Genomic DNA, 60,948 nt, shown 5'->3' on the forward strand with positions numbered 1-60,948 from the left:
AATACTGTTAAAAAAAATTTTTTTGTGATTAAACATCAATGGTGAGAAGCCAAATTACATACAATACACAATGCTTCGAAACGAAAAATATATAAGAAGAAACGGAAATACTAAATAAAAACTATCATTATGTAAAACAAACATAATTGAACAAGCCTCAATAGTACAGCTGAAAAAAATAATCATTTGCATCGATTGCTACCGTCAAACAGAACGGAAATGAACTTAGGCCAGCCGTTAAAAATTTCTATTTTAGTAACACAAATCTTAAATGTGACAAGAAACATTCAGGGAGAGTTAGAACTATCAGGAATCGAAGGCAAATTCATTCACTTACTGATGAATGCGATGAAACTTCCATTCGAAATTAAGATACCACCAGATGGAGAATGGGGAAGGAAAATGGACAATGGCAGCTGGACTGGATTAGTTGGTATGGTACATAGAGGAGAAGCTGACTTGGCAATCAGTCAACTATCCATAACTGCAGAAAGGTCCCAAGCAGTAAAATTTTCAATTCCTTATACAGACGAGCCAATTAAATTTCTGACACCTGCCCCAAGAAAAATATCTTCCCCTTTTGTATACCTATATCCATTCGACACGTCCGTATGGTTGTCGTGTATAAGTGTATTACTTTTAATGCCATTTATGCATGTACTGTTCCTTCCTGAGCGTCAAACGTACGGTTCAGCATTGCTAAAAGTATTTGGCAGCTTGCTAAAGCAGCCACTGTGCACTCAAAGCAAATCCATGCATAAATTTTGCATTTTGTTGTGTTTAATTTTTTCCATGGTTATTTCTTTTAGCTACTGCTCTGTTCTTTTGTCTTTTTTAAGTGTGCCCCTTTATGAGCCTAAATTGCGGACATTCAATGACCTTTCCAAAGCAGTTCTGAGAGGTCATTTGAAATGCCAGGTGACTTTAGGATCGTTTATTTTACCATTTCTTTTGCATTCTACCGACGAACAATTGAGAAATGTAGGTGAGTTAATTCAAAAGAACTCGTGGAGTTTCCAAGTTAAGCATTACCAGAATAAATCCGTTGATTATGGATCTGCTGCTGTTTCGTCATTTCTGACGTTGCAATCATTCTACAAAGGGTATAAGAACGTTGTGTTTTCTGAAGATTCTCTTGTAACTACACCTATAGGTATTGCAATGAAGAAAGGGTTTTGCTGTGAAGAAAAATTGAACGATATGATATCCAGAATTAAAAACATGGGATTGTATGAGAAGATTGAATCTGACGAACTGTTACCTACGTCATCAACAGCAAGTGTTCCTTATAAGTTAACCAGAGAAATCGTTGCAATAAGTGTTGAAAATATGTACGGTGTTCTATTTCTTTTAATCGCGGGATATGTTCTATCGTTTGCAGCATTAGTTTGGGAAATATTTTCTCAAAATCATCAAAGTATGAATTAAATATTGAATCAAAATATGATTCGAAATTAAGGATATTCTATTCAAGAAAATCAGAAAAGTAAATGAGACAAGTACCAAACTAGGCTCTTGACTGGAAGTATTCATAAAACGTTAACTGGAGATATTATTATAATATGTTTTCAAAAAATATGTGAGCTTCTGTTACTACTAACTACTGGATATATTTTGTCTTGTATAGCTTTCATTGAAGAAATGTTATTAACTGATTTTGAAAACAATTCAAATAGCTCAGATTTTATTATTAAAATTCTATTCAGCACTATATATTATAATTCTTATAACTATTATTATTATTATTATTATTTTATAGTTGCAATTGTGATTTACTTCTCCATAAAATTTCTTCAAGTTAATTATTTTAGTTTCGTGATTAATTGTTTAGTTTCATATAAGTTCATATAAAAATATATGTTTCCTTATTTTTTCATTGTTTTTAAAAAATTCTATAAATTGAATGAAAATTATGCCATAAGATAAAATTTTCACGACTCAATATTTTTTTTCTTTCATTTTAACTTAAACTTACATTCAGTACTTAACTCTTATTTAATGTATTGAATTCAATCCATTTCCTTCTTACTGACTATTTTCGATAATATTATTGAAATACATTTTCTTCTTTTTGTTTATTACAATAAAATGTTTTCATCGTCTTAAACAACCCGAAAAAAATTATGACGCAGGTTATCATCGAAGAAATTACCATGAGACACTGGTAAGTCGCATTCTCTTTTTTTAATGTTCCATGCAAAAATAGAAGAAGAAAAAAGTTTCCTTTGTTTTAATTCTGCTCATTACTAAATAAGGATCCAAAATATTTTAGGCGAAAATACGCATAGTTTTAATTTGATACTACTTTGATCCGATGTATTGAAATTGAATCCATGGCTTTAATGAGAAACTATCCTCTAACAAGAAGGTATTCGAAGTGTCTCTCGTAAATAAAGTTTAGTTTTATTATATTGTTTTTTTTATTGCAAAATCTATGCAAAATACTTTGTTTATTTTACACAGGTTGTAGTAAAGTTAGCAAGAACAAAAGTTTAGGTAAGCGCAGAAGATTCACGAAATACGCGAAAAGTTATACAAATTAAAAAAAAAATTACATTGAAGATACTCATTAAAAACTAATTTCAAATCATTTCTCGTTAGACTTCCAATTTAACTATCATATTTTAATGTTTTATGTAAATCTTTTAGAACACAAGTATTAAAGTTTCCGATTAAGTGAAAAAAAGCCTTAAATTCAAGTAACTTTTTATAACGAGCAATGTTCTTCCTTTGTCAAATGGATTTCACTTGGCTATGTTTTCAAGGCAAAAATATTCGCTTCCTTTTCTAATTTATAGAACTAATCAATTACTTTAAAATAGACAAAATAAGTTTTATAATTTTTAAACAAAACTACATCTCCCAGAAGAGAGAAGGCCTCCGAGCGGATTAATTTAGTAGTAGGTCGTAACTATAAGATAATGTGTATAGTGGGGTAAAAATAAGAAATATGTCGTATCGTCCAGACTACTAAACTGTGAAGTGAGTGATAAATTGGAAAGATGCTATAACGTTTGGATGACTAAAAGATCGGATAACTCGCTTCTGGTAACCCATGTGAAGGTTTTCTCCCTTCTGTGAGGTGTTTTTTCAGAGCTTGAAAAACTGCCCCCATTTATGAACCAGCTTTGCTATTCTATATTTTAAGTCCATCAAAATTTGGAGAAAAAAATTGAAGATTTCAGTTGGTATATCATCCACAAAATAATATAAAATATAATATAAAATGGAGGAAAATGTGACTAAATGATAAAGCTAATACGTCATTTGTTTTCGTACGCCTCACCTCTGCTTCTGCAACCATTTCTTGCAATAAACATGCCAAGTTTCGCCCATTTTTTATGATCTGATGCATAAACATGAACGTGACGTTTTAAGTATTTTGTCCCAACTTTTATCCTAACTTATCAAATCTTCATTTTCCTCCTCATCATCAGAAATTGCTGATGCTTCTCTTCTCTACTCAAACGAAATAACTTTTTTTTAAATGCTGGTAAAATTTCTGAACAATGGAAGCGGGAATCTTCTAGTTTCAAATACGATCTAATCGGGTTATAATTAATATCATAAAATAGTATAGTAGTACAAATAGTAAATAATATACGGTTTCTTTTAAAATTCAATTTGTCAGGAACAAATCAATCGATTTCGCTCAAATTTAGTATTTTGCTGTGTAAAATTACAATTTTTAAAAGGATTTCAAATTTTTTATCCTGCAGATCAAATTTATCTGCAATAATTAAATAAAATGATAAAATATCAAAAATATTTGCCGAAAAGTTATATTTTTGCATGGTATTTAGCTTTGAATAAACTAATTTTATATCTACTTTCTCTGAATTCATTTCTCTGAAAAATTTCTCGAAATATGGCAAAATACACAAAAAGTAAAATAACATAAAGGATAATAACTATGGATAGCTCTCCTGACCCAACTATTGGGGCCATATTTCAAAAATTGTGGCTACCCCCTATTTTCTGTAAGTCCGAATCTTACGAAAAATGCTATGTTGATGAAGATAAAGTACGTTTTTGAACCGGATTTCATAACTTAAATAAATATCGCCTATACTTACTAATTAACATATTTGAGATAACCTCGTCAAACCATTAAGAATGGACGTGAAGATCCAATCATTAGATAAAAAGTTATTCAGGTTGGTCAATTTTTCTTTTCGCGTTTTCTGCGCACTTTATCTTAAAATGTGTTGTAAGTGTAAATGTGTTTCTTATAAAATTTTTAAAAGAAAGCAGAGGAGATGTTAAATAAAAAGAACTTTTTCTCGTATTCGCTATGAACACAGATTACTTTAATTTTCGTTCACTCAAAAATTTAACGTCACTCAAAATAATTTAAAGTTGTATACGTTATTATTAAAGAAATCGTTGCATTTATTATTCCTGTACTAACTTACAATTTAAGGAAATACATAGCAGTATAAAATATTCTTGGGCTGTAGCCTGTAATTATTTCTCCAAATTCAACGATATTGTTATCGTCATGGTCTAACAATACCTTTTTTTAAGTAAAGATAATTAATACCTAAAAGGTAATTAAAATAATTGCATATTTTGTAAATTTTAAACTTATCTAAATTTTTCAATACAATTCTCCAATACATTTTTTCAATAAATTTTTTTATTAAAGAAAAAAAGTTAAAAATTGACTTTTATTTTATTGTAACCCTTATTTGATTTTCAAATAAATTGTTTCATGCAAATTAAATATGATGAATGTGAAAAAGTGTACTATGTTCAGTTGGTTCCTTAACATTCTAGAAAAAATTAAATAATAAGTTAAATTTGTATTCCTCATACATTTAGAACTCAACATTTAACTTAACGTAACAGCATATGCGTAATCAACAACAAAACCACTTTGAATTAATAACAGCTTTTAATTTTCGGAGAAAATATTCGGATAAAATAGTAATTAAAATCAACGCAAATAGACGACTTAAAACATGACTTTTAACAAGATTTATTTCTTTTTTCACATATTTTATTTTGAAATATTTCGTACTATTGCCGCATATGCTTGTATTCATTTATTACATTTAATTCTGATTCAATAGCTGATTTTATTGATTTACATTCCTTTCCAAGATTTTTCCCCATTTTATTTGTATCACGGTTTCAAATATTTTTCTTTCACAGATAGCATCACACGATTTCTTCAAAACCAAGTAAAATCCAAGTTGTTTAAACTAAACTACAGTAGTAATAATAAAGAATGAATGAAACACTGAATATTACAGCTTTAAGGCTTTAGTGTTGCTAACATTCACCAACTAACAAAACAGTTATTTGTTCTTTACATTAGATGATCAATTCTTTAAAATCTAAAAGCCTTGCCATACAAAGATATTTTATTTTTGTTTTATTTTGACGGCAACGTGTCAGCATATTGTTGAAATTAAAAGAAGAAAAAATGATGTGCTCGTGCAAATTAAATACATACATGTATAAAACACAACAGGATAAAAGAAATTTTTACAATATTTTTATAAGCTAAATTCAATAAAATATTCATGTATTTTTACCGATATTGGCATTGTCATAAAATATTTTTCTTTAAAAAAATTTATTATTATCTAAAAGGTATTCAAAAATATTTCTGTAATTTCTTATGTTATGTGAAATTTGTTTTCTTCTAAACATTTTTTCTATTTAAAAAAATGATAAGAATTGACTTTTCTATAGTAACGGTTAGTTTATTTCCTAACAAACAGTTTTCTGCAAATGATCCATGGAAAGTGTGATGAAAGAGTTTAATTTGTTTACCAGTATCCTTAATTTCTTGAATACAACACCAAAATCAATTCAGTTCCCGTATTTCACACATGTCAAAACTAACGATCCCTTTTAATTATCTTTATATCTGAGCGATAAGCAACCAAACCTCACGGTTTTTTAGCACGTAATCGTGATGAAAAAAGTTCGTCAACCTCATAATAATACTTAATAACATCAATATTACTAAAACAAGTAAAAAAGTGACTTAAAACTAGAAATTAGTGTAATAAGTCTAGTTTCTGAAACAAAATGTGAAGAAAAAACTTTGTTGATGAAATAGCCAAAATATTACAATTGAAATGTCTTTCAGAGAGAAATTTCAAGGACATTATGATAAAAGAAATCTAGGCTGGTAATAACCATCATGTTTTTGTTTCAGTATTATTTTCAAACCACTCCCAAACGAGTTGCGGTTTATTTATTTTTTTAAATTTTCAACATATTCAGTTATGAACATTGGTGAACAGTACATACACTCAAAATGTATTAAAAGCTGAAGGAAGCAAAAAATGGGATAGCCGATAACAAAGAGTCAACTTAAGGAAGTGTACCTCAAAATTATAATAGAAAAAGTAGTCGATTACGTCAGTTGCAGTGGCAATACAGAACTGAAATGAAACCGCATAGAATATTTAAAATTGGTGTTTTAGTAACAAAAGTCTTAAATGTGACGAGAAATATTCAGGGAGAGTTAGAGCTATCAGGAGTAGAAGGCAAATTCATTCACTTACTGATGAATGCGATGAAAATTCCATTCGAAATTAAGATACCACCAGATGGAGAATGGGGAAGGAAAATGGACAATGGCAGCTGGACTGGATTAGTTGGTATGGTACATAGAGGAGAAGCTGACTTGGCAATCAGTCAACTATCCATAACTGCAGAAAGGTCACAAGCAGTAACATTTTCAATTCCTTATACAGACGAGCCAATTAAATTTCTGACACCTGCTCCAAGAAGAATATCTTCCCTTTTTGTGTACCTGTATCCATTCGACACGTCCGTATGGTTGTCGTGTATAAGTGTATTACTTTTAATGCCATTTATGCATGTACTGTTCCTTCCTGAGCGTCAAACGTACGGTGCAGCATTGCTAAAAGTATTTGGTAGCTTGCTAAAGCAGCCACTGTGCACTCAAAACAAATCCATGCATAAATTTTGCATTTTGCTGTGTTTGATTTTTTCCATCGTTATTTCTTTTAGCTACTGCGCTGTTCTTTTGTCCTTTTTAAGTGTGCCCCTTTATGAGCCTAAATTGCGGACATTCAATGACCTTTCCAAAGCAGTTCTGAGAGGTCATTTGAAATGCCAGGTGACTTTAGGATCCTTTATTTTACCATTTCTTTTGCATTCTACGGACGAACAATTGAGAAGTGTAGGTGAGGTAGTTCAAAAAAACGCGTGGAGTTTCCAAGTTAAGAATTATCAGAATAAATCCGTTGATGATGGGACTGCTATTGTTTCGTCATTTTTGACGTTACAATCACTCTTCAAAGGGAGGAAAAACATTGTGTTTTCCGAAGATTCTCTTGTAACTACGCATGTAGGTATTGCATTGAGAAAAGGCTTTTGCTGTGGAGAAAAATTGAATATTATGATATCCCGAATAAAAAACGCAGGGTTGTATGAAAAGATTAAATCTGACGAGTTTCAAACCGTGTTAATGACTGGAAGCACCCGTAGAAGTTTTACTTCAAAAAGTATTGCGATAAGTGTTCAAGACATATATGGTGTTCTATTACTATTAACTGCTGGGTACATTTTTTCATTTATAACTTTAGTAGGAGAATTTCTATTGAATTCTGTTAAAAATAGTTTAAAAAATTTCGAAATTAATTAATAATATTTGTTTTTATTTATTATCATTGTAAGCGATGCTCAAATAAAATTCAGACACGTATAATAGCAAAAACAATTAAGTAGTCATAGCAAAATCACCTTTAGGGTTATAAGTAAATATAAATGAAGAATATCACAGATTTGAAACAACTGATAAACTAGCTTTTTCATGAGAGCATTTAAAGTGAATGTAAGGTTGTGTAACATGGATCCGACCAGAATTGATCAACGCGCAATAGAACGAATTTCGGTGGCAATAGATGAGCATAATGCAAGCATTTATAGTTGAATATTTGCTGTCTTTGGCCAACATTTTCCAAGGCAAACGGCTTTGAACAAATGCTGAAAATTTTTTATGGGTGAAACGTCCATCCATAGAGGATTTTCCAATTGTCAAGGCAAACAAACGGCATAATTTCCTATAAATCCGTTACTGTTGTTTATGAAATGATAATAAGTAATCAAAGAGTTATGAATCTAGAAATCTGTGTAGCACTTTGTCTAACACAAGTAAAATAATTATGCAATAACCTTCAGCCAGTGAAAGACATATTGCACTGCGTTGTCTTCTTCTGATTGCTTATATTTTAGTTTACATTTACTTTAAGCGTTATAACGAGAATTCCCTCTTTAGCCTTATCTTACAACCCTGAAAAATAGAGTTGCTATCTTTGTTATATTCTTGACGTAATCACACTTGAAGAATATAGCAATGATAGCAGCACCTTTTTTCTAGGTTGTAACAAAAGACAAAAAGAGAAACCGTTTAAACAAAATTATCGTAATAAAGTTTAAGGCTACTGTAAACCCGTACTAAAAAGGAAGTGTTCAGAAGAAGACAACGCAATGCAATATTCCCTTCTGAACACTTGTTAAAGTTTTATTTGGGCAACCCTTTTCTTATTTTTATGCAGTTGCAATTGTGTATTGAAACGAAATCAAAAATTTGAAAACTATTATATTAATTATGTTATTACATTCCTAAAGTAAACAATCTCACGTGATATATCTTTTTAAGTTAAAATATGGGAAAATGACTTGTTTTGCCAATTGTCTTGGTACATTAATTAATATGTTTTGGAGCCCTCTTTTTCTTCTCTTTTTCCTTGAGACAAACTGAATACCATCTTTTCGTAAAAAGATATTTGGAAATGATCAAGAAATAGACTGGAATTAATACTACACAATCATGCTGAAAGTTTAAATTGATTGAATGTGAGGTTTAAAGACCCAACATGATGCACTGAACAAATTGAGCAAGAAATAGAAAAAAGCATGACAAAAAAAAACAATGGCTTTATTCTTTAATTGTTTGCCCTTGTTGGTGACTTTAATTCATAATATTTTTAAAAAATACTTTTTTGGAAGTTAAAAATCATTTGCACTATATACAGTAACAATGCATAATCCTAAATCAATGAGAAAAATTCATGAATAAACAAATACATTGAAAGAAATAGGCTTGAGAGCTAAATTTCTGTCTTGCAGCCCTGTTCAAAGTTCTGTATACTGATACAAACGTTTCTCTCTCTCTCTCTATATATATATATATATATATATATATATATATATATATATATATATATATATATATATATATATATATATATATATATATATATATATATATATATATATATATATATATATATATATATATAACATGACTGACAATTCACTGTCCCTTGCTCCAAGATCTAATACTATAATGCTAAAAGAACTTTATTTTTAACAAAAATTTATAAATAGCATTGCTGTTAGCATTTTAAAAGGACTTTGCACTAGCATTGACTATTTTGTATACTTAAAAAATTTAATTGAATATCAAAATGTCATTTTCCTGGCATGTCCCAAACAATATTTCCAATAATAACTAGCTTCAAAACTTCCCATACATTTTTCAAAATCTAATATTTTTTATCTTATCCTATGTAAGCATTTCTAGAATATACGCAGAGGGTATTGTTTACTAAAATTTCGTTTAAAATAATTTTTTCTGTCAATAATTTGTTTGTCCCATGAAAATCTGTCATTTTCCTGGCTACTTTTATTTAGTGATTTATAACCAAAATAGATAGCGCCAGGAATCAATATCTTATGTTAATACACTGGTTATCATAAATTAAGGAAAATTCACAAAAATCGCGATAACTCAAGAAATTACACATGGAATTTTATGAAACTTACCCACAATATACAACACATAGTAAGGTATTAAACAACATAAAAAGAAATTATCAGACATTAATAGTAGTATAGAAATTAGCACATGTATAAAATAAACAAATTGGAAGTATCGGTTTGCAATAGAAAAAGTACCTTTAATATGGAATATGATTGCCTCTAGAAGCAATACAGCACAAACAGCGATGTGTGATGCTTTCAATTATGCGGTCTATCAGTTCAATAGGAAGTGAGAGCCATTGCTCTTGTAAAGCAGTTGCAAGCGTGGCAAGGGTCTGAGGGGGCGGATTGATGGCAGATACACGCCTCCCTAGAGCATCCCAAACGTGCTCGATAGGATTCAAGTCCGGGGATCGAGCTGGCCACTCCATGCGAGTAATTGTTTCCTGTTGAAGATAATCATCAACAATGCGAGCTCTGTGTGGTCTTGCATTATCGTCCTGTAACAGGAAGCAATCACCAATTGCCCCGGCATATGGGCGCACATAAGCATCAAGGATGTTGTCTCGATAAACCTGAGCATTCACGGTTCCCCTTGGAAAGACATGGAGGTATGTGCGCCCTCCTAAGGATATGCCTCCCCAAACACAGACACTGCCTCTTCCGTATGCATCTCTTTCACGGATGTTTGATGGATGATAACGGGTCCCAGGTTCTCTCCATATCAAATAACGTCTACTGTCACTTTCTAGACTAAACCTGGACTCATCCGTAAAGAGAACAGGCCTCCATTGATCTGACGTCCAGTGGACATGTTGTCGGGCCCACTGCAAACGGTCTCTCCTATGGCGTGATGTGAGCGGCACGCAAATGGCTGGTCGTCTCGCATACAGACCACCTTCGTGGAGCCTTCTGCGCACAGTTGACGTTGACACCAACCTTCCGGTGGCTGCAGCAAGAGAGGATCTAAGATGTGTCGGAGTAGCGGTTCTATTCCTGCGTGCACTTAATGTCAAATATCGGTCATCGGCACTGGTCGTAACAGTTGGCCGTCCTTGACTGAACCTCCTAGATGCCGAATCTGTGGTTTGAAATTGCCTCCAAAGTCTATGAACCACAGATGGACTCACATTTAGCCATCTGGCCACTTCTGATTGACTCTGCCCTGCCTCTAGTCTCCCGATGGCTCTCCATCGTAGTTCTTCAGGCAAATGATGCCTAGAGGTCATTATTACGAATTGGCTATCTCAGATTTTCAATGTCGCAATCACAGTAAAATTTGTGTGCTTTCTCTCAAACTTGGACTTTTATGCTCCAGGCAGATGACGTAAAAAGAGTGCAGCGCCACTAATTTGCATATTGCAATTTTACTCAGCTACTCTTAGTGGACAACATATGCAAATTTTGCACGGTTTGGCTTACTTTTGAAAGAGTTATCGCTATTTTTGTGATTTTTCCTTAATTTATGATAACCAGTGTAGATTGATTAGATATCCTCCTATCTGAACATGTCTTGTTGCAGGAATAAAGAACCAACTTTCTGGCTCAAAATCTATTTCAAAAATTTTTTAAAGGTGAGTAGGCTTTTATGCTGTCATTTTCTTGGCTTCTTGAAAGCATTAATAACAAAAACTACATAGATTTATCTGAGTTATTTTAAGAAATACTGCTGTTTTCTGCGGAATATAAACGTCTTCGGTCAAAATATTAAATTAAAGTAAAGTTATATGCTATAAAATGGCGAATTTGTAATTATCCTGGCTGTCATTTTCCTGGCTTATGAATGCCAGAACATTGAAGTGTTACCAGAAATTCCTTTTAACTGCTTATGCTGTAAAGAAGGAAAGCAAATATTAACCTAATACCAAGTTTATGTATGATTGTAATATGCTTGGATGTAATCAAAGTCATTTATTTATTTAATGATTGATTATTATACACAATTTCATTCTGTACTTATCAGCAACAAAAAATTTTTGTTTCTTTCTACAGTGGATAAAAAGAATTAATTTAAGCAAGGTTGATGAACACGGAGATATTTTATCGGAAGTATATTTCTTGTATAAAGGTCATTTTTATTTAAGAAAAAAATTTTTGAAAAATTTCTTACAGTTTTTTTTTTCAAAAATAATTTTAACAAAATACTATTATTAAAGATAAAAAAAAAAAACAGAAAAAGGATGAAAGACATTTTTAAAGTAAAAAGTCACGCATTTATTTTATACCAATCTAACAAAAAAGAAGTTAATGATAAGGAAATTTGTTCAGTCATTATTCACAAAACAACTTTTAATGCAGGAATTTATGATTATAATTTATTACCTTATTTATAAATCCAGTAAATAGATCGAATTGATTTTTTTCTGACAATAACAGCTATTTTGATGCCAAAGAATAAAAACCAATAATTCCCGTGGGAATTGGGACATTTTAACCTGTTTACCAGATGCCATAACTCTCTATACATTTACACGGAAATTAATGTTTCAATTAAATTTGTGTTTTTCCCACATCTTGAAACACGATCCAAGATAATGTAAGACACTAACTTAATATTTATTATTTTTGTATTTTTGATAAACTGTCTAAATTTAGGGCAATTCTATATATAATTGTGTTGGAAAACAACTCGGATGCGTCATATAAGCACACCATCAACAACAAAAATAATGACAGTATCGACGACAATGTTTGCGGAGGAAGGTACATGGAATGAGCTGAGTTGGTTTTTGAAAGAATAATCGGGAAAGTAATTAGTTCATTTTAAACCTTTGAAAGTTTCCCTGACTGTTTCTTGAAAATAAATTTACGATTTTTTGTTTTAGTCGTTACAAGTCAACAAACTTTAAACAGCGAAAAATATAAAATTGAAGGAAGAGTTAATAAAAGATACCAGATCACCCCAAGTACAAAAGTAGTTACTGCAGCGGCAAAAAAAAATCAAACCTATTGACTGCAGGAGTTGCATCATCAGCATGAAAACACACGTATTGATAGCAATATCGGCATAAAAATTTAAATATTGTCAGCAAGAGTTCATCGATATCAGTGCGAAATTCCGTACAACAAGAGTTGTAACAAAGACATAAGAGAGGAAGTCTAGATATCAAGAGCAACCGCAACAACACCAGCGAAAGAAAAGGGTAATATGAGTCACAGCATTGGCGTATGCAATTAAAGAAGACAAACGTACATCATCTGCACAGGTAACAACTATTTTTAACTATCTAAGCTTTCGATAAATTTTTTTAAAACTGTGTAACTAAAATGAAACTTCCGAAGAGATTAACAATAGCTGTTTTACTAACAAAACTCTTAAATGTAACAAAAGATACTTCTGATCAATTGGCATTATCGGGAGTTGAAGGCAAATTCATACATTTACTGATGAGTGCACTGAAAGTTCCTTTCGAAATTAAGATACCAACCGATGGAGAATGGGGGAGAAGAACAGACAATGGCAGCTGGACTGGCATCGTTGGCATGGTACAGAGAGGAGAAGCTGACTTGGCAATCAGTCAACTATCCATTACCGAAAAAAGATTCAAAGACATACATTTTACCATCCCATATACTGACGAGCAAATTCGATTTGTGGCACCTGCCCCAAGACAGATATACTCTCTAACTGTAACTCTCCTATATCCCTTTGATCTGACCGTATGGTTGTCCTGTATAGGTGTACTAGTTTTGATGCCATTTATATATGTACTATTCTACCAAAAGAGTGAACTCTATAGTACAGAACTATTGAGTGTCGTGGGCTTCGTGTTAAAGCAACCCATGCAAACCAAGAACCACAGCATGCATAAATTTTACATTTCTCTATGTTTGTTTTTTAGTATGGTTATTTCTTTTTGTTATTGTGCTGTACTTCTATCTTTCTTAAGTGTACCTTCATATGAACCGAAACTGCGGACCTTCAGTGACCTTTCTAAATCTGTCCTGAAAGGTCAAAAGTGCCAAGTGACTTCTGGGGATTATATTTTATCGCTTCTTCTGACCTCCCCAGAAGAACATTTACGAGTCCTAGGACGTCAATCTTGGACTTTCAAAATGGCGGATTATCAAAACAATATTGTTGATGAGAGAATGGCATCCATTTCTTCAACTTTGACTTTGCAGACTGTTTACAAAGGGCAGACGAATATTGTGTTTTCAGAAGATTCCCTTCTAACTACACATATAGGAATTGCAATGACAAAAAACTTTTGCTGCAAAAAGAAATTGAACAAAATAATATCAAGGATTAGAAACGCGGGTCTATATGAAAAAATTAAATCAGAGGAACGTTTATCTAGGCCCTCATCTGCAAATAAACGTAGAGAGTTAAATAGAAGTGTCACAATAAATGTTAAAAACATCTATGGGGTCTTACTGGTACTAGTCGTTGGGTATACTTTATCATTTGCAGCGTTAGTTATAGAATTAGTATTATTTCGAATCAATAGAACTTAATAATCATGATAGCTAATTTTTTCCTGTTTTTCGTTGTGTACAGTCCGCAAAAAAAAAAACGAATCACCCTTAATAACTTTCGTTCTAATGATCGGATTTTCACGAACTAAGTGTCAATCTTAATGGTTCCTGGGGGTGACCTCAAATATGTTAATTAATTAATGCTAACTATTAATTAAGTTACGAAATCAGACACAAAAACGCACTTTCTCTGAATAAACGTGAATTTTTTTTTACATATTTGGATTTCTTATCTTCAAAATATAGGGGGTAGCCGCAATCTGGGAAATGTGGTCCCCATAGTTTGGTCAGGAGAGCGATTCAAAGTTCGTACCCCTTAATGTTAATTTCGCTTTTTGCGTTTTCAGTCATATTTTCAAAACTAATGAAGCAATTTAAAAAAAATTGCACCCACTCATAAAACTCATTTGCCCAAAGATAATTTCATGCAAAAAATAATTTTTAATAATTATTTATTATTTTTTATTATTTAATTAAAGTGAGGATGAAAAAAAGTTGAATTATAAGGTATGAATTTTTTTATACCATTTTAATCAACATATTTTTCAATTGGAAAATCTGAAGTTTCAACTGTTTTTATTTATTAGAAGCTGAGAAAAATTAAAATTAATTATTTTTAAAAAATTAATTTGGCGACAATAAAGAAATAACTAATTGGGGCGATTAATATTAAAATGTGATAAACTTGGGTGGAACTTGACTTCGCGCGCGTAGCGTAAAATTTCATTCATATTTTTTTCGCTAATAATCGTTTGCTAATCTTTTTATTTCTTTCACACTATAAAATACGATGTTTCTTTTTTAGTCATTTAATAATTTATTTGCAATTTAGTAAAGAATTTTGAATAAAAAACACTTTATTCAACAAATGTATAGTTTTAAAAAAGCGTGCTTCTGATAGAATACACCAGATTGTGCTTATTTAATGTGATTATTTTTTATTTTTTTTATTTTGTTTTTCAATAACTGATACAATTTCAATAATATACATACGTATGCATAGATTTGGAATAATATATTTAACAATTTCTTGAATATATATTTTATAAATATTAATAAAAATACGTAGTCAACATTTTCAAACATCTCTCACAACATCGCAAATTTCTCTACATCTTATAGGGTAAACTAAACAATGAAGGAACACTTAAGCTTAGCTTGCCTTTAAAAAAAATTCATAAAAATTTCAAAATTTGTAATTTTAGCTAAATGATGGTTTCGACATGTTTGTTATTAAATGCAAATTATGTAAAAAAAATTAGATAACTTACATAATATTGTTTTAAGCTTTTGGTGGTTTAAATAATAAGTAGTAAGATAACCAAGTGAAGGAACAGTTCTTACCAGTGAATAAACACTAAATTTTCCAGAGAATGAACACTTAATTTTGATAATGTTTGATGCTCGTTAGGAATCCATAGGCCACACAAATGTCTAAAAACAAGATTTTTCTTGGAATTACGACACATAACCATAGTTAATGTGGAAAATTTTACTTTTTTTTCAGTCATGGAATAGAAAGTAAAATATGTTTGAATACATAATTTTAAAAAATGTTTTTCATTTTTTTCTCACAGTTTAATAGTCCGTTCTAAATTATGAATGTTTATCATTGTGTAATCTGATGATGTTTTTTTATTATTATAATTCGATCATTTTTTTGTTTAATCTTTTCCTCATATTTTTAAGCTTTTTTTAAAATTTTTTTAAGTATTTTTTTTCTCTTCGTCATGAGTAATTTATTTCTTTTTCTTTTGATTTAACCTTCCTCTTTTTTCCAAATTTTTGGCCAATGTATCTTCGAAATTTCTTTTGATTTTCGAATTCCATTTCCAGAATTCCTCACTGGATAATAAATGAGAAAAAGGAGTTTAGAAGTTTGAGTAAAACCCATCTCTCATTGACTTATATCTAGTAGTTACTTATGAAACCAATCGTTTTTGCAACTAACAATGTCTCAAGAGGACTTATCTCAAAATCGGTTTTCAAGATACTTTCATTATTAATGTTAGTTGTCTCAGCTTCAGAGCCAAAATTTGATTATACAATTGTTCTTTTTGAAATAAATTCTTCAATATTGAGAAAAGCGCAGGCTATTGGATATTTGAGAGATTAAACTTTTCTGTCAATGTTCCTTTAAAAATTTGCAACATAACTTGTGAGATTTCCTTCTCAAGCTTCTGAAGAAATAGCGCATCGTTACTCTCGAAGCATGTGTTTTGTTGATAAGTTGTCTTGCTCATGAACTCTTGGTGTCTGTTTTGCATGCATTTGTTACAGTCAACGTTTTCTACATCGAATGAAAAAATATCGCATTTCATAAAAGCATTTTAACTTCATCAGTTGATGCCTCAAATCTTATTTAAAAATGGATGTAAAATTATCTAGACATATTGTTTTACAATTCTTTTGTTTTCAAGATCTAACGAGATTTCCAAGGATTACGTAGAAAACTAAACCAGAAAATTTGTTTTGAGGAACAAAACTTGCTCCGTTTCAAATTGATATGAGATTTACACCTATCCAGAAGAAGCAAAATTAGGAATTTGTTTGCATTTTTAATTAGCCATGGGTAGAAACATTTGCAATATATTTGTAAAATGTTGCTGCGGTCATCGTTTCATTTCATGAATAGCTTTTTCCAATGAAATATGTAGCAGGGATTGATTCTGTAATATCTCTACGAATTCTTCTGTAAGGAAAAACTACCAATGGAGGTACTTTTTCTTTCCTAGGTACTTTAGAATATAAATCCTTATAATTTTTAAGGCCGCAGATTTTTCCCGTTTAAGGGCAGTATTCAACTCTTGTTTCATTCGCATTGTAAATGCAATCACTTTATAAAAGGATGCCAGGGCTACTTCCCTCCTAAAGATTCTCTGAAGTTTCTTAAAACCAGTATTTCGAATATTATTCTCTAAGGGAAGATTTGCCTTTTGAAATTATCTTCGCATTGCACTGAGTTATCGGTGGATGTCCCCTTAAAAAAATTTCACCCATTTTTCACCTAGATAATTGTCTTTAAATGGATTTTTCCTACCAGTTCCCGTTAGGACATTAAAGACGGCAATAGGATAATAATTTAGCTAATTATTGGCACAAAATCCTGCAAAGATTCCATTCAAGCTTTTATTATTATATTTAGTTGTTATATTTAGTTAATAAACATAGTTTATTAAGGAGTCTAAGGTATGATGTAATAACTAATCACTACATTTATAAAGATAAATAATAAATTAATTATTATTATAATTCTTTAAATAAATTTAGCAATTAAATTTGCATATTTAAATGAAATAGTTATAGGAACTATTCATACAACATTTAACTGAATTTTAGGAGTCCTCTATGTCGCTGAACTACTAATTATCCAAGTAAAATCATATTTCACACATACTATTCATTCACTGGGAAATCTATTCTCAGTGAAGGAACATGCCTGTTCCTTCACCGGTTAGAAGTTGTTTTTTTTTACTTTTAACATAATTTTGATTTATAATATGACAAAAGGTGCAAGAAAATTAAAATTTTTCTTTTATTTTCATTAACTTTAAAAAATCCCAGTAAAGGAACACTTGTTTATACATTGGTCTTTCATCGTTCTGTAATCCAGTTAATAAACACCTCCTAATCTCAGTACTTGCTTATGTTATGATGCTTAAAATAAATAAAACGTAACTTCAATGACCATATTTTGAATTCTTTTTTTCACAATGAAAAGAAAAAGCAATATTATATGCAATTAATTGTAGTTTAAACGGATAGCAACAAACACTGACCTTATAATTTTGTCAAAGAAACAAGGCGTTGAACAGATACTAACAAATTCAAAACTTTTTCCAGAGAAGACTCAAAGACCAGATAACTAAATGCATTGTTAAAGGACTTCCTATTGTTAGGTAGTAAGCTACTCTTACCAATCAATCTAAATTAAAACGTTTAAAATCTTATTTCTAAGAAATATCTATGAAATGCTCCTTCATTTGTTGGTTTACCCTATATCATCCAAATCTTAAAAGAAATTTCCGGAAGTGTATCGCAGAACTATTTTACCAACTATTTAATAAAATTTTAACATTTTAAAATTCTTATTCTTTTCCATTTTACGTTTATTATTTCTTCATTAATATACTAATAATTTTTTTAGAACTTTAATTTAGATTTTCCTTAATTTAGGTTTCCTTTTCAAATTATAGTCAAGTTTTTTTTAAAGAATTATTGTCTGCTAGCTAAGAATAAAACCTTGTTAAGAAATTAAAAACATTCAGCTGTTTAAAATTATTTAATGCAAAACAGCTGATTATTCACTTAGCATACTATTTTTTTGAAAAAAGAATATAAATTATTGATTGTCTTTTTTTTTGTTTCTTGTGACTTCAATTTAGATTATCTAAAATAGTGTTGATGTTTTATAAGTCACTACAAAGAGGATAAAGATACCGAACATAAAAAGCTGTGGAATACGTAGCCAATTTTTTTAGTGTCTTAAAATATCTCAGTATCTTAAATGTCGTCCTACTATCTTAGTTGTGAAATTAATTTTTTGATTATCCGACCACGTGTCATTCACTAATTATTTCATTATATCTTTTACTCTTTATGATACCAAGTAGATTTTTTTTTCTGATAATATACTAAACTATTTAGTTTAATTTTTCACTTTAGCATGATTTCCAAGATATAATTGTAGTATAATTTGTTATCAGGAAAATGCCTTATTTTGTTAATCAGGAAATACTAAAAATTGAAATTTGTAAGGATTCCGAAGCTGTGCACACAATACACAATTTCCGACCTTATTTTAATAAAAAAAAATTAAAAAAAAAAAACGTGGCAAGTAGGCTAACATACTTTTTACAGAAACTGTGAAAACTAATTTTTCCTATATTTCGTCAAAAGAGGATAAGAATGATACTGTTCCAAGGGACCTACTCAATAATTTCGCTATTTCCAGAATGAAATCTGTTTGATCGAAACATATTATTCCTTGAAAATTACGCGAGGGAAAAATTAACTTTTATCATTTATCTAAGCTTATTCCATTTATTTAATAATAGCGGTATTAAGGTTAAGGATATGCGTCGGAAGCTCCGTTTATTATTATACTATAAATGCATTAAATCATGTAGCTTGAATAATTTATTTTAAGTAAATTATTTAATAATTTTAAGCAAATAAGGGTGTAAAAATAAACTCGATCGAAATACTCCGAAAGTATACCCTGAAATATATGTAGAATAAACTTTGGAATCGATATATAAAAAATACCTTTTCAAACAACTTCGAGTAGGTCGGAAACGCTAACTTGTTTAAAAAAGTTGTCCTTGTTACTATTTAATTTCGATACCTGGTACTAGGGGACATTCCATTTTCACATTCGACTTTTGAAATTTCAATTGTAAACGGAATTTTTTTATGACCCTAAACTAAAATGTTAAGGCTTGCACAAAAAAAAATAATTTTTTTTTACTGCATTAATTTTTTTACAAAGTAGTGAATTATTATTTTTTCAGTCTAAGAACCTGTGCCTATAACATCTGTAAAACTTATTTTAATATCGAGTGAAATAATTTAATATGTTGTGTAACTAAATGGATAATCCCAAGAAACTGAATCGAAAATATAAAAACTTCATTGATTTAAAAAAATAATAGATGATAATAAAAATAGACATGTTTTGAGCGTCCAATAATAAAAGTCACAAGTTATCCAAGCCTGACAAGTCTTGAGAATGGGCGATTATATTTGAAAACTCGAAACATCTCGACTTTTACTTCCCTCTTCATATGTTTTGAAGCCAGTTGAGTTTTTATAGTCAATTATACTGTTTTACATTTGGGTCTTGATCATTATTTTGATAAGGATTTTACACTAGTTAAAGTAAACATATGCATTTTAATATTTTATCAGGACTCATATGGTCTTTAAAAATGTAAGAACATCAATATTGTAAAAGTTATATTTAACTTAAAAATTAACATTTTGACACCAGATATTTTGAGTTAATGAAATTAAATATTTTATCTCTTAAGTTTTTGTGCCCCCATTTCAGTATCTTAAGGATCTTACGAGCTCTGTTTAAAAAGAGATCATCAGATATATATAAGAAAGCAAAAATAACCATAGTAGCAGTATTTGTTGGTAAATGTAGCTTATCGTAATTGAAGAATATGCTGTGCGACATTTTATGGTGAATTTGCGAACGTATATGTTTCAGAATGTATCGAAACATGAGGATGCTATTTGCTAATCATCTTTATCCAAAGGAAACGATGTAACCTAAATATCTAGTAGAATGAAGCGATTTTTTAAGCAATGAATCCTACAATTTGCAACATATTATTTCAATATCTTATTCTTAAACATAACATATTTCAATCTTTTTAAAATGCCACTAAACATTCAGCAATTCCTTGAGTTATAGAAAAAAGAAATATCGTAAATTATAGAAAGCCTTGTGACTGTGCATTAGAATTATTATACAATCTACATTTTATTTTTCAAGCACTTTTTTTTTCTTCAAATTTTCTTGCCTAGAAGACTCGATTAAAACTGTAAAAATGATTATCCCTAAAATTTTGTATATAGCTATAATAAGTTATGCTCATTTTATTTTAGTATAAAATCCTCGAATAAATATAGTAAAAACAGTGTAATCTAAACAATATCAGATAAAAAGTTCATGTATTTAAATTCTAAAAACTATCATAAATAATTTATAAATCGATTCAAATTTACTTTTCAAAGGAGATTAAAATAATATTTTTTTTGCTTTTTGGACAGAAATCCCCTAAAAAAATTGTTTATGGCCTGGAAACTTCGAGATATTTTCTATTAACAATAAATTAAGCCCCTCCGAGCAATCACTGAACATTATTTCAATTTTTTTACTATCAGAGTTTGGTTGCGTAGCAACCTAGTAAAATTAAGCACTCCTCTTTTGAATTAGTCAATGGGTTATCTTAAAATATTTATTTGCGCAGGCGATTTTTTTTGGCGGTTTTCTGGACTATCGCCAAATATATAAACATTTATTGCGGCTCAATTTACCACCCAATTTTTTTAAAATTTTGTCTACCCCTACTAATTCAAGGGTCTAGATTCCAAATATGTAAAAAAAAATTATATGTTTATTCAGAGAAAGTACGTTTTTGTGTCTGATTTCGTAACTTAATTAATAGTTAGCACCAATTAATTAGCATATTTGAGGTCACCCCCAGGAACCATTAAGATTGACACTTAGTTCGTGAAAATCCGATCATTAGAACGAAAGTTATTAAGGGTGATTCGTTTTTTTTTTTGCGGACTGTACACTAACTAAAAAAGTGCTTAGAAAATTTATTTCCAGTGAGTATTTGAATCTAAAGAAAAGAAAGTTGAATAAGTGTAGCAGTAAGTATTAAAATTATATATTTTTTAAAAAGTGTGAAATTAGTTATCTATTTATTATTACCGTCGCGTTTTTTTCCTGTATAACAAGCTGCACATCATGTCGATAATAAGAAAAACATGACAGTTAGAAAAGGTTACACAAAACAGAAAATTTAAGTACTTAACTATGAATTCATAAGCAAATATGTTCATAAAGAATTAAATAGAAGTGTGGAAATAACTGTAAAAAACATGTACTATATTTATAGTTCCCCATAGTTTATTATATTTGGCATAAGTTTTTAAATTATTATTGATTAATATTATATATAGCATTATATCCAATGATTATCACCTTTTTGGGGGTGAAAAAGGAATTCCTGAATAAAAGCATATGCACACCATATGAAAAGCACAGCATATGAAAAAATTAAATCTGATTAGGTCTTAATATTGGGACGACATTGGCCTGTCATAGGCTGTATTGCTCTAGTAGAAGAATAGGTCTAGTAGAAGAAGGAGGAATATCGAATGAAATCGAGAGGCAATTTAAATAATTAATTTCTCGACAATCCCGGTTTGAGGCTGCTTTCACTCAACTTTTTAACATCGTCAACAACTTTGTATAATATTTGTTATGTATTTGTTATTTCAATACTTAAATACTATTATCAGAGCCCTAACAACACTAGGTACTCTTTCAATGATTCTTAAAGTATAAATTCAATACAAGAAACACCATCAACAATTAAGAACATTTTACAGTATATCTGTCATTGATTGCTAGTTTTATTTAAAATTATAATTGGAGCATTTATTTTGTCTTGATGTTATTTATGTTATATGTTATGATACATATGTTATTTATGTTGAAAATAAATGTTAGAAAAATACCATCCTGTTTGAGTCCTGTTTCTCAACCTGTATTGGAGCAATACAATGCGTAAAATAAAAGAAAATCTTCTACATTGCACTTGCTTAAATGATTTAATTTTCACGTTAAAACACACTTTTAATGATTCAATGGTTTAGCCTTAACCTTCAAAGAAAAGTTCATCAAAAGAAATTTCTGTACCAAAAATTTTTTTTTAGTTATTTACAATTTTATTGGATAATGGTCTGAAAAACTTGATTTGTAAGATAGTAAATAAATTTTCAAACAATTTCAAATTACTTAATTTAGCATAATAAAATTTTTTTAACGACTTTGAAAGACCAAAGAGTTTTCGAGAAATGAAAATTTTAAAATAGAACTTATTTGAAACTTTATAAATCGGAAACTGTTAGATCGACTACTTACTAAACGAAAGCGAACTAAACAAACAAATCAGACTAATTAGATTAAAACAGACTAAAACAAAACTTCCTTATTAAGTAAAATTAAGTAATTTAAAGTTATGAAAGGATTTGCGTAAATTACAAATCAAAATTTGTAATAAATTCTAAATTAAAAAATGATTTTTCTTTTGGCATGGAATTATCTTTGGAAGCACGAGTTATATAATTGTGTACCAAAAGTTTTCTCCTTAACAACAGCCAAGAAACATTTGCATGAAAATGTTTAGAAAGAAATTTTTTAATCTCCATATCTAGAATCACACTAAATAGTCGGGTTAATTTACTTTGCAGAGCTGAAATAATCTGATTCTCAGACACTAAAATGTATCTGGCAAAGTATTGAAAGTTGAGTGTTTCTCAAAATTTGTTGCCGGTAGAGTAAACTCTGAATTATTAAAAACGCTATAGTTCGTAATGAGTCGAAAAAATTTAATAAAGTTAAATGATTACGTGCGTGTTCCATGGTAATACCATTAAAGAATGGGAGTTTGAAAACATCGATCAGATAACCAATTTTAAAAGGCAATTTAAATTACCCAAGTAACAATGACTGATATAATATTTACTTAATGATACGATATTATTAATTTGTGTAACGCAAGAAAGTGAACATGAGTGAACGATTATCAGTTTTTGCTATAGTATGTATTAGTAAAATAAAAGTCAGGTACAAGTTTAAAAGTAAAATGCAAATTTATTTTTTTATAAACGGTAATAAAAAACAAACTACTAGTCCTAAAATAAACAAGAATTTAATTTGTCATTTTCCTAATTTAATAAAATTTAAACGATATTTATTCAGAAAAAAAAACGAGAATGCGGGATACATCAATTAAAAAATGATAAATATAAATTCTGTCATCATAAATTGCTGGACTATAGACAACAAAATCCAATAACTTATTTAAATAAGTTGCGCATTTTTAGTTTCTGTAAAAGTCAGTTTCAAATAACAACATATTGCATCGTCTCTTGTTCTCACTTTAGCACTATTAGTTGCCTTGTACGAACTTAAAATTTAAAAAATTTTAATAATAAAACTGATTCAACACACTTTCTTCACGATGGTACCTCAAGAACTCAGAGTAGCAGTAATCGAAACAAATGACATGAGGTTATCAGTGGATGATCACGGACGCACGGCATTAGCAGGAGTGGAAGGAAAATTTCTTCAACTGTTGATGAACTTGATGAAAATATCTTTCAAGTTAATAATAGCTTCTGATGGCGAATGGGGACAAGAATTGGATAATGGATCTTGGACTGGCATGATTGGCTTAATTCAGAAAGGTGAAGCTGATATGGCCATCAATAAATTATCTATCACTGAAGATCGAATGAAAGTTGTTGATTTTACCACCCCTTATTGTGATGAAGTCGTCACATTTGGAGTGGCTGCACCCCGAAGAATATTTTATCCTCTTATATTTCTGTACCCTTTCGACAGAACAATATGGATTCTCTGTATTGTAGTGTTGGTTATATTGCCTTTGATATACTCATTACTTTTCCACGATTTTTCCGCTTATAATGCTATTTTGTTTAAAATGATTGGTTGTTTGCTGAATCAACCAGTCATAAACAAAAACAAATCGTCAATGTATCGATTTTTTATGTCACTGTGTTTGTTTTTTTCTCTTGTCATATCCTCCAGCTACCGCGCTGTGTTTTTTTCCTTCCTGACAATTCCTTTCTACGAACAAAAACTGAGAAATTTTCACGATCTTTCAAATTCAGTATTAAGCGGCGGACACAAATGTCAAACGGTTTTGGGTTCTTACATTATGACTCTTTTATTAACTTCTTTGGATAAAAACTTGCAGACGATTGGTGAAATTATGTCAAAAAACTCCTGGACTTACCACGTGAATATATATGAAGAAAGAGATTTTCACCACCATGTAGCAACTATATCTACCATGGCAGATTTGAAGAAAATAAATCATTTCTATACAGAATTGGCTTTTTCTGACGAAGTCTTACTGACAACCTACATTGGGATAGCACTGAAGAAGCAATTCTGCTGTAAAGACGAACTAAATGATGCAATTAATAGATTAGTTAGTGGAGGCCTTTATGAGAAGTTGGAATCTGATGCACTCATGGCATTATCAGTACGTAAAAGTGCTGAGAACTTAATTCAAAGGGAAATTTCAATAAGCTTAGAGAATATCTATGGTGTATTTTTAGTTCTTGTGTTTGGCTATTTTTTGTCTTTTTTAATAATGATAGGAGAAATTTTAGTTTATTACACCCCTTTACGATTGGAAAAGACTAATTATACCCCTTCGAGACCATAATGGCATATAACAAATACGAAACGATTCTTCTGCTATAGCCCACGGTATCATAAATGATACGAGCTCTTCTGACTCCAGCCGCCCAAGATTACACTAACGGAATCTAAATTCGATACCGTTATAAAACAACTGGCATTATTACGAGTTAGAACTCTCTTTAGTACGTATCTTATTTTATAATGCGTATATTTTCGAACCATGTGTGCCTACGAGAAGCTTTTCCATCCCTTTCATCCGGTTTTGAGCGAATTAATTGAAATTTTTCCTGTTTTTTTTCTAAATGAGCATGAGAGTTTTAAATAAATTTAAATAAAATTTAAATTATTAACTGTAAACTTTTAAGTGATTAAGCGAGAGAAAAAAACGATTTCAACGTGGGTTAAATAATATCAAAACCAGAACATTTTCTGATGAGATTAGCAGGTGTTTGCTATAGTTCCTTTTCAATTATTTTCAATTTCCTGCGTTCGCGCAGTTATAGATGTTTTCTGTCCCCTCCTTTAAATTTCGATAGCATTTTTTGTTTTGTCACTTAACTATTATTTTGCGATATTTTTATTTATTATTATTAAATATTAATATGTGCACGCTCTTTGATAAGGAGTCTTGAAATCAATATTAAAGTTAGTTGTTACGGAACACCCTGTTATTACGAGCAAGCAGTTGCTGCGATAAAAAATTATATACTGTCTTAGTGAAACCTTAAGAAAAGGTTTAAAACTAAAAAAGACAGAAAATAATAAATTAATTGAAATCTATGAGAGTTGGTAGGGCATATACAAATAATTCTAAAACTGACCTTTTTTGATGTACTTTTTCTCAACATCTAAAGATATTACTTCAGTTTTTTTTCTCACACAATATTTAAACATTCACATTTATACTGTTAATACATATCTTATACCTATTTTTTTTTAAATTATGAAATGAGAACTTAGAATTTTTTTAAAAATTTTCAACATGTTTGAGCGAAATTATTTTATAACTCAAAAAGTATTTCTGTTAACACTAAAGCATTATCACAGTATGCAGCTAATACAATCTCAAATATCTCCAAAAACTTTCAAAGCGATATACGTAGTTTCTTAGAAAAGGTACGTCAAAAAAGTTGAGTTTTAGCATTATTCATTTATGCCCTACCGAGTTAATAATAAATTAACTGAAATCATTAAGCAATTGAATAAATATTGCTATCGCAACTACATTCGCATGTTGTAATCACCTACCACATAAGTGTAGCTCACATGCCATGTAATATCCCGGAAAAGTTAAAACAATGGCAAATAAAGACTTTTAAAAGATTAAAGGAATTTAAAAAAAATTATAATTTCTTTTAGGAACTTGTATATACTCTAATAGCCATTGAAATAAAGTAAAATCCCTACTACTCAAATGGTATGGAATTTTAAACATTTGTCGTATCAAGCAATTTTTAAACTTTTTACGATTTGGTGGTCAGATATTATTAAAAAATGCTTTATTCTCATATATTTATCACACGTTTGTGAACAAGTGTTTTATATCAGAAACATATTAATGTTAAAATGATGTTCAAAATTAACTAATAAGCAGGAAAGACATTTAACACTATCATCAAAATAAGTAAGCGGTAAGCGTAATGATATTGAAAGCATTTGTAGCAAATAGTTATTATAATTTATTTGTTAACTTACTTCTTTCTTAAGCAAACCAAATAAATGTATCGATTTCCTTTGACTGAAAACTGATAAAATATTTATACATTTTCAATGCAATCTTTATTGTCCTGGCCTCACAATATTTTTCCTCTTATGTAATTTATTAGTATCAAAAAGGTATTAAACAATAAATATGTCAGTTTTTTTAATCTTATGCGAAATTTGTATTCCTTTAATTCTTCTTCTATTTAAGAAAAGAAAAAAAACTTAAGAATTGACTTTTCTATAGTAACCGTTAGTTTATTTCCTAACAAACAATTTCGTACAAGTAATCCATGGAAAATGTTAAATAGTTTATTTTGTTTAGCAGTTTTCTTAATTTTCTGAACACAACTGAACAATTGTTGTTGTTGTTGTAGGCCATTAGGGTAAGGGGCGCGATTGTTCTTGTTTTCCATTGGCGTCATCTATAACCAAGACGTTGTCTTCTGCCATACCCATACATCACATCCATTCATAGGGTGGATCCATTCATACATTCATTTATTCATCCACAGACCGTAAATTTGACCTGAACCAGAGAACGATAAATTTCCAATTCAGTACCCTCAGAGGTGTAATTTGTTGTGGGAACATGGAGGACTCTTTGTGACTCCACAGATTTAACGTGCACCAGTCACCATTTGCTACACAGGGAGTCTTCGGCTAGCTGGATACGAACAATTTCAAAATGAAAATGAGTGATTTTTATACACGTTAAAAACTCGTAAATCCTTTATTTATCTCTATATTTGAGCAACAGCCAAACTTCTGAACAATTTTGCTTGTAATTGTGTTGGGAAAATATTCAACAACGTCATAATAATGCAAACTATCGTGAATAATATTGACGCAAACAATCAAAAATTAGAGAAAAAGTGAATAGCTGAGTCTAACATTTGCAAAAGAATGGAGATAAAAAAAAAAGTTGAAGAAATAGCTGCAAACTAACAACTTACACGTATGGTTTTCTTGCAGTATTTCAGACAGATGTTTTTAAAAAAAATACTTTTAAAGCAATAATCAATAGACAGTTCAGTTTTGAATTTTGATATCAAAATAATTTTTACTTCATGAAAATAAACACAATTTGTTATTTTACAACCAATCTGTTTACTTATGGACATTGTAGAGCAGCCCCTCTACGTAAAGCATAAGAAAAAGACATAAAAATAAGTGAAGCATCCATTGGGTTATAATGCTATAAAGTATACTCTAATAGCCATAATTTACTTTAACTATTGCCATATAACAAAAATTCAAATGTTGAAAATTGCTGTTTTAGTAACAAAAGTCCTAAATGTGACGAGAAATGAGAAAGGACAGTCAGAGCTATCGGGAGTAGACGGTAAATTCATTAATTTACTGATGAGCGCTATGAAAACTCCGTTCGAAATCCAAGTGCCTCTTGATGGCCAATGGGGACAACAAACGGACAATGGTAGCTGGACTGGTTTAATGGGTATGGTACAGAGAGGAGAGGCTGACTTGGCAATCAGTCAACTATCCATAACTGAGGAAAGATCGCAAGCAGTAAATTTTTCGATTCCGTATACTGATCAGCCAGTAAAATTTGCGGCACCTGCCCCAAAAAGAATATCTTCTCTTTTTGTGTACCTATATCCGTTTGATTTGACCGTGTGGTTGTCGTGTATAAGTGTAATACTTATATTGCCATTTATACATGTATTGTTCCTTCCTGAGCGTCAAACGTATAGTGCAGCATTGCTAAAAGTATTTAGCAGCTTGCTGAAGCAACCATTGTACACTCAAACAAAATCAATGCATAAATTTTGCATTTTGCTGTGCTTGATTTTTTCCATGGTTATTTCTTTTAGCTACTGTGCTGTTCTTCTGTCCTTTTTAAGTATACCTCTCTATGAGCCTAAATTGCGGACATTCAATGACCTTTCCAGAGCAGTTCTGAGAGGTCATTTGAAATGCCAAGTGACTTTAGGGTCGTTTATTTTACCATTTCTTTTGCATTCTAAGGACGAACAATTGCGAAATGTAGGTGAGTTAGTTCAAAAGAACTCGTGGAGCTTCCAAGTGAAGAATTACCAGAATAAATCCGTTGATGATAGAACTGCTACTGTTTCGTCCTTTTTGACGTTACAATCACTTTACAAAGGGTATAAGAACGTTGTATTTTCAGAAAATACACTTGTGACTACACATGTAGGTATCGCAATGAGAAAAGGTTTTTGCTGCGAAAGAAAGTTGAACATTATGATATCTCGAATAAAAAAAGCGGGGTTGTATGAGAAGATTAAATCTGACGAGTTCAAAACGGTGATGTTGAAAAGCCGAAAAACATTTACTGGAAAAACCTATGCAATATGTATTCAAGACATATATGGTGTTTTGTTGCTATTAACTGCTGGGTACCTTCTGTCAATTGCTGCTTTGGTAGGGGAATTACTATGGACTCGTTTTAAGAAAAGTTTCAAATATATATAAGACATTTTAGTCTTAGCTAATATAATAAGTAATTAATAAGAGTTACTCAAATGAAATGTGAACACAGCATAAAGCGTCCGAAATACAATAGAGACAGCAGCATCATTTCTCATGGTTATAAAAGGGAATAAAAGAAGTACAACTTAGATTCCAAATAACTGATCAGCCTATTTGTGTAAAATCATTTAAAGTGAATTTACAGTTCAGAATAGAGCAAGAAGCAGTAGTATATGTGTAGCGCAGCTCGATATTTAACGACAGAGGATGAACATTATTCAACCACTTATCATATATTGTTTGCTGTTTATGACTAACATTCTCAAGGCCAAACTGCTTTTAACCAGTGGTCGGAAGCAGTGCACTACAATTAGTGAAACTACTGTAGTCGCCACTTTTTTTAGTAGTTTGCAGTGAAATGTGTTACTTTTTTTTAAGAAAGTAGTGTAGTGTGGTAGTGCTATACAAAAAAAAACAGTAGTTTGTATCGATTCTTGGCCACTAGTTTTTACGTTGACTTAGTATATGAACAGGGGTGTAACACAACTAATTTTTTGAATTTGATGGATACAAATCTTCGCGGGTCTGTCAAAAAGCGAAATTTTAACTGTTCCTGTGATTGTGAGTTAATAAGAATTGCGCATTTTGAGTTACGTATAACTAATATTTAAACTGGCCATTATGAATAACAGGTAATTTATCTCTTTGGTGATGCTTTCGCATGTGAAACTAGGCTCGTATAACATTGATGATATTTCAAAAGAAGGAAACATATTTTCGATGCACTTAATTTCTCAGAAGAAATAAATGATCATTAAGCACTTAACTAAATTAAAAGTATTTGATAATTTACACAAGCATCTCTTAAATTAAATATTCCCTGTCAAGAAGAGCATAAAAAGTTAAAGACTAAATGAGCAAATTCGAAAGAAATGTTTTAGAATAGAAAACTGGCTAATGTAAACAAAGTATTTCTAAATAATTCTTCATGCTTAATGTAAGTCAATTTTTCATTCAAAACTATTTTGAACATAACGCGTAAACGAGTTTCCCCAGCAGTGTAAACTATACGGGTGTAAATTAATTTCTCTAGCGAAGTTCGTCTCCTTAAAGTAATGAAGTAGTTACAACAATTCCAAAGTAGTTTGTAGTCACTACATTTACAAAAAGTAGTTGCAATTGACTGCATTTGTAACAAAGTAGTTGTAGTTGTTGCAAACTGCAAAAATAATGCAGTTTTTCATACAACTGCTTTTAACAAATGGTGTAAAGTTTTGCGGGAAGAACATACATTGATACACCATAAAAAACTTTAATGAATCTCAACACCAAAAATAGTGGCAACTATTTAACACCAAAGTGGTGTTTCACTACTTTAAGGATACTTCCTATTGTAGTAAAGCACCAAGATTGTTATTTTACACAACTCGGTGTAAAGTAGCTGCCTCCATTTTTGTTATTCTGTGATGCTAAAATTTATTATTACTGTAACATATAATGCACATTAAAGTCAGTAAAGTTAATATTTCGATGCAAAATACAGTTAGAATCATTAAATTAGGATGGATATATATAATTTTTTTAATATAAAGTTATTGGCAATTAAGTATACTCACAACAGTGAGAGAATATTAATATGAATTTGATCTAGTCTTAATAAAACCTGAGCTAAATTAAATAGGTTTTAAATTAAATCTTCTGACATAAGTATCTTTATTACACAGTTCAAAATAAGGCCTTTATAACATTTAGCATATTCAGTTTGTCTAATCAATCCAATAAGAAGATTGAAAAAACTTGGAAATTAATCGACACAAATCAATCTCGCTCCGTAAAGAGGATTGAAACTTACTTGGTATTAAATACCAAGTAAGATCAGTATTATGATCAGTTTGTCAACTCAATCCATCGAGAAGATCGAAATTACTTGACGAATTATCGACCACAATCAATATTCTTGTTGAATCTGTGAAGATAATTTGAACTTAAGTGTTATTGAAAAGGCTATGATCAGTTTGGGAATTTAATCCGACAAGAAGTCCGACTAATAGTCTAAAACATTGCAAATAATACTTAGTCTATAACCTTGAAAGGTATGCAAATTTTAGGCACAAACAGCATTAAACATACATGAATTATATGTCTGTGTACTCACATTTAAGATTTATATCAGTTAAGTTTCAAAAATCTAGGCCTAAACATTAAGTAAAGAAGAATTTTAACAGGAAAAAATATTTCTTTGAGGCTTAAAAAGGTTAAATATAACTGACAATCAAAAATCCATTTTAATTACTAATTAAACCCGTCATATGCTGATATTAAACTTTTTATTGTAAATACCGATGTTCTTGGTTATGTTGTCTTTCAGTTCTTGAACAGCTCCATTAAGCTAAACTTTTTTAAACTAGTTTTTACACATTTTCGGTTCCTTAATTATAAAGAAATAATAAAAATTAAGCAAATGGAGAGGTAAATTTATACTTGCATTAGATTTAAGCCTATCTAAAATTGATCCAAGTTTGAAACATCCTATTACTTCCACTCTTTTTTAAGGAATTTGGAACATTGAAAATTTTTGGAATAGCATGAGGTGTTAATTTATTTTTAACATCTTTTCTATTTATTTCCAGTTGAGATTCTTCAAAATGAACATGCAAAAATAGTTAGAATACTTTTTTTTATTTTCGTACTTAATTACAAAATTTAGAGTATACAATTTTTAAACATACTCCCATGAAATTTTCCAAATTAGAAACTAATTATTTCAGTAATTTAACACAAGGATTACAAAGAAGAAAAACATTGGTAGATCCAAAAATAGATGAAAGATCGTATATGAAATAGATTTCTTATGATAAATGTAAACAAATTGTTTGAACTTTAGGCGATATAATACCATAAATAACTAAAAAACAAACTTAAATTAGCCAAGATTAAGAAAGTAGTTACTTGATCTTAGTGAAATGAAAAGGAATATAATAAAAAACAGGTAAATATTTGTTTTTAACAGAAAGAAATACTTAAAAGTGAATAAAAAACTTGTCGATTCTGAAATAAGTTTGACGAATACTTGCTGTATTTTGCAAGATATTCTCATTATCTGGCATCATTTTTCACCCTCTGAAATCAAACTGAAAAATCGTTCCATCTTTTTATGGTGGCTGATATAATCAAGAAAAAAGTTCTTTGTCAGAAACTAGTTATTTTTTTCATTATCATATAAAGTCTTCAAAAATTATTTTGCATTTTGTTAATGTGTATAGTGCTTAAAAATATGTTTGAGTGCTTAAGAAGTACGTAAAAGGTGTTTATTTTTTGTTGAAAGATTTGGCTTGATATTTTGTTTTATAACTGGAAAAGCAGGAACAACCTTGAAAGTAAACATATGGAGAAAGTAACATGGAGAAATTAAACATATAATGTTTCAGCATTACTTCAATTCAATAAAGAGTTTTTTACTCTTTATTAAACGTGACTTTTTTTTTCCTTTTTTTTTTTGAAAAAGAATAAAAAAAATAATCTTTTTTCGTGTTTCAATTTAAAAAACTAAGTATTTTCATTGTTTAAAGGAGAATTAATAACATTATATTTTTTAAAAAAAACAATGTCTTAAACTTTTGGAAAAATGCTTCCAGGTATCCTTAAAGTTAACAAACTTTTTAATCCCAGCTATCCTTGAAATCAATAAACTTTAAGTTAACAAAAACAATACAATGCCCTGAGATCCATAAAAATGCAAATTTTTCAGGAGCCATATGTTATGCGTGCGAAGAAAATAGCGTAACAGCCTTTCGCTTGCATGTAAAGTTTTAATTAAATATTGGGTGCCGACTACAAATTTTTGGTACTGTAATGACAATGATTCGCAGACCCCTGATAACAGCATATATCGAATTCCATTATAATTTTAAAATGCGATCATAATTTTAAATAATTATGAAAATATTGTCTGGAAATATCATCAAGATTGTTCAAGAGTTTATTTTAGGTATATATTTGCGGATTGTCATCGTCTCTAACATTACTTTCTATTTACTTTTTTCCCGACCGTGTTTCGTTCTCTCAACGGTAGGGGGCAGTGTTTGCAGAGTTTGTTTCAACTTCCGGTAGATAATTCACTTGCATTGACTTTCTTTTTTTTGTTGCTTTCATCCTCTTTCGACTTATTTTTTAATATAATTATTTGCTTCCAATGGTGAAAAATTCGCGTGACAGCAGTTGTTCTGCTTTTGTGTTCACTATGAGTTGAACACTAATTTGTTACCTGAAATTAAGATGCTTAAATTCCCTAAGGACACCAAATTCAAGAAAGCACTAAGGAGGAAAGATTTTTTTTAAAAATTAAATAGTCACGTTCTTGCATGACGTCAGGGGAGGGCAGTAATACTTTCTGTAGAGTCTGTTTTTTTTTTTTTTTTTTTTTTTTTTTTTTTTTTTTTTTTATAAGGATAGATGGTAAATTTTTTTTTCCGGCTAGATGGTGAATAATCTTCTTCAACAATTAAAAATAATGAATTTTTAAACTGTTTTTTCTTAATAAGAGTTTTTGATCTTGTGTCAAGCCTGATCTTGAGTCTTGAAGATTATGAGTGAAACGCGCGAAAATTATTTCACCAACTAAAACTAGAAATGATAAAAGGTGACCGAACAAAAGAATGAAAACTGCTCCATAAGCATCCTCCAAACTCACAGGTACTTCTCTTTGTATCTTATCATTGGCATTAATACTTTCAAATTGAGAAACTGATTCCTCAGATTTAAATTTCTCGTATAGTCCGGCACTAATTATTCTTGAAATAGCTGTATCAAACATTTCCTTGCAGCAGAAATCTTTCCTAAACACCACACATATACTCGTCGTCAATAAGGAATCCTCAGAGAGTATAACATTAGAGTAACCTTTATAAAGTGCTTGCAGGTCTGCAATTGTGGAAATCGTGACTTTTTCTCGATCTAAGCTTCCGTCATTGAAAGCGCTGACGGGAAACGTCCACGAATTCCACTGTATTATCTCCCCCATGGTTTTCATGTTCTCGTCAGCTGAAGTCAGAAGAAGATGCAGAATGAAGGTTCCTGAAAATAATTGGGCGGTGTGTCTTCCCTGTATCACAGCTTCAGAAAGTTCTTTGAAGTTTCTCAGTTTTGATTCATAAAGTGGAACACTTAAAAATGATAGCAGCACTGCGCAATAGCTAGATGAAATAACGAGTGAAAATACCAGGCACACTAATATGAAGACTCTGTGGGCAAAACTCTTCTTTTTATCAGCCGCAGGCTGCCTTAGCAAGTACCCAAACACTTTAATAAAAACGGCGTCATATGTTTGTGTTTGATTAATTAAAAGTACATACATTAAAGGCAAAGTTATTAAAGTAATTGCGCAAAGTACCCATACAGTAATATCAAATGGGTACAAGTAAACAATTAGAGAAGAGATGCGTTTAGGTGCTGGTGCAACAAATGGGACTATTTCATCGGTGTAAGGAATAGAGAAATCAACAACACTTAGTCTTTCCTCAGTAATAGAGATCTGGTTTATTGCAATGTCTGCTTCTCCTCTGTGAACCATTCCAACCATACCAGACCAGTTCCCATTGTCTAGAAGACTTCCCCATTCCCCATCAGAAGCTTCTTTCATTCGAAAACGAACGTTAAAAGCAGCCATCAGCGATTCCAGGAATTTCCCATCTACTCCAGATAGAAATATTTCTCCGTTAATCTCTTTAAATTCTAACTCAGGTGTTTGAACTGTTGCCACAGTTAGCTCATCCGGTAACTTTCTCATTTTTCAACTCAAAGACGAGATATATAATTTTATTTATAAAAAACTTTTAACTGTTTTTTACAAAAAAATATATATACTCTTATTTCTGTGAATAAAAATATTTGTATTTAAAAAACAGAATCTAATAAAGATTTCACTTTTCGAAAGTATGAATATTCAAAAACAACAACTGCAATGCATTAGAGTAACTAAATTGCTTAGCCTTTCATAATAACAGAATCCAAGACGTAATAAGTCAGGATATCGAAAAAATCTGAATGATTTTACCGTTGCCTGAAATAAGACTTAAAAAAACATGTTAAAATAAACATTCTTTTTTTATTGTATTCATGTCAAAGAAAAATATAACGGTAACCAGCAATTAGAAATATCGTACATTTCACTCAAATATATTTTAGGCATTACGTTAAAAAGTCCGTATATCGATTAAAATGTTCTATGCATTGCAAAAAAGTAGTAAACAACATTACTAACCTAATTTAGAGTAGTTAGTTTTTGGATTGCTTTCTTTATTATGCGTTGTTCCATCTTTTACGTGACATTGTTCATTTCAAATTATGGAATGACAATAATTACAGTCCAATAATTCTCTTGGATCTTCAAAATCATGCCACAAATGTAAATAGGATAAATGCACATTTTCCAACTTTTTTTATGAATTATTATTTAAATGATATGTCATTATCTTTCCCATTTAAGATTCTTTCGTAAGAAAATCTATAAAAACTATAAGCTAGGTATTCATATAAATTATTTTACCCATATTTTATTTATTTATTTTTTGTTCTAAATTATTAAGTAATTGTTGCATTATCTGCAAATGTGCTAGGAATATGAGTTTCAGAAAATTCTATTTTTAAATTTCATGTGAGATGGACAGTAAAATGAGTTTAGAACATTGCAGAAATTGGCAATTCATTGTTTTAGAACAATTTTTGATTTAATTCTGAGTTATCCAATTTCTGAGTTTTCCAATTAAAAAAAAATCGTTTATATAAATTTAGATTTACCGAAAACTATTCAAACGATTTCCTTCAAGCAAAAATTATTAATAATTTTAAACAAATTATTTTATAATGGAATTATCTTTGAGTAAACAAATTTTATAATTGTATGCAAGCAATTTTTATTTGCTTTAAAAAGTTTTCGAGATATAGCGAAATATGAAAAAGATGAAATCAGCATTAAAGGGTTTTAACTTTTGACTGCTCTCCTGCTTAAGCTCTAGGGATTATAAAATATGTTCCAAAGTGTGAAGAATCCACATATTTATTCTGAAAAAAGAAGTTTAGCGTCTGATATCGCATAATAAAATATCGCCTGCCTTAATTAATTAGAATATTCAAGTTTCTCAAGAATATGCAATGTAAGACACCCAAACATTTAAATTGAGTCTCAGTATTACAAATTCAATCATCAGTTTCAAATTTAATCAGGGTGCTCCCTTTTTTTTACATTACATCCTTTTTTTTGTATTATGTACAGCTCACAAAAAATGGGACATCCTGAATTATTTTTTATCGGGCTTTTCACAAGCTAAGTCTCAAACTTAATAGTTAAGAAAGCCTCAATATGCCTCAATACCTCAAACATGCTTATTAATTATTGCAAACGATATTTTAATTTACGAATTCTGACACAAAAACGTACTTTCTCTGAATAAACATACCTTTATTTCGGTTATGGGTTTCTGAACCTCAAAATATAGGGTGCAGCCCCAAACTAGGAATTATGGTTCCAATAGTTTGATCCAGAAACCAGTTAAGATTTTGGAGCCATTAATATTAATTTTAATTTTTTGCATATTTCGTCATATCTCGAGAACTTTTTAAACTGATTGAAAAAAATTTAAATATTTATCCAAAGATAATTTCATTGAAACTAGAATTTCTAATAGTTATTTTTTATTATTTATTTAATCGTATTATTATAATCGTTTATTTAATTTTTTAATTGAAGGACATATAATTTTTTTTAAATCATGTAATTTTATATGGTGAAATACAAAATATTAAATGAAATCGGTCAAATAGTTCCTGAGAAATGGAATTTTAAAAAGGTTTTACAAGGAGTGATCAAATGAAAAGGTACGAAACGACGTAAAAACGTAACAGTTAAATTTTTGCATATTCTGCCATGGGAGAACGTAGCGAGACATTTTGGGATGCAATTTGAGTCTCTGACTGGGATGGGAGCATACGCGGGAGCCCGCATGCGCACAAGAGAGCAAAAGCTATTATCAAAAACGGCGTCCAAATGATGCGGCAGTTTCGTATGAGAAACAGAAACTCGAGCACAGAAAAACCATTAATTCCTATGTGTACTGTGAGACACTCCGACGCCTACGCAGGTCCATCAAGAACAAAAGACCGGGGCTGTTCACAGTGGGTGTTTTTCTGCTCCATGATAACGCGCGTCCACACGTCTCCAGAGTCAAACACATGGAACTGGCCAAATTCAAGTGGGAGACGTTGGACCAGCCGTCCTACAGTCCGGACATGTCGCCCTGCGATTTCCATGTGTTTGGTCCACAGAAGAAACACCTGCAAGGGAAGCGCTTCAACTCGGTCGACGTACTCAAGGACGCTGTGAAGGACTGGGTCTCGTCACAGCCATAGGAATTCTGGGAACAAGGAATCCTGCGGCTTGTTCATGAGTGGAATCGTTGTGCTCAGGCCTATAGTGTATATTTTGACTAAATTCTACATTTGTACCCACCTTGTCGTTTCGTACCTTTTCATTTGATCACCCCTTGTATATTAAAATTGAATTTCTCAGAAACAATTTCATCAATTTCGTTCAAATTTTGTGTTTCGTCATTTAAAATTACATTTTTTAAAATTATATTTATTAATTTTGGTGATATGTAAAAGTAGAAATAAAAACACATGCTATGTACTAAAAAGTAATATGTATGTGTACTAAAAAGCAAATGGTGCAAAATCGTGTAGGAAAAGCGTAAAAATCGCCATATTATTGACGTTTATGTTTTTATGTTTAATTAATTTTGGTAATTACTAATTGACATTAAAAAATAAGCTATATAAATAATGCTAATAGGCACTACTAGTATTAAAGTAATGTGGCTGGGTGGCGCAGTTGGTTTGTCGTCGGCCTTCTGAGCCGAAGTCTGCAGTTTCGATCCCCGGCCCAGACACCGGATTTTCGGGATGCAGAAAATCCTCAGCGGCCATGTCGTATGAATATGCGGCATGTAAAAGATCCCTGGAGTTTCTTATTGGCTCTTGGCATTTCCGGCAAAATTAAATTCCTAGTGCCCTTTAGCATCCAAATAGAGTCTCTGTGCTACCATCTAGTGTGGCAGAAACTAAATGTCCAAATTAACATAGCCAACGGCATCTCACCCATTGTGGTGGTCCTGAAAGAGTGGATACCACTTCTGGAGAACACACTAGGTTTGCTCATCGCGAAGACTGATTGTGCAGCTCATAAGAAATAAAATATTTACCTTACAATTCAAATTTTTTTTCACCTATTATTAAATAAAATATTAAAAATTATTAAATAATTATTAAAGTTACTAAATTTACATTAAGGGTTCGAAACTTTCAACAGCTCACTTGACCGAACTATTTTGACCATATTTCCTAGATTACAGGTTTGTCTGATTTCCTAACTTAAAATATCGTTTATACTAATTAATTACCATATGTGAAGCCCCCCCCCCCGTGGATCAATAAGTTTGAGTCCTAATACATGAAAAATCTGATCATTAGACCGAAATTATTCAGGGTGTTTCTTCTTTTTTAGTCCTATACATCATGTGCAAAGACATTAGACAACATTATAGCTGTGCATTATTAACTTGATGATGCCTAATTATGTTTATATTATTCATTTAATATTGCATTGCACGGCATAGTTAAAAATTGCATCGTATTTTACACTATTTTATACTATCATATTATTTAAGTTAAGCAGGAGCAGATAGCAGAAATGTTTACAGTTCTGTTTAACCATAACAGTGCTGTAGAACTGAAAGTAAACAAAAACTAAAATTCTTAAATTCGATTTTCAAAAGAAATTACGAAATGCTGTTAATGATCTGCATTTATCGATGAATTAAAATAATCAATAACAGGTTTCTGAAATGATCGAATAAATTATCAAACATCTATGATTTAATTTAAATTTCTTTTTTATCATTTTTGTATTAGCAATTCTTTAATTTAATTGTACGGTGTATCGACTATTACCTCGAACTTAGAAACGCCAATATTTCTTTCTATCGATTAAACGCTTATTAAAAGCTTCTTAAAACACGCGCCTTTTTTTCTATTAGTTAGAGGGTATGGAACATATTTTCAATTTTAATTTTTATTCGAAGATTTGTATTAAACGTTACTCGTAATACCTGTATCTCAAAAATATTGAAAAACCATCAGACCAGTGTCGTCCGTTTTTATGTAATTTAGCTTGCAGGAAACTGTGAAGAAACTCTGTAATTGACTCTGAAATTGACTCAGCCTAATGAAAATTTGTGTGCGTGACATTTTAGAGGAAATAATGATCTTCGTAAAAAATTGAAATTCGGCAAAAATTTATTATTGATTAGCTTATTTACTTAATTTGCTAAAACAATTCGTTATGAACACGTGTAAAAAGTTATTTGGTTCTTCAGAAAGTGTTTGAAAGTTAAAATTCTCTGAATGAAAAGGCAGCTCCTGTTCAGAAGATGAAATCGAATAGGGAAAAAACTATTTAGAAGACAATTAATTTAAAGGTAATATGAGTTTTATGCTACAAACTTTTTTTATTTTAGATCAATAATCGATTCTGATTGATTGGGAAGAAAAAACAATGTTGCGAAAATGAGCTCTGAATAATAAATCTACACTAAAGGTGAACAAATAGAATTACAAACTTTTGATAAATCAATAAAACCTAGACACATATTATCCAATATAGAAGAAAAATAAATATCAAAAGACAATAATTGAAATGCTATCTGACTGCAGAACTTTCAAATGTCGTAATTGTTTCAACAATGTTTCGATACGTTGGATTATGAAACAATGAAAAAATATTTCAAGACCAACTAAGCGTAATGATTTTTAATGAATTGTATTAAGAATGTCGAAAACTCGCTAGCATCCGGAGGACATAAAAAGGAACCAGACAGTCTATTGTGTTAAAAAAAGACAGATTTTTTACAAAAAAGAAAAATGATTTTAAAAATGCCACCAAGTTATCTAATTGTAGTTTTTCAAGAGTGTACTTTTAAGGAGTAGCAACAAGACACAATCATTCATGTGTGTGTCGGGAAAAAGTATCCTTTCAGACCAAATTTTATCCAATCGAATTATTTTTAAAATTATAACTATGCAGTTTTGAATTGTATAGTACCTTGGACCGATATTAACGATATAAAATATTTAAAACATATAGTGCGATCATAAAATATGCGAAGGTTTTGAATGTATAATATTTTGTTGAACAGACACGGTCGAGTAGAAATAAAATAATTTTCCATTGTTTAAATTCCTTAATTTGTCTATTCACTGTTGCATTTTCATCATATGATCATCGAGAAAGTAAAACAGAACATTATAGTTGTATCAGGATCGAATTTTAACTCCAGCGTGGCAAAAGACATTAATCGAATGATGTAATTATCGCACATTTAAAGCATTTTTCAAATAAATATATGGTAATGAAGATACCACAAGAACTGACAATCGCCATCGTTTTGGCACCCAACCTACGCGTATCAACGGACATGAACGGAAACAGGATACTATCAAAGTTGGAAGGAAGGTTCATTCAGTTGCTGATGGATACCTTAAAAATGCCATTTAAGTTGATAGTTGCCTCTGATAATGAGTGGGGACGAGAACTTAGCAACGGAACTTGGACCGGTATGCTTGGACTGGTCCACAGAGGAGAAGCAGACATGGCAATCAATGCTATATCTAGCACTGAAGACAGATTACAAGTTGTAGACTTCTCAATCCCATACACTGAGGAAGATGTCAAGTTCTTTGCGCCATCCCCGAAACGGGTGCCTACAATGTATGCATACCTCTATCCGTTCAGTTTCAATGTGTGGTTATTATCTCTTTGCGTGCTGTTCTTACTGCCTCTAATATACGCGCTTACTTCAAAAGACAAGAGAGTATTTTTCAAGTTCTTCTTAGACTTCTTTGGATCCCTGTTACGAGCTCCCATTGCTGACAAAGACAAATCTTTAAAGCGCCGATTCTTTTTGTTATTGAGTTTAATATTCTCATTTATCCTATCATCGTGTTACTGTGCCGTTTTGTTGTCATTTTTAAGCATTCCTCTGTACGAATCCGTACCTCGTAATTTCAACGATCTCTCTAAATCTGTAATAAAAGGACAATATGAATGTCAAGTGTTTGCTGGAACGTTCCTTTTGCAACTTATGTTGAATTCAACAGACCGCAATCTAAGGAAAATGGGAAGGATAATTCGGAAAAATTCTTGGACTTTTCAAGCAGACGATGCGGAAGACGGAACGTTTAATAAAAAAAGAATTACAATTATCACTGCGGCTGGTGTACCTTATATGTACGATGATTATAACAGTTTGGTTGTGTCAGAAGATTCTTTAATCACCACAAGTATATGTGTAGCTTTAAGGAAAAATTTCTGCCATAAAGACAAAGTGAATGAGGCTATTACGCGAATAAGAAACGCTGGTTTGTATGATAAAATAATTACTGAGGAAGTCAGATTCATTACATTCGGTAATAAAAATAACGATGCAATATTGGAAGCTGTACATCCAATAAGATTACGAGATATTTATGGACCCATTATAATACTTGTTTTTGGATATATTGTATCTATTTTAGCTTTAATTGGTGAGATTATTCTAGCAAATTTAACATCAAGATGAATAAATCTCATTGTAGTAAATATCAAGTATCTTATTTTAATAAACAGTAGGTAGGTGCTTTATTTACGTAGTGCTAGAGCTGCACACAATGGGCTATTGGCGACGGTCTGGGAAACATCCCTGAGTATGATCTGAAGACATGACATCGCTTTTGATCCTCTGCAGAGGGGATGACTCCCTTGCTTTGGTAGCCCGATGACTTGACAGCGAAGTCGAGCACTTTACGGTAGAACAGTTTAACGGGGACCAATACTGCCCACCCTCGGCCCTTACTCAGGCTGTTCAAAGAGGTCATCCACCCGCTTACCGTCCGCAGCCAGTGATGCTTGACTTCATCGTTCTAATGGGAACCGTGTCTACTGCGGGACCTTTAATAAACGGATATCTTATAGCGATTTAACATGTCTTCACGTATTTTATTTTGACATGCGGATTCTCATAAATTGTTTTTATTACTTTTAATCTTCTTAATGTTAGTAATTTGTCTAAATTCAAATTTACTGTAATGCAAAATATTTGACTGATAATATTTATAGGGCGTAGGCGTAAATATTTTTGTATTGATCTTATTTGTTCTAAATTTCGCTTGAAAAATAAAATTTGTACAGTTAAGTATTTATTAATTTATTTAGTTTTAAGTCATTTAATTTTAATAGAGGTACATGAAAAATTCAATTGCTCTTAGAACTATGTGTATTAATATATTATTCCACGTCTTTCTATTTTTTCCCTATATCTTTCATATTTTTCTTTTAGACAATATTGTATTTTAATATTGTATTTTTCACAATTCTTTGCATTGAGACCGAATTATGAAGATTACTACGCATATATAAATTCAAAACTACACTGAGTAAAAAGTATGATCATAACTATCGAAATTTAGTAAATAACAATTAACATGCTCTTGGCTCCATGGGAACATCAAAAAGCTAGATAATTTTTACAGAAGAGCTTTGGTAATGATTTTAGTAAAATTAATAATAAAATATGGTTTAATAATATGTGACAAAATTTGGTAAAATCGGCAATATTTTATCCTGATACCTTAAATCATGGCATAAAAATCGCTTCTTCTGTCAAATTTGCTTTTCTGCTTAATATTTTTTCTGAATGTGTGGTAGTATAAGTATTTTTTACTGAACTATAGTTTTGAAAACCAGAATTTTTGGTAAACTATTACCATATGAAAGGAAAAATGGTAACGGTTTGAATACGGTATATTTTGATTTTGTTAATCAAAATTATGTCTTTTTTCCTTTAACCACAAACGACATTACCATACAGTACAGTAATTTTATCAGAATTTTTTTTTTCTCTATGTAGGGCTCATAAAATTTTGAAACGTAAATGAAGAAAAAGAAAAGATTGTTCAAATGAGATGAAAAGATAGATTTCCAGAAAGTTTTTGCAATAAATAATGAATAAATTAGTAACTGAATTCAGAAGTCTTTTTTTTTATTTATTAAATTTTGATGTTTTTAATTATAGGACGAAGCGATAATAAATATTAATTTCAATTCTCTTACATAGATGTTATGAACAATGGTTGTTATGTAGCTTGTTTCTAAATTTTTATGTTTTATACATAATATTTAATTATCCTTTTCCAGCAATAATAACCAATTAATCAAAATTTAGAATAACTATTAAAAACTATGCCAGTTACTTCAAGTTCAAAATGAGCTAATCTTAGTTTTAGAAAGCGAAAAAACGTAGTTTTGAAAAGAAGCATCAAAAATAAATTGTGGTAATAATGAAAATCTTGATAATTTTAATCGGGAATAAAGTATGAATAAATTAATATATGAATATACTAATAAAATACAAAATTAAGAGCTTTACAAAGTTGTAAATGTTAAAATTTTACAAAAAATCGAAATACCTATTTTATGCAATAATTTCTTAATAAAAAGCAACATTTTTTTGTCTCATTTATATTCTTATTTATGATGACTTCAACTAAAAAAAATATAATGGCAGAAATCAATCGATGATACTCTTTCCATTTTGTTTTGTCTTAATAATAAAGTGTGCAGTAATAGTTCATATTTTTTCTTTAACATAACCTATTTTATTACCATTATTCAAACTGTCAGAATCCTATAATAAAAGTTGTCACTAATTGAGCAAAATAAGGTACACGATATCCATGTAAAATTAAACAAAACTTTCGCTCAAATAATTGGAGTTCTAAATGACTTTAACCATGAATGAACTAGAAAATCCATAAAATGGTAGGATAAACGGAAAATAGTAATTATCAAGAATCTATCTAACTCTACCTCCATTTTGCAGTATCCTAGGTTTTCTCTTGTAAATTATACACGATCGACTGATTACTTAAAGTACAATACATGAAATGACGTACCTTTTTGCACTTTGGGAAACTCAATAACATTTTTCAAAGATGAAAAAATATTTGTTTAATCTTCTTAGACATATCAACAAAATACAAAAAGTAAATCATTAACAACAGAAAACAATTTTTCAATTCCGACTTTGAATTGGAAATTTCCTTTAAAAACTAGTTTACATGATTTCTTGGTGATTGTTTTTTTCTTATTATTTTTATAGGGATCCTTAAAGTTGATAAACGCACTAAATATCATAAAGAATAATTTTTCTCAGTTTAAATATAATTAAAAACTTTATTTCAAGCCAATATATCTCAATTGTTGTTTTAAGATATAGCAACTACTTAAGATGCTATAAAATCAAAGACGTCAGCAAAAGCAGAAAAAAAAGAAAGAAAAAATGTAAAACGTTAAAATCATTCATTCATATTATATACCAAAATAATTTTTTATGCAACACAAAATACAACATGTAAAAATCAATTTAAATTATAACTAATTTGTAAAATAAGTCAAGTTTCTTATCGCTTTTAAACAAATTACGAAAATATAAAGCTAAACTAATATATGGCTTCATTCATTTCTGTTTGTATAAGTGACACTAATAATTTAAAAGCAACGATTTATTTTATTATTATTGTAATAATAATAAAAAAAAATATGAGGAAAGAAAATATATAAAAAACTCTTACTTTTAAAAAAACTTTTTTTTTTTGCAAATGTTAATTTTAATGTAAACAGATGCTGCTCCCCCTGTTACAATTACTCCCCACATTAATCCTCGTATCTGTTTCTTATATATCGCTTTTTTTCTTGAACATTAATATTTCTCCCTGTTTTGTTAATATGTTAATCATAGCAAAATAGACTTTTACCTTGACTTTAAAAGGAATCGTTGATTTGAAGAAAAAAAATTTACCTAAGGAATACAAATTGTGTGACTTAACGAGTTGAAATAAATAAGATGTAATTCCACTAGATGGACTTACAACAATTCAAATAAGGAATGGTTTTGATCGCTCTTTATTATTATTTTTTTATTTTTAAAAATTTTAATTTAAATGATAAGATTTATATCTGGAAACGTGTAATCAATCTCTCTCTATCTATATCTATCTATCTATCTCTATCTCTAGATCAACTCAAGCGCTAGCGTATAAATTAAAGAAATAGAGTTCTCATGACGGAAAATACATTTTCTACAACAATGGATAAACAGATGATACTTAAAGGGGAAAAAACTGAAAAAATAACGGAAAAGGACTTAAATTTGCGACGAGTTCTGAATGAATTGGAATTCAGAAACAAAGTTCGCGTTAAGTTCACAATTTTTAACTTCGTAGTTGCATTTCAGTGTGTCACAGATCTCTCAAACATTTTATTCTTTCTCTACAAGTTTAGCACTTAAAAACTCTAAAACTAATTGTTGAATGTTAATTCTTTTAAAATTTATCGTATTCACTGTACTTTTTTCTACAGCCCATCTCAATCTTATATCTTTTGCGCAGCAAAACAAAACGTAAAGTAAGGCAAAATGAACTGAAAGAAAATGACTAAGGATTGCAATAATTTTCGAATAAATTGTAATTTAAAAAAAAACTGCATTAAATTCATACCCAAACATGGTCCTTTCAGCATTCCGAATTTCAACTGCTTAGTTGGATTTCTGTGATTTGTTGTTTTTAATGTCAAATTTTAAGATAATAATTCTCGAACTAACTATCGAATATTAAATTTTTCTCTTCAATTGTTCTTGTTTTATTTCCAACGGTAGGAACAACAAAGAAAGAACAAAAAACATCCGAATACTAGAAGTAGAAGAAAGACCAAAGTAATCGCCATGGAAACTCTTCCGCATTCCGACATATCGCGATCTCGGAGTCAAGTTCGTGGAGTAGTTTGCAGCGAGGGAGGTGTTTTCGATTCATTGGTTATTCAGGGTTGCAAAAATGACAGCCAATAGGGTCTTATACTCAAGTCAAAATTTTCGATGGTTTTCCATTGATGGACCAACACAATCTTGATGATAACCATCAATAAGTCCATCATGAGCCATTATATTTTTGATGCATGGTAACTAACATAAGTAACCATCAAGGAGGAATTTGGACTGATTTATGATGGTCCAACATAAGAATAGCAGTTTGTTTTGATGGCATATTCCTGAGAACCAACAAGAATTTCCACTGAACCATCATGGAAGTGTATATTTGGAAACATTATGGATCATTATGGATTGTTGGTTCATGAGAATCAAACTTATCTTGATGGTTAACCATCATAGAATTCAAGTAGCATTTTCCATCATGAAGGGATGATAGTTTGTTGGCATATCAAAAACCATGAATGTATAAGGGAAAATATTGGATGATGGCTACCATCAAAATATGTTGGTCCATCATAAATCGTTCTGAAACCAACATAAACCATCAAAATGCTTTGATGGGACCATCAAGAATTTTGACTTGGGTATGCGTTTCAACAAAGCATATGTTTTCAAACAATAGCAAGGCTCATTCTCTAATGATGGCCGGATAGTTTTTTTTTTTGTTAGGGTTGACTTGATTTCACCAGTCATAACTATCAGAGGCTAGTTCCGTGAAGTTTCTAATTGTTTAAAATAATAAATATTTTTCATTCGATTAGATCCTCGTTTCCCTCATGACTGAAATCCCTTATATAGGAAAACGGAAAAGAGCAAATACTGGTACGAAGGACAGTTCTTTCTAGCATTTTTTTTCCGAGAAAAATGAAATATCTGTAACTATCAAGATTTCTTTTATAATTTTAGCAATATATAAAAAACTGCTTTTTCTTTCAAGATAAAGTAGATAATGTTGAATAGTTTAAAAAAATTATGAAAAAAACTCCTTCCCAAAACTAGCTATAATATCACTCATAAGCACTGCAGTGGTAATCAAGGGCAAGTTTAATAGATTACATTAAGAAACGATCGGGCACATCCCCAGATCTGCCAAAAAAACACTCGCTCGGACCGTGATTCAATGTGGGACTTCCAATTTAGTTTCTTATCAAAAGTTACCCCCAGTTATTTAAACTCATCTATAGTTATGAGAGTGATATCAGGATATATTAAGTTGTGGCAAAATTTCTGGTCAGTTAACAAAAAGGACTACTCAGCAGTTTTATAATGGTTAACGATCGCATTATTTTTGGCGCACCACTTCTATTGGGCTTCCACTGCTATATTTAATTTTCTCTAAATTAGGACCGTCGCGTCCTTCTTTGGTGCTTGAACCCACATTAATATGCTAGCTGTTGCCCACGTGGAGTACTTTTACTTCAATTTTGATTGTTTTCAAGCGATATTTTCGAAGTTTTCTATGTATTGAGTTTTTGTAATAATTTTAAATCTGTTCGGTAGCCATCAGACCACAAAAAGCACCACAACTATCATTTCGGGACATTTCAGCATAGTAGGCAGTGGAAATATTAAAATCATTTAGACCCCTGTCGTGAGAAAAAATAGAAAAACCTTTAATGTTTGAAATTTCTAAAGTCACTGTAAAAAGGATCAAAAATAAATCTAAATAATTACCTCTTAACTAAGTTTGTATTTCAAAGCAAAAAAAATATTCTAAGCAAATACTTAACGTATTGAAATTTCTTAAATCTCTCTTCTCTGAAATTTTTTAAAATATACGTATCAAAATTAAGCGCTTTTTTTAAAAAAAAATTGAAGAAAGTAACTCAAAGCGAAGTAAACAATGAGAATGGGAAAAACTAGTGTTAAATGGTTTTAAAAGTTTCAGTTCGTTTTGAAATTCGCCAATGAATTTCATCATTGTTTGCTCTTACTGTTTGTTCGAAATAGAATTAGAAAAATATTTTATTCTTTTTTATTCCAAATTCCTTTATTTGAGAAGAAAAAATTGAGAGATAATATAAAAATAAGTGTAAATAATTACTTCGTAACTAATTTTGTTATTCTAAGAATAAAATATTCTAAACAAATACTTAACGTATAACAAACTATTCACCAATGCTTTAACTATCACTTAAGGTTGGTTGGTTGGTAGTTCATTTACGTCGCACTAGAGCTGCACAATGGACTATTGGCGACGGTCTGGGAAACATCCCTGAGGATGATTTGAAGACATGCCATCACAATTTTGATCCTCTGCAGAGGGGATGGCACCCTCGCTTCGGTAGCCCAACGACCTGCACGCGAAGTCGAGCACTTTACGGTAGCACAGTTTAACGAGGACCCATACCGCACACCCTCGGTCCCTACGCAGACTGATCCAAGTGGGTCACCCACTCGCACACTGACAGCAGCCAGTGATGCTTGACTTCGGTGATCTGCTGGGAACCGTGTCTTAACGATCAGTCCACTGCGGGACACTATCACTTAAGACTATCTAACAAATGAATCTAAATAAATTCTTACGTATAACTAATTATTTAACAGTACTTAAATTATTTGAGACATCCTAACAAAATGAATTTAAACAAATGCTTAACGTTTAGAAATGTCCAAGTCAGAGGCTGAATTAGATAGATATTCCAGTATCAATTTCCTTTTGCACTATTTCTACTTGACGTTTCGTATTCCTATCCCAATAGAAAAGCATTCCTATAGGTAACTGATTATACATTGATGGCTCTCAAGTGGATAGGTATGTGTTGTTACTTCAGCTCAGACATCTCGATAACTAATTATTAAACACTTCTAAAATTATTACTTAAAACAACCTAACAATCGGAATTATTATAGATGGCTATAGTGTTGCAAATTCAGTTCAAGAAATATCTAAGCATTTAGTGCCACGTAAAAGAAATAAATATATAGATAAGGGTAAACGAAACAGTAAAATGACTATTATTTTTAATGCTATATAAGGATACAGAAATTTAATCTTTTTAAATATTGTTAGAATTATCTAAGAAATATTCTTTTTGACTTTCTGAGATAAAAGAATAAATTTTTGATATCGTGAGATATTTCAGAATTAACTAATATAATGAATAAATTGTAGACAAACAAGTAAATTATCTGTATTGTAATTTATTTGCATTTTGAAATTCAGGTTGTTTGAAATATAAAAACTTATAAGTATCGGTTGAAAATGTAAGACTTTGCAAATACATAGGTTTGAACTTTTCGTGTTTGTATTTTATTCAATCTTAAGTGTCTTCATCACGATTCAGTTAGGAATATTGAATAAACATTTTCATAGCCACACACATTGCGCAAATTTTTCTAAAGAAAAAAAACTCGAAAAATTTTCTAAAGCAAAAACCAAACCATTTTAAACATTTACCTCTAACGCAATTTCGTAAGCAATTGGATTGTTGATCAAAAATAAGAATGGAGTGGAAAGTCCATAAAATAATTAATAAAAAATTTTCCAAAAAATAAAATAACTAGTATAAATATTAATTTTTTATTATTTATATTTGTAAATAGCATGTTTGAAAAGCAACAATATCTATTGATTTATATGCCATTCTGGCAATGTATTATAATTATATTTTTATATAAATGCCTGTACTGAACACGATCGATTAATTGATTAAAATAGAATGCATCAAATATCGCACATATGCTTATATTTGAACGAATATTTCATGCTTGCACAGATAATAAGGCAAAACTAATCGCAGCGAATGTTAAAGCTACTTTGCTTGTTTTCAAGTGTCTGACTTTGATTCTAAAAGAGGTTTTTCTATCGAGTGAAGCTTTCCTTAAAATTTTCAATTTTTGGAACCTATTTAAATGATGATAATAATTTCAACAATTACACTATATTAAATATATCTTAATGATAATACGAAATTAAAGTCAACTGTTGAAAACTTAAGCTGTTATGCTGTGAAGTTTCAACTTATGCTAAACTTATTTTAATGATAAGGTCAAGCTAATCTGCAACCAGATCGTCTAAAAATAACTTCCATGCAAAAATTAAAATATGTGTCTGTTGTGATTTGTGACTGATACTAAAGACTACAGACTGTTGTCTATTGATATAAGAATTGACTTTTGCATATGCTTCACCGGTTGAAATTTTATGTTTAATTTTCAATAAATAAATGAAAATCTGCAAGGAAATGTGCCCAAAACTGACAATTGCTGTTGTTCCATCTCCGCAGTTGAACATATCAATAGATAATAACGGAAACGTGATTTTATCACGGGTCCAGGGGAAATTTATTCAATTGTTGATGGATACTCTAAAAATTCCTTTTGAGTTGATATTTCCATCGGACGGTGAGTGGGGAAGGAAACTAAACAATGGAACTTGGTCCGGCATGCTTGGACTTGTCCATACTGGAAAAGCAGATATGGCAATAAATGCAATATCTAGCACGGAAGAAAGATTAGAGGTGGTAGATTTCTCAATCCCATATACTGAAGAAGATGTCAAGTTCTTTGCGCCACCTCCCGAACGTATATCTTCATTATTCGTGTATCTATATCCGTTTAGTGTTGATGTGTGGCTCGCTTGTTTTTGTGTGCTGATTTTGTTACCTCTGATGTTCACCATTATTTTAGGAGATAGACGGGTATTTCTTAAACTCTTCTTCGATCTCTTAGGATGCTTGTTAAGAGCCTCCATTGCTGACAAAGGCAAATCTTTCAAACGCCGATTCTTTCTGCTATTGAGTTTAATATTCTCATTCGTCGTATCATCGTGTTATTGCGCTGTTTTGTTGTCATTTTTAAGCATTCCTCTGTACGAACCGGCTCTTCGAAATTTCAACGACCTCTTTAAGTCTGTTATGAAAGGTAAATATGAATGTCAGTTATTTGCTGGGGCGTTCTACTTACAATTTCTGTTAAATTCAACGAATCAAAACCTACGGGAGATGGGATTTCTTATACGCCAAAACTCGTGGACGTTTGACAGTTATTACGGCTCGCTTAAAAAAAATAGAGTATCGATTTTACCAGTTGCGTCTGCTCCCTACGTGTATGACAATTATAACAATATGGTGATGTCAGAAGATTCACTAATCACCACAAATATATGTGTAGCTTTAAAGAAAAATTTCTGTTGCAAAGAGGAAGTAAATTCAGCTATAACTCGAATAAGAAACGCTGGTTTGTATGATAAATTTGAATCTGATGTAATCTGGTTCCTTACTCTTGGAAAGGAAAATACTGATGTGAAATTAAATGAGGCAGTACGTCCAATACGTCTAAAAGATATTCAGGGCCCGATTATAATGCTTTTAGTTGGTTATGTTTTGTCATTTTTAACTTTATGTTTCGAAATATTTACGGTTAGGTTTACCTCAAAATAAATAAAAATGTACATATTAGCATGATACAGTAATTTTGTTTACAATACAAAGACAAACTAACATATTTTTTTAATTTCAGTGTCTAACCTGACGGACTCTTTATTATCTGTGTGTATCTGTGTGATAATAACGGTTTTGATTGGTTATAGTGAGTGTCAATTATGATTTTTTGTTTTAAGGCTTTAGCTTTTTCCAAAAATAAATAAAATTTATTGCACTATCATGAGATTACAATAATTTCTTTATACTATAAAGACGGTCTGACGTATTTCTGATTCGCTGTTTCTAAGCTGGCAGACTCTTAATTATATATCTGAAAAGCTTTCTGGTTTTTGTGAAGCATTTTCTCAGAACAAAAGAATTGAGATTTTTAATAATAAAAAAGAAAAGATACAGATACTTTTTGATGTCATCAGCAAAAAATTTAAAGTTTTCGTGCATTGCCCCTAAATAATTTATTTCTACCTTTTCAAGTCAATATTTTTGTGATTCAATAATATTCCCTGCTACTATTCGGTGGAATTTAAATCATATTTAAATCTAGATAATTAAAGCTAAAAATATTGTTTTCATTATATAATTATATGATAGATAAAAATATCTTTGTATAGCATACATGAACTTGCCATTTTATGATAAACATTTCAGTAATGGTTTATTGTTGTTAAACCGTCAAACATGCTTAAAAGGAGAACAAAATAAATTCCATTATATTTTATTTATAATAAATATTTTGTAAAATATTTATTATAAAATAAATATTTGACTTGTAAAACATGGCTTATGAAGCATATATTCTTATAAAGCGTATACTTATACTTCTTGCCAAAACATACACGGTGATTCTCACGAAATATAACAATTTAGTCACTTGCTCCAAAATCTAATACTATATTACTAAAAGAACTTTTTCTTTTAAATTTTAATAAATAGCATTGCTGTTAGTATTTCAAAATGATCTTGTACTAGCATTGGCTGTTTTGTGTATTTAAAAAATTTAATTAAATTTCAAAATGTCATTTTCCTGTTATGTCACAAACAATATTTCCAATAGTAAATAGCTTCAAAACATCCCATAAATTTTTCAATATCTAATTTTTTTATCTCAACCGTTGTAAGCATTTCCAGAATATATGCGGAGGGTATTATTTACAAAAACTTGGTAGAAAATCATTTTTTCTGTCAATAATTTGTTTGTCACAAAAAAATCTGTCATTTTCCTGGCTACTTTAATTTAGTGATTTGTAGCCAAAATAGATAGCGGCACCAATCAGTATCTTATGTTAATAGATTGATTAGAATACCATTCTATCTGAGCATGTCTTTTTGCATGAATAAAGTACCAACTTTCTGGTTCAAAATCTATTTCAAAAGTTTTTTCAAGGCAATTAGGTTTTTATGCTGTCATTCTCCTGTCTTCTTGAAATCATTAATTACATAAACTACATAGATTTACCTGAGCTACTTCCAGAAATCATGTTGTTTTCTGCGGAATGTAAACATCTTAGGTCGAAATGTTAAATTAAAGTAAAGTTATATGCTATGAAATGGCGAATTGTCATTATCGTGGTTGTCATTTTCCTTCCAGGACATTAAATGCCAGGACATAGAAACAGCTACCAGAAAATTTTTTAAACAGTTCAATGTAAAGAGAGAAAGCAAGCATTAACCTAATACCAAGTTTATGTAACATTGTAATATGCTTGAATGTAATCAAAGTCATTTTTTTATTTAATGATTGATTATTATACACAATTTTATTCTGTACATATCAGCAACGAAAACATTTTTGATTCTTTCTATAGTAGATAAAAGAATTAATTTAAGCAATTCATGGTCCATCTAACTCAAAGGCTTAAGTTGAGTTACTTACTATTAGCTTAAAATGACTGTTTTTTTTTTTTTTACTTCTAAGCTAATATGTCATTTTCCTGGCATTCAAAATTTGGTGAATTTCTGTTTTATTTCTTTTCTTGAACAAATGTCAATAAACTACACTGCTACGTGTAAGATATTAATAAATGTAACTAAATAAATATACAAAAAAAATTTGTATTATTTTGAAGACTTTAAATTTGAAGACATTTTTTGTTCCGAATTGTCATGTTTCCAAAGAATCACCCAATCAAGCAAAATGATTAACGTAAAACAATTAGAAATAATTTTTCTCTCGTAAAGTAATAAAAAATCTCAAAAACGAATTAAAAAACGAAGTATTAATGGTATAAACAACTTTTAATTAAGCAATTTTTTTTCTATTTTCTGTGATTTGGTGGAAATAGTTCTAACACTAAATCACCTTTAAACTTTTTTGTAGGAACCCTTAAAGTTTAAAAATGCACTACATACTGTAATAAAAGATTCAGTTGAATCTTAAGATAGTTTAAAATGTCTTTATATCTAGTCAATGTTTTTGGAATATTTATAAAATGAAACAATGTAAAAAAAATAATTAAACTATGCTTCATTTTACTCCTTTTACTATTTCAAAAAAAATTGTCGAAGAATGCAGTTAGTAAAACGAAATATACAACAAACCTTCCATAAAAGGAAATTAACGACTTCAAAACTTGGCATCCCCCCCCCATTACCTTTTTCTCTCTCCGAGGCTTTTATGAATTCCGTCAATTTCATGATTTTAACTTCATTCGATCTTCAATAGAGTTAAAAATGCAGCAATGACTTATTTATAGGATTTAGTAACTAAATAAACGTTTGCCTTTATAAACTAAATTCCTTCTCCATAATGGAAACAATTAAGTATAGCTATGCGCCTCATATTTGTATCGGAATGGTTTATGTGACCCTGACCTTAATAGAAAGACCTTGACCTTATTTAAGGAGTCTCTCTGGATTTGACCAGCCAAGAAATTCATTCAAATGTATTTCTTTCAGACTCACCTTTCATTCAAAAGGTCAACTGTAACAACCCCGAGATATTCTTTACAAATAAGTTATGTTGTAAAGCTATAGACGCATTATTTCTTAATGATGAGGTGTTAAAAAATGGCGGACTCGGTTGAAAATTTGTCATTTTGAATTTTAACATGGTTATCATCATCATTATAGTGAAATGTAGCGCCACTCATTGGCTCGCGGACCTCAATGAGCGGATGGATTATCGATGTTGCCATGGAAACTTTGACGTCAGCCAGCGTAGGTTTTGGCGTCTTTGGAATAATTCAGTTAAAACAGAGCCAAGGGAAAAATAATCGCCAAAGGCGAGGAAAGAAATGCTGATCAGAGATTGAATTAGATAATTTTGGGTTTGCTCTGAAGCTCTAACTTATGGACCTTCCTTTATTGATCAATTCATATCCGGTTTGAGAACACTTTTTCAGGATACGAGAGCCTTTTTTCCGGATCTTTAGTTTCCGACCTATGTGTTTTCAGTTCTTTAATTAAGCTACTAATAAAAGCTGTTTTATGCTATTTTTATTTTGCCCATACTATTTTGTATATAGTTGCGTAAAAGATAAATTGCAAAAACGGATTACTCTAAGCAAATTAAACGCTTTTTAATTGTTTTCAACGCATAATACTTCTGTTAATAACAATTAAGATTTTAATTACGTCTTTTATAATTTGTGTTTAAAGTTTTGGAGAAATTTCATTAAAAAAATATGATTTTGTACTATAACATATTTTACTTAAAATATGTTATACTATAACATATTTTGCTTTTGCGTTACTTTTCAAAAGTAACGAGTAAAAGTACAATTAAGAGTTTAAATACAAAACAAAAAAGCAACGATTTTAAAGTACTTTTCGTGGAAATTAAAAATTCAAATTAATTTTAAATTTTATCAAAAAAAAATTAAAAAAACATTTTTTTTAATTCAAAATACAATAAATTTTAATTTAAATGCAAAAAATTTTAAATTCAGGAAAAAGATACAAAATTCATTGAAATAGTGAACGCTAAAAATAGCGAGACTAAAAAAGAAATCAAAATTTAAATATTTGCATATAAAAAGAAATTTTAAGTTATTTTAAAAGTACCAAATTTTTAGAAACTTTATTTTTAGTTTCGAAATTTGTAGGGATAAATTAATTTCTTGAACAAATTCGATAACATTATAATTTTTGTTTAAAAAATTAAGTAAAAAAAAATTATTCATATGCGGAGAACACTTTGATTCATTGAATAAAAAATTACATTTTGTTTTTATGAAATATAAAATATAAAAAAAATTTAATTTTAAATAAAGACGATTTTTTAATTCATTCTTAAATTCTTAATAATCAAAGATTGAGTTCAAAAGTTTTATTTTTAAATTTATTCATTTTATGAACTAAATGTTTATATGGCAAAATCTAAAGAAGGAGAAAAAATAGTTTTTACTCAAAATCAAAGAAATAATAAAACTCAAGAATTTTTTTATATTATATTTTAATGAAATAAAACATAATTTTTGTGTTTTGAAACTTAAATGCCGATAAATAATTTAATTTTTAGGCAAAAGATGTCTGGTTTAGTAGCATTAAATAAATTATTGAAAATATTTAGAAATACACACATGGTTGACAAAAATATTGCTTGTCAGCATTAAGTAAATGGATTCATTTTCATTAGCGATAGCAAGCATTTTTTTCTAAAATGTAAATTATTATTCCTAATTGACTAGAATTTTCATTTTTATTTCTTCATAATTTTGTTGATCCACTTAGTAAAACACGTGTATTTTTTATTTCAAAAAATGTAATAAAATTATATGAATGACATTTTATTTTAGAACTACAGTCGCGGAATAACTGGTGATGAATGACTAGAATGAATAATTGCTCAAAATGCACAGCATTGAGTTAACTATTAGATAATGTATACTTTTGTTGTTTAATTACATAGTTATTACATTTTCAAGACGTTCATTCAAATCTGCAGAATTTTCTACTGTTTAATACAGTTAATACTGTAAAATACTAGTCTATTTAAATTCTGAATAAAGTAACGATTTCTCGTTTCAAATACTTGTACTTTTTCCCGATAAAAGTAAGGAAGATCAAGTAAAAGTACTAAATTTAAAAAGTGACGGAAAAGTACAGACTTTTTACTTCCATTACAAGTAAAATAAAAGTATTGCCATGTATGTTAAGAAGATGTAAAAATAAAAATGAGAAATAGTTTTTTAGAATTAACATCAAGGGCGGTTCGCTAACATAAGTGATTCAACCCTAAATGAAATATTTTTAGTTTATTTTCTGAAAAGGGATATATTATAAAAGCAAATTATGTAAGTAAAGCTACTCTTGCTCCTAAAAAAGAAAGAAAGAAAGAAATGCGAAATACACAACCTAGAGATGAACTAGTGTGCTTTCCTTTGTTGTCTTGCTTGTACAATTGATGTTTTTCTCTTTTTTTCGACATTCATAGTTTAAAGCTCCTCTAACTTCCAAAGAGCAATAGCGTAACCAAATTCAGAGAGCAATACCGTAAGTATTACAAAGAGCAATAGAGTATCCAAAGAAGGGAGTAAAAATTACAAAAATTTTACCTATACTTCGTTGCAGGTTAAGAAAAGAGTACTGTGGTATAGAATTTTAAGTAATCATTCGAGACTACATTCAGTTCCGTTTTATTTCATTACCAAATTATACAAATATGCTTTCAAAAGAATATAGAAGTTTTTAAAAGTTAAACACGTCAGACAGAAATTCAATTCATGCTACGTCTTAAGATGTATATCAAAAAATTATTAAAAAGAGGTTAGAGTTTAGTAGTTTTTCTGGAATCCTAGACTTGGCATAGACTTGACGACATATTTCGATAAGTAGGTAGAGCATTCGTTCTTAAAAAAGAAACAACTATATGACTCTGCTAGAGCATTGGATTTATTTTTATTCTTATACACATTATTATTCTTTCATCATTTCCTTAAAATGCTAACAGAAAGGCGTAGATTTGTTACGGTTTTTAGATATCATTTTTATTCTTCCTTATTGCATATTAATTGATTATTCAATAAGTTTTGTTCTCCTCATTTCACACGATTTAAGAACGCAAACAAAAAGAAGGTTGTGCGACATCGCTTCAAGAGTTGGTGATGTTGCTATTCGTTCGCGCTACGAACTTGGCATCCATTTGGCGCGTATTTAGATGCAAACCGGCTTTCTCCAGAGAGATAATGGTTTTTTCTTCATTTGCAACAGAGTATAGTGATTTTTAATAACTTGCAAGTGCTTATTTTCATATACATTTAGTTATTTCAACAAAAGAGTAGAAAACTTTTTCAATGCTTTTATTATCAAATTTTCTTCTCAAGTTTCACTCTTACTACAAGGAATGAAAACAAATTGTAAACTTCCATGCCGGCTATAGTAAATCAAAAAATATGTTTCTTGTTACTACAATAATTGAAATAACGAAACGTTCATCACGAAAGGGACAGATGGCTAGAAATTAGTTAATTGCTTACAGTCCTTCGCTCTAACCAACAGTTCATTTTTTAATTAGCTGAGCGAGCAGAAAATCAAAAAATGATTAGGAATTAAAAGTAATGTACAGTGTGCCAAAAAGACAGACCATCCTGAATAACTTTTGATCTAATGATTGGATCTAAATGTTTTAGGACTCAATTTTAATGGTTCGAGAGGGGGGACTTTAAATATGCTAAATAATTAGTGCAAACGATATTTTAGGTTACGAAATTAGACAAAAAAACGTACTATCTCTGAATAAACATACCTTTTTTTCTCAACGGATTCAGATTTTTGACCCCCAAAATATAGGGCGTAGCCGCAAAATATGATCCCTATAGTTTGGTTTGGAGAGAGATCTAAAGTATGGATCCCTTAATGTTAATTTTACTTTTTACGTATTTCGCGCTATCTCGAGAAATATTTAATCGAATTGAAAAATGTCTGCGCACAAATATAAAATTCATTTATCCAAGGATAATTTCATACAAAAATAAATTTTAATAAATATTTATAATTTTTTTATTATTTCATTTAACAATAGTCCAAAAACTTTTGAATTGTACGGTCTACAATTTTTACATCATTTTAACGCATGTAATTTCACATAGCAAAATACAAAATTTGAGCTAAATCTTCTCAATAGTTCCTGAGAATTCGAATTTTTAATATACTTCTTTTAATTTCGAACTCTCATGAACTATTCGACCGGTTTCGCTCAATTTTTTTTATTTTGCCTCGTAAAATTGCATACTTTAAAGTGATGTAAAAAGGTGCATGCCTTACAATTCAAAATTTTTGCTCGACTATGATTAAATAAAACAATAAAAAAGTAATAAATATTTACTAAAATTTATTTTTTGTTTGGAATTATTTTTGGAAAAACAAATTTTATATTTGAGTGCAATTATTTTTTAATTCGCTTAAAAAGTTCTTGAAATATGGCAAAATAGGCAAAAAGTAACATTAGCATAAGGAGTCTAAACTTTGGATTGCTCTCCTGACCAAACTATGTGGACCGTATTTCCCAGATTGTGGCTACCCCATATATTTTGGAGGTCACAAATCCGAATACGTCGAGAAAAAACAAGTTTGTTCTGAAAAAGAGCGTTTTTGTGTCTGATTTCGTAACTTAAAACATCGAACATATTTGATGACATCCCCTCGAACCATTAAGATTGAGTCCTAGAACGGGACTATCCGATCATTAGTTCAAAAGTTAATCAGGATGGTCCGTTTTCTTTGTTGTTGTTGTTTTTTTGTTTTCATTGTTGTTGTTTTTGTTTTCGTATTGCACACAGTACAAAAAAGTTGTTTTCATGGGTTCCGTCATCGTGTTAGCATACCTATGCACACACTAGTAATTCTATGAAACATTTCTCGGTATAATGCTGACAATTGATTCCTTAACGTCGTAAACACAAACTAATCGAACTATCAAAAAGTTCGGTGAGCACCAGCTAATCTCAGAAATTAAGATGACGCATGCGGAATACAAATCATGTCGCTACCACAAACCAATGGTTTCGAAATTATGGAACCTTTGTAATTTCCTTGACCAACAACTAGTTGTTGTGGTAGTAATTTAATTTTTTGTACCCTTCTAGCCACTACTTTTTACCATATTTCTAGGACAGAGGTAAATTCCGAATTGAAGGAACAGTTAGTTTTTAGAGGTATTCCAGTGTCTAATAATACGTTTGCATTCATAATTTTGAAATCTACATAGTTAATTCCTTTTAATTTATATATATATATATATATATATATATATTTACAATAAAGATTTATTTTATATTTTATGCCACTGTCTTCACCTTTTTAATGTTTGCTTTTTAATTTATTCATAATTTGATGATTTGGTGGTCTTAAATTTTACAAACTACTTGAAAAAATAGAAAAAGATTTTTAACTCCTATTCTCAACACGTTTCAATTGAGGGATTTATTGAAACTTTTATGAATTTACCACGAAAATAAAAAAATAACAAAAAAGTTTAACTTATAAAAAATGTGTGAAGACACGCTTTTATGATTCTCAAAACGTGTTTTAAAATTTATGAAGTAACTTGTCTAGAAAAGTGTGAAGCATCTTGGAACATTAGAAATTTCTATGAGTGCCATGGCAACACTAACAATATTCTTATTTCATCTATGGTCTTAACACATACATGATACAACTGTGACAATTAGCTTTGGAATAATTGACTTGGCGAGAGAAAGAAATTTTATTCGTCAAAAGTAAATGATTTTTTATTTTCTAAAAAGGAAATTATGAAGCTTTTCTACTGAATTTTATTTGAGTATAGAAAAGAGGAGTTTAAAATGTGTTAGCTATAAGAATGTATTGATAGTGCATTTAAATTGATCAATATTTTAATTTTATTTCAACCATGTGAAATAGTAAAACTGTAGTTTGGCACATGATCGACGGTACAATATATTTATGATCTTTAAAATTTTTGTATCCATTAAGCCTTTGTAATCTTTTAAATACTGGAAGTCTTATACAATATTATCAAGTAACAATTTTTATTATTTACTTTAATTAATATATTTTAAGTTAGGTGACAGTGGACTTGCGTACTTTTTTAATTTCTTTGAGTACATTTTTAATTCAAGGCCTTTAAAAATGAAACTTTTGGTTGACAGCATAAATATAGGCTCAAGTTATCTAAATATTTGTCCAAGATTGATGTTTGAATCAAAGCGTATCCCCCAAAGTTCAAAGTTAAGCATTTGACGCAAATGGGACATCGGCAATATCCGGTGTCCCTTTCATACATTTTTTACGCTAGAATTACAATTAAAAATATTGTTTTATTTATAAAAAAAACAGTCTAACAGTTACTAAAAAA

At 30.2% G+C, this 60,948-nt stretch overlaps 2 protein-coding genes across 2 annotated transcripts; one reads left to right on the forward strand and one right to left on the reverse strand.

Annotated features, from left to right (window-relative positions):
- Positions 1-33,881: 33,881 nt before the first annotated feature.
- On the reverse strand, positions 33,882-35,165 carry LOC110282720 (putative glutamate receptor). Its single transcript, XM_021146741.3, has one exon. It carries the CDS (start codon positions 35,163-35,165, stop codon positions 33,882-33,884), a length of 1,284 nt encoding a protein of 427 aa, XP_021002400.3.
- A 5,674-nt stretch (positions 35,166-40,839) lies between these two features.
- Positions 40,840-42,048, forward strand: LOC107441614 (glutamate receptor ionotropic, delta-1-like). Its single transcript, XM_016054943.3, has one exon. It carries the CDS (start codon positions 40,840-40,842, stop codon positions 42,046-42,048), a length of 1,209 nt encoding a protein of 402 aa, XP_015910429.3.
- Positions 42,049-60,948: the final 18,900 nt, after the last annotated feature.

This window comes from Parasteatoda tepidariorum, chromosome 3 (assembly GCF_982258835.1).
Source record: "Parasteatoda tepidariorum strain Cologne lab strain chromosome 3, Ptep-v5.0, whole genome shotgun sequence".
NCBI classification, from domain to species: Eukaryota; Metazoa; Arthropoda; class Arachnida; order Araneae; family Theridiidae; genus Parasteatoda; species Parasteatoda tepidariorum.

Coding starts and splice junctions, on each gene's coding strand:
- LOC110282720 (XM_021146741.3), bottom strand. CDS start 35,165: ATGAGAAAGTTACCGGATGAGCTAACTGTGGCAACAGTTCAAACACCT.
- LOC107441614 (XM_016054943.3), top strand. CDS start 40,840: ATGAAGATACCACAAGAACTGACAATCGCCATCGTTTTGGCACCCAAC.